The following is a 63360-nucleotide window of genomic DNA, read 5'->3' as shown; positions in this document are numbered from 1 at the left end:
GGGATAACCAAATGGATTCAACTAGATTCCGCACAAAATCCATCAATACTAGCGGAAATCCCGCTATCCCAACCTTTCAATGCGATTGTTGGGATTTTCTGCGTGTAGGGAGCTTCGATTTTCTCCAAGATCGATCTGCGATTTGGCTATCATCAGTTGAGGGTCAGAGATACAGATGTGACCAAGACTGCTTTCCGGACACGCTATGGGCATTACGAGTTCTTAGTAATGCCGTTTGGATTGACCAATGCTCCAGCGGTCTTCATGGATCTCATGAACCGCGTATTTCAGCCGTACTTAGATCAGTTTATCATAGTCTTTATTGATGATATCTTGATCTACTCGAGGAGCATTGAGGAGCATAGACAGCACTTGCAGACAGCATTGCAGACTTTGAGGGAGCATCGACTGTATGCGAAATTCAGTAAGTGCGAGTTTTGGCTAGAGCAGGTGGCATTTCTTGGCCATATAGTTTCGAAAGATGGGATAGCGGTGGATCAGACAAAAGTGCAGGCAGTGCAGGATTGGGGAATTCCGAAGAATGCTTCAGAGATTCGCAGTTTCTTGGGTTTAGCAGGCTACTACCGGAAGTTCATCAAGGGTTTTTCTTCTATTGCAGTACCCTTGACTTCCTTGACCAAGAAAAATGCGAAGTTTATATGGAGTTCAGACTGTCAGAGGAGCTTCGATCGGCTTAAGGAAGCACTCACATCTGCGCCAATGTTGGCAATGCCTGTTCCACACGAGGAGTTAGTGGTTTACACGGACGCGTCTAAGCTTGGGTTGGGCGCCGTATTGATGCAGAGTGACCGAGTCATTGCCTATGCATCGAGACAGTTCAAGATTCATGAGCAGAACTATCCGATGCATGACTTGGAGCTAGCAGCAGTGGTTTTTGCTTTGAAAATCTGGAGGCACTATCTGTATGGTGAGAAGTGCAAGATTTTCACAGACCACAAGAGTCTCAAGTACTTCTTCACACAGAAGGAGTTGAACATGAGACAGCGCCGATGGTTGGAGTTAGTTAAGGATTATGACTGTGACATTAGCTACCATCCGGGTAAGGCTAATGTAGTGGCTGATGTGTTGAGTCGAAAGACTTCAGTGGTATCTTGTGTGACAGTTCAGTTGCCACTTCAGGAGGAGATTCAGAGATTCGAGCTGGAGTTGTACTCGAGCGGGCAGGCACCGAGTTTGGCAGTGTTAGTGGTACAGCCGAATCTTCGGAATCGTATCAGAGTTGGACAGCCTGCAGATGAGGAGTTGCAACGATTGAGGCAGAGAGATGAAGCCAAGGGCGGGCTTCTCTATACAGTTGTTGATGGTATCGTTCAGTACCGTGGTCGTATGTGGGTACCGAACATTGATCAGTTGAGGATTGAGATCTTGACAGAGGCTCATACATCTCCGTATTCCATTCACCCCGGAAGTACGAAGATGTATAGAGATTTGCAGTCATTGTATTGGTGGCCCGGCATGAAGAGAGATATTGGCCGATTTGTATCAGAGTGCTTGACTTGTCAGCAGGTCAGGGCAGAGCATCAGCGACCTGCAGGGTTACTTAAGCCTCTACCCATTCCGGAGTGGAAGTGGGAGAACATCACGATGGACTTTGTAGTTGGCCTTCCGAGGAGTACTAGAGGATGTACAGCTATTTGGGTGATCGTGGATAGACTCACCAAGTCAGCTCATTTCTTGCCGGTGAGGACTACTTACTCATTGACGCAGTATGCAGAGCTTTACATCAAGGAGATTGTTAGACTGCATGGCATACCAGTGTCGATTGTATCGGACAGAGATCCGAGATTTACGTCTGCATTCTGGAAGAGTTTGCACACAGCTTTGGGGACTCGGCTATTATTCAGTACAACGTTCCATCCCCAGACAGATGGTCAGTCGGAGAGGGTGATCCAGATTCTTGAGGATCTACTGAGGGCTTGTGTTATTGATTTTCAGGGCTCTTGGGAGACTAGACTGCCATTAGTGGAGTTTACCTATAACAACAGTTTTCAGTCGTCTATAGGTATGACTCCTTATGCAGCTCTCTACGGGAGGAGATGTAGATCGCCAGTGCATTGGGATGAGGTTGGCGAGAGGATTTTACTTGGTCCCGAGATTGTACAGCAGACTGCAGATATTGTGACACAGATACGGGATCGTATGAGGAAAGCTCAGAGTCGCCAGAAGAGTTATGCTGATACTCGACGACGAGATCTTGGGTTTGTAGTAGGTGATCATGTGTTTTTGAAAGTATCACCTATGAAAGGGGTGATGAGATTTGGTCACAGAGGCAAGTTGAATCCGAGATATATTGTGCCATTTGAGATTTTGGAGAGAGTTGGCACTTTGGCGTACCGTTTAGCACTACCACCAGGGCTTGCAGCAGTGCACAATGTTTTCCATGTATCCATGCTTCGGAGATATATCTCTAATCCGACGCATGTGTTGGATTACGAGCCTTTGCAATTAGCACCAGATCTAGCATTTGAGGAGAGGCCTGTTCGTATATTAGCAAGAGATGAGCGGAGATTGAGGACGCGGGTCATACCGATGGTCAAAATCCAGTGGCAGAATCATTCCGAGGAGGAAGCCACTTGGGAGACCGAGGCAGACATGAGGACTCGCTACCCGGAGTTATTCGAGTAAGCACTTTAATTTCGAGGACGAAATTCAATTTAAGGGGGGGAGAATTGTAACACCCGAAAATTTTAATACGTAAATTTGCATGCATAATTAAGGAAAATAATTATTTAAAATTTATATTTGGGTTAAATGACATTTATGTGTTATTATGTGAATTATATGCATGATTTAATTTATTTTAACATTTAACCCGCTATTTTAGAATTTTTAGATTTTTAAGAAAATTATTGGTTTTGATCGCGTAGACGGGACCGTGGACGGACGAGATACCAAAATTCTTAGCCAAAAATATTTTATGAGTTTTATGAGCCTTAAAATAATATTTTAAGGTATTTTGTCAAGAAAATTTTAGTATTTAATTATATATTTATTTAAGGATTGATTTTTAGCCAAAATAAGTCATTTTATTGACTTTTATTAATATTTAAAAATTCCCAAAATTATTATTTCGGGATTTTGGTTTAATATCAGATTTATTATTAATTTTAATAGTTTAAAAATTTTATATTTTATGTCATATTATCTACCTAACTATATTATATTAATTAATATCCTATTTTAATTCTATTTAATTTATTTAAAACCTAAACCTACCCTACCACTATCTCCTTCAGCCGACAACTCCCTTTTCTTCCACCCTCCTTCACGCCTCCATCATCCTTCTTGGCAGAAAACCCCATAGCCGATCATTCAAGCTTCATTCCTTGAAGAATTTTGGTCCGTTCGTCGTCCCGGAGACCCGTAGACGCGATATTCTTCGTCAATAATTTAAAGGCATGTGTAATTCTTTTCTCTCAACACCATATAAGCTATTACACATTTCGTTACAGATTTTATTTGTTTGACATGGATTATACGTGAATGGATGCAATAATTTGATGATACACTGTGCATACCCCTCGTTTCTCTCCAAAATTTGATGCATATCCACGGTTTTGCCTCCATGGGATGGTCAAGTACTGTGGCTGATGGTCAGGTGGTGTGTCAGGGTCATGAGGGTCGAGCCATGGCCAGGGTTAAGGCTGGATAGGGCTAGGCCGTGATTTTGGGCATGAGGTTGACAGCAGGTGCGCAGGTTAGGGTTCATGGGAAGGGCTCGGTTTGGTTAGGGGCTGGGCTGCATGGCTTGGGTTCAGGGGCTAGGTTAGTACCGCCCAGACGTGGGCTACGTTTGGGCGGTGGCGCTCCGGCCAGGGGTGGCCGAAGCGGGCCAGCAGCAGGCCAAGAAGGCCTGCTGCTCACGGCCGAGCCGAGGGGAAAAAGGGGCTACGGGTTGGGCTATGGGTTTGGTATGGGTCGGGTCCTGGGTGGTCCGGGTTGGGTTTAGGTCATAGTGGGTCGGGTCAGTAGGGTCCGGGTCCAGGTTAGGTGGGCCGGGCTTGGTTATTTTAATTTTTAAGAATTTAATAGTTTAAGTGTGTTTTGGGCTTTAAAAAAAAAATAAATTAGTTAGAAAATTATTTGGGCCTCCAAATAATTTTATTTGGGCCTTAAATAATTTATTTAAGTTAGCCCAATGATTTTTACGGGCTTGGGAGCCCATAGGAATTTTTAGGTCAGTCAGTGATTTTATTGGGCCAGTCCAGGAATTTTTATAAATTAATTAGTTATTGGGCCCAAATATTTTTATTTAAGCCCAATAACATTTAAGTACTTTATTTTAGTGAAAATTATAATTTTTAAAATTATTTATTTTAATTATGGGCTTTAAGTCAGTTAAAGGGTTTAGTAGAGAGACCAGCAGTCTGGACCAACCCATGAAAAATAAATGAGTCTGAAATATATATTTAATTATTTTATGCATAAAGTTTATATTTTAAGTATAAGTATATTTATTATGAAAATAAATTAAATATATATTACGGACATATTTTCAATGCATGCATTCATGAAATTTTTATGTATATAATTATGTAAATGATGAGCAATAAAATATTTTGGTGGAAATTGAAGTATGTGTGACATAGGGGTGGTTTCCACCATATGATTCGGTAGTTTTACTACCATAGGGGTGGTTATCCACCATATGATTCGGTAGTTTACTACCATAGGAGGTGATTTATCACCGCCATCGTACGTTGGTTTATGAGACTAATCAGTCGACACATGAGCGTCACACTTATGGATAGGACCATCTTAAAGTTTCAAAAGCATTGCTCAATTATGTTTTATATGATAAAGAAATAATATGTTTATGATTATGGTTATGATTCATTTTATGATTCAGCAGTTTTATTATGTGATGAAAATATTTCCATGCATGCTCATGTACATGTATATGTAGTAGTATTTATGTGATGCATTATTTTTAACCTTGTTACAAAGGATTAGATATGTTGAGCCCCTAGGCTCACTACGCTTATATGGTGCAGGTGAGACAGATGACTTTTATGAAGCTCCTACCGGTGGTGAGGACGTATGAGCTCACGAAGCAGTGGACCCCGTGACCGTCGCAGATTCTAGTTGATGTTTAAGAAACATTTATTTTATTATGCTGAGTTTTTAAACAAGTTCTTCTTTTTATTATTTTAATTATGGGAATGTTGAATTATCAAACTTAGTATTTTTATTTCTTGCCTAAAGATATTTTCAGCAATTAATTAAGTTATTTTTATGTAGTAAAATTATTTTTTTTATGTTTGTACATATATGTATGGGCGTATATGTATAGTATTATTTATAGATTATTTAAAAAAAAAATTTCCGCATTTATTAGTAGTACGTGTTTCATTTGGTATCAGAGCGCGGTCCTTGGAGGGTGTCCTACTGCCACGTGAAGCTCAGAAATCCTACTAGCGGTCTGTATGTTTTAAATGTTTTCTTATGAATTATAAGGAGCATATGTAATGATTTAAGATTTTCATGTTAGAAAAGTTTTAGAACCCTTAAGTTATGCATTGCGATTTACGTAAAGAAATATGTGGTGGTGCAGAATGCCTCCGAGACAGATGAATAGGCGAGGGGGACCTCTACCTCCACCTCCACCTCCGCAGAATCCGCTTGCAGCATTGGAGCAGGCCAATGCGAATATGATAGCTGGGATTACTGCTCTGTTGGAGCAGCAGGCGGCACGTCCTAGGCTCACCCATGATGAGGATGTTGCCGAGCGGTTCCAGAAGAAGGGACCTAAGGAGTTTGTCGGCACCACTGATCCACTCATTGCTGAGGGGTGGATTCGATCACTGGAGTCCATATTTGACTACATGGGGATCACTGATGCTGACAGGGTGAAGTGTGCAGTGTATATGATGAGAGGTGATGCAGCCTCTTGGTGGGAAGGTGCGATTCGAGGTGTAAATCTACCTACATTGACTTGGATAGAGTTCAGACACATGTTCTATGCCAAGTATTTCACTGAGGATGTGCGCAGTCGCATGATCCGGGAGTTTATGAGTCTCCGCCAAGGAGACAAGTCTGTGGTGGATTACATCACCCAATTCGAGAGAGGGTGTCGTTTCGTGCCTCTTATTGCTGACAGTGCACCGGATAAGTTGAGGCAATTTGTGGATGGTTTGCGGGCTGACATCAAACATGACGTTCTCATGTTGGATGTCACTACTTATGAGGCGGCAGTTAGCAGAGCATTACGTTCTGAGGAAGGGAGGCGAGAGATGCAGCGAGAGCAGCAGAGTAAGAGTCAGTTTCAGCCAGGGTATTAGAGGGCGACTTCGCAGCCTCCTGCGAAGAAGCCGTATACTGGGCCGTCTAAGGGCCCGAATCAGCAGGAACAGCAGCAGAGGCCTCAGGGGCGTCAGCTACAGCAGCAGCAGAGGGGCGGGGACCCTAATACTGGAGGAGTTCCGATCTGCCCACAGTGTCAGAAGCCGCACACCGGGAAGTGTTTAGTGGGGTCGAATGTATGCTATGTTTGCAAGGAGCCAGTGCTTGTTTAATATAACTGCCCGAAGAGGAAGAACACCACTGGGCGGGTGTTCGTCATGCAGGCTGAGGAGGCAGACCCAGATACCTCCTTAATCACCGGTATTTCCTAAAATTCTTCTTTTAAGAAATTTTTGGGAATTTACTTCATGATTTTAAATTGCATGAATTATATGTTTGTTTGGTTAGAGTAGGATGTTCATTTTATTCGTGTTTAATTAAGAGAAATAATTTTGTAACTTGTATTGGGAGAAAAGTAAGTTTAGTATGCGATTGTTGGGATTTTCTGCGTGCAGGGAGCTTCGGTTTTCTCCAAGATCGATCTGCGATCTGGCTATCATCAGTTGAGGGTCAGAGATGCAGATGTGACCAAGACTGCTTTTCGGACACGCTATGGGCATTACGAGTTCTTAGTAATGCCGTTTGGATTGACCAATGCTCCAGCGGTCTTCATGGATCTCATGAACCGCGTATTTCAGCCGTACTTAGATCAGTTTATCATAGTCCTTATTGATGATATCTTGATCTACTTGAGTAGCATTGAGGAGCATAGACAGCACTTGCAGACAGCATTGCAGACTTTGAGGGAGCATCGAATGTATGCGAAATTCAGTAAGTGCGAGTTTTGGCTAGAGCAGGTGGCATTTCTTGGCCATATAGTTTCGAAAGATGGGATAGCGGTGGATCAGACAAAAGTGCAGGCAGTGCAGGATTGGGGAATTCCGAAGAATGCTTCAGAGATTCGCAGTTTCTTGGGTTTAGCAGGCTACTACCGGAAGTTCATCAAGGGTTTTTCTTCTATTGCAGTACCCTTGACTTCCTTGACCAAGAAAAATGCGAAGTTTATATGGAGTTCAGACTGTCAGAGGAGCTTCGATCGGCTTAAGGAAGCACTCACATCTGCGCCAATGTTGGCAATGCCTGTTCCACACGAGGAGTTAGTGGTTTACACGGACGCGTCTAAGCTTGGGTTGGGCGCCGTATTGATGCAGAGTGACCGGGTCATTGCCTATGCATCGAGACAGTTGAAGATTCATGAGCAGAACTATCCGACGCATGACTTGGAGCTAGCAGCAGTGGTTTTTGCTTTGAAAATCTGGAGGCACTATCTGTATGGTGAGAAGTGCAAGATTTTCACAGATCACAAGAGTCTCAAGTACTTCTTCACACAGAAGGAGTTGAACATGAGACAGCGCCGATGGTTGGAGTTAGTTAAGGATTATGACTGTGACATTAGCTACCATCCGGGTAAGGCTAATGTAGTGGCTGATGCGTTGAGTCGGAAGACTTCAGTGGTATCTTGTGTGACAGTTCAGTTGCCACTTCAGGAGGAGATTCAGAGATTCGAGCTGGAGTTGCACTCGAGAGGGCAGGCACCGAGTTTGGCAGTGTTAGTGGTACAGCCGAATCTTCGGAATCGTATCAGAGTTGGACAGCCTGCAGATGAGGAGTTGCAACGATTGAGGCAGAGAGATGAAGCCAAGGGCGGGCTTCTCTATACAGTTTTTGATGGTATCGTTCAGTACCGTGGTCGTATGTGGGTACCGAACGTTGATCAATTGAGGATTGAGATCTTGACAGAGGCTCATACATCTCCGTATTCCATTCACCCCGGAAGTACGAAGATGTATAGAGATTTGCAGTCATTGTATTGGTGGCCCGGCATGAAGAGAGATATTGGTCGATTTGTATCAGAGTGCTTGACTTGTCAGCAGGTCAAGGCAGAGCATCAGCGACCTGCAGGGTTACTTAAGCCTCTACCCATTCCGGAGTGGAAGTGGGAGAACATCACGATGGACTTTGTAGTTGGCCTTCCGAGGAGTACTAGAGGATGTACATCTATTTGGGTGATCGTGGATAGACTCACCAAGTCAGCTCATTTCTTGCCGGTGAGGACTACTTACTCATTGACGCAGTATGCAGAGCTTTACATCAAGGAGATTGTTAGACTGCATGGCATACCAGTGTCGATTGTATCGGACAGAGATCCGAGATTTACGTCTGCATTCTGGAAGAGTTTGCACACAGCTTTGGGGACTCGGCTATTATTCAGTACAACGTTCCATCCCCAGACAGATGGTCAGTCGGAGAGGGTGATCCAGATTCTTGAGGATCTACTGAGGGCTTGTGTCATTGATTTTCAAGGCTCTTGGGAGACTAGACTGCCATTAGTGGAGTTTACCTATAACAACAGTTTTCAGTCGTCTATAGGTATGGCTCCTTATGCAGCTCTCTACGGGAGGAGATGTAGATCGCCAGTGCATTGGGATGAGGTTGGCGAGAGGATTTTACTTGGTCCCGAGATTGTACAGCAGACTGCCGATATTGTGACACAGATACGGGATCGTATGAGGAAAGCTCAGAGTCGTCAGAAGAGTTATGCTGATACTCGACGACGAGATCTTGGATTTGTAGTAGGTGATCATGTGTTTTTGAAAGTATCACCTATGAAAGGGGTGATGAGATTTGGTCGCAGAGGCAAGTTGAATCCAAGATATATTGGGCCATTTGAGATTTTGGAGAGAGTTGGCACTTTGACATACCGTTTAGCACTACCACCAGGGCTTGCAGCAGTGCACAACGTTTTCCATGTATCCATGCTTCGGAGATACATCTCTAATCCGACGCATGTGTTGGATTACGAGCCTTTGCAGTTAGCACCAGATCTAGCATTTGAGGAGAGGCCTGTTCGTATATTAGCCAGAGATTAGCGGAGATTGAGGACGCGGGTCATACCGATGGTCAAAATCCAGTGGCAGAATCATTCCGAGGAGGAAGCCACTTGGGAGACCGAGGCAGACATGAGGACTCGCTACCCGGAGTTATTCGAGTAAGCACTTTAATTTCGAGGACGAAATTCAATTTAAGGGGGGGAGAATTGTAACACACGAAAATTTTAATACGTAAATTTTCATGAATAATTAAGGAAAATAATTATTTAAAATTTATATTTAGGTTAAATGACATTTATGTGTTATTATGTGAATTATATGCATGATTTAATTTATTTTAATATTTAACCCGCTATTTTAGAATTTTTAGATTTTTAAGGAAATTATTGGTTTTGATCGCGTAGACGGGACCGTGGACGGACGAGATACCAAAATTCTTAGCCAAAAATATTTTATGAGTTTTATGAGCCTTAAAATAATATTTTAAGGTATTTTATCAAGAAAATTTTAGTATTTAATTATATATTTATATAAGGATTGATTTTTAGCCAAAATAAGTCATTTTATTAACTTTTATTAATATTTAAAAATTTCCAAAATTATTATTTCGGGATTTTGGTTTAATATCAGATTTATTATTAATTTTAATAGTTTAAAAATTTTATATTTTATGTCATATTATCTACCTAACTATATTATATTAATTAATATCCTATTTTAATTCTATTTAATTTATTTAAAACCTAAACCTACCCTACCACTATCTCCTTCAGCCGACAACTCCCTTTTCTTCCACCCTCCTTCACGCCTCCATCATCCTTCTTGGCAGAAAACCCCATAGCCGATCATTCAAGCTTCATTCCTTGAAGAATTTTGGTCCGTTCGTCGTCCCGGAGACTCGTAGACGCGATATTCTTCGTCAATAATTTAAAGGCATGTGTAATTATTTTCTCTCAACACCATATAAGCTATTACACATTTCGTTACAGATTTTATTTGTTTGACATGGATTATACGTGAATGGATGCAATTATTTGATGATACACTGTGCATACCCCTCGTTTCTCTCCAAAATTTGATGCATATCCACGGTTTTGCCTCCATGGGATGGTCAAGTACTGTGGCTGATGGTCAGGGGGTGTGTCAGGGTCATGAGGGTCGAGCCATGGCCAGGGTTAAGGCTGGATAGGGCTAGGCCGTGATTTTGGGCATGAGGTTGACAGCAGGTGCGCAGGTTAGGGTTCATGGGAAGGGCTCGTTTGGTTAGGGGCTGGGCTGCATGGCTTGGGTTCAGGGGCTAGATTAGTACCGCCCAGATGTGGGCTACGTCTGGGCGGCGGCGCTCCGGCCAAGGGTGGCCGGAGCGGGCCGGGAGCGGGCCGGCAGCAGGCCAAGAAGGCCTGCTGCTCACGGCCGAGCCGAGGGGAAGAAAGGGGCTACGGGTTGGGCTATGGGTTTGGTATGGGTCGGGTCCTGGGTGTTCCGGGTTGGGTTTAGGTCATAGTGGGTCGGGTCAGTAGGGTCCGGGTCCGGGTTAGGTGGGCCGGGCTCGATTATTTTAATTTTTAAGAATTTAATAGTTTAAGTGTGTTTTGGGCTTTAAAAAAAAAAATAAATTAGTTAGAAAATTATTTGGACCTCCAAATACTTTTATTTGGGCCTTAAATAATTTATTTAAGTTAGCCCAATGATTTTTACGGGCTTGGGAGCCCATAGGAATTTTTAGGCCAGTCAGTGATTTTATTGGGCCAGTCCAGGAATTTTTATAAATTAATTAGTTATTGGGCCCAAATATTTTTATTTAAGCCCAATAACATTTAAGTACTTTATTTTAGTGAAAATTATAATTTTTAAAATTATTTATTTTAATTATGGGCTTTAAGTCAGTTAAGGGGTTTAGTAGAGAGACCAGCAGTCTGGACGAACCCATGAAAAATAAATGAGTCCGAAATATATATTTAATTATTTTATGCATAAAGTTTATATTTTAAGTATAAGTATATTTATTATGAAAATAAATTAAATATATATTACGGACATATTTTCAGTGCATGCATTCATGAAATTTTTTATGTATATAATTATGTAAATGATGAGCAATAAAATATTTTGGTGGAAATTGAAGTATGTGTGACATAGGGGTGGTTTCCACCATATGATTCGGTAGTTTTACTACTATAGGGGTGGTTATCCACCATATGATTCGGTAGTTTACTACCATAGGAGGTGATTTATCACCGCCATCGTACGTTGGTTTATGAGACTGATCAGTCGACACATGAGCGTCACACTTATGGATAGGACCATATTCAAGTTTCAAAAGCATTGCTCAATTATGTTTTATATGATAAAGAAATAATATGTTTATGATTATGGTTATGATTCAGTTTATGATTCAGCAGTTTTATTATGTGATGAAAATATTTTCATGCATGCTCATATACATGTATATGTAGTAGTAATTATGTGATGCATTATTTTTAACCTTGTTACAAAGGATTAGATATGTTGAGCCCCTAGGCTCACTATGCTTATATGGTGCAGGTGAGACAGATGACTTTTATGAAGCTCCTACCGGTGGTGAGGACGTATGAGCTCACGGAGCAGTGGACCCCGTGACCGTCACAGATTCTAGTTGATGTTTAAGAAACATTTATTTTATTATGCTGAGTTTTTAAACAAGTTCTTCTTTTTATTCTTTTAATTATGGGAATGTTGAATTATCAAACTTAGTATTTTTATTTCTTGCATAAGGATATTTTCAGCAATTAATTAAGTTATTTTTATGTAGTAAAATTATTTTTTTTATGTTTATACATATATGTATGGGCGTATATGTATAGTATTATTTATAGATTATTTAAAAAAAAAATTTCCGCATTTATTAGTAGTAGGTGTTTCAATCTATCACTAAAGGAAACCATCATTGTTGAAAAATACTCATCCCCGAGTCAAATGTTTCAGGGAGTTCACTAACATATCTCCTGGATAGCCCCTATCACAAGAGCATCCAACACCGACTAGATCCACTAGTCTAGCAGTATCCAATAGTCTAAAACTATCTGCTCAGAGTACGCAATCGTCAAGAAAATCCCTCCAAGACTGATCCTTATGGCAGAAATCCAAACCAATATTTCTGACGACAGTCAGACGATATCTGAGCCGCTGATACCTAACCAGGCATCAAATCCAAGGTCATACCCCGTCGTGACTGCTACCAAAACTCTAGACTAGGTAGCCTTCCTGCCGCCAATCCTGAAGCACGAAGGCTTCCCAGCATTCTTCGAAGTACGAAAGACTCCCAGAGTAACACTGGCATAGAGTCGCGCTCCATCATTTCTAGTCATGGTCATAGTCCACAACTCTCGGCATGTACTAAACTGGTTCCAGATGAAATCCCATCATCACGAATTCCCAACCTATGAAGGTCAATCAAGCTACTGTTCTACGGAAACAACCTAGAACGAAACTCAAAATTCCAAACAAGATCAATATTTCCATGCCCACAGATGAATCACCTCATCAATGGCACTAACCCAGTCGAACGACTAATTAGGTCAATCCTAGAAAACACCTAGACTAACCACATGTCAATCCGTTACCGCTGGCTTACTCAAAATCCATGAGCTATTCTAGTTGATTACCAATCAACTAATTCCAAGACAAACTTTATAAAATTACTTGCAATCAATCACGAATTGCTGAATAAGTAACACATGTATCATTACTTCAAGTTTGTACAATTTCTTTATTACAATTCCATGTAATATCATTACAGTATTCCGAAAATACAACAACATGTACATCCAATAACTTGATATGATACAACCAAATTCTGATGATATATTACAACTGAAATACTGTTTACAACTACAACAATACAGTATTTAAAATCATCGAATCCTGTCTTCGTCCCTTGAGCATGAAGCTTCCCATCGACACACGCATCGATACAAGCATACTTTTGTCCAAGTCTCTCTACATGTCCTCTCGCGAAGAACTCCGGAGAAATGGCACGTGATAGCTAACCAGCTATGCTCTGCGTCAGTGCATGTCGGTCGACTTCTTTTGCTCGCGATCTACCATCAGCGTTCTTCTTGTACCCAAATCATGTTTTTGAACATGAAGTTTCCCGTATGCCTACCAAAAGCATCGATACAAGCATACCGGCAAAACCATGTTCTGCACGAGTTTACAGACCTTACGCTCGAAACCTGTCATGCCTTAGGCACTCAAGGTATCTTCTGTGAAGGTGTATCTGACAATCTCTCCAGCTACGAGTGGAGAATCTCTTTGGACTGAAACCACATGGGTTATTATACACCATTCGTTCCAAAAAGCCCTCAGAGATATCTGACGCGATATACCCAATCTTCTCTTCCAGTCTTCTTTGGCTGGAATCCATATATTCTTCGATCAGCATTTCAATGCATCGAATGATGAACCGTCCACAACAGTCAGTCTATCTCTCGATATGCTACTACTGGTGTTCTTATCACTGTTGCATTCCTTATAGTAAAAAATTCTGCCGCAAACCTTGGCAATGAAGAACCAAATCTTATTTCGCTAAGCCTCAATAAATCCTACAAGGATAATCAAGAAGTCTTATTATCAATTTCCTAAGTCCCTTTCATGCAGCTCTGATACCATAAATGTAGCGACCCGACCCGGATCCACTACCTAATCAGAGTTAAGAGCATAATTAAGCATGCATTAAATAAAATCGCTACGGAAGACTTAAATACAAGCAGACCGACAGAATACAACTGGCTAACAAAACTCGATTTATACAACCCAATCGAATTACTTAGATAAAAACCTACAGCTAAATACTGCTGTCTTCAAGGTCGCTGGCTCCTCCAGACTCCTGGTGCTCAATCCTGCACCTACACCTGCCCCGTCAAAATAGGGTATCCAGATACAAAAAATACTGGACGTGAGCTCTAAGCTCAATACGAAAGCACGGATAAACATACAAATATGATGCATGCAAATGACCGGATATCCATATCTGTGATAACTGTATACCAACTGCTCAGACTGGGGCCTGGGATATAGGCTCGTCACATCGGGGTAGCTAACCACTGTGTGCGACCACTCATTCCTGAATCATGGACGCGGACCACGGAGTCCTTCCGGTATCAGTACCTAAGGGTACTCGATATCAAACGTCCTAACAGGGCTGAGCAACCCTAACTGGCTCATCTCAAAAGATATACAGGCACAAGATGATATGCACATGCCTCATAACAATAATAACATGCAAACACATAAATGCAACATATAAGCATGCATATCCGCTGGCAATCTCAGTCAGTACTTACGTACCTTTCTAAGGCAGTCCTAGTAGTCCCACTCTAGGTTCCAAGCCTATCATCAAGTCTACAATGCAAATACCCATGCATCATTCAATAAGCCCTAACTTCGGAGCTTCCGATCTGTCTGACCCTCCGGACCATTTCTGATCATTTTGGGTCTATTTCCAGGCTCTGTTAATCCATTTAGAAGTCTCCTTAATCATGTTTTACTAAATCTACATGATCACACGATAATTACTAATTATCATTAATTCTGGATATGGGCCACTACACTGTATTACCATATGCTTGGGATATATAAAAGGGGCGAGAAGAACTCTGATCTAATTAAAACCGCACGTCTTCATCATTACTTACATTCGTTTAATAACATCGAAGGGAACTCTTCTGGTTTTGAAGAGTGAAGATCAAAGTGCTTCTGATTTGATCTGGAACTTCCAAGATCGAGTCCCTGTTGTTTCTTGATTGTATTAGCCATATTTCTCTGGTTTATTGATCTCTAGTTAATTGTGATACACGGATTGTATTGTATTGATTTACGTTGATTATTAGTGAATTCGTTGGGTTGAAGCTCAGATCCTTGGATGTAGGATTGATCTCAATCCGAACCAAGTAGACAAGTTGTTCTTGAGTTCTTCTTACTTTTCTACACTTGTTCTTACATTTCGATTGATGCGTGTTCATCTTAAAGTTGGGTCATTTGGAATATGCGTGTGTTATATGTTCTTTCTTGTGCTCTGAGATTCAACAATATATATTGAGTGGGCCGTGTTAGGATAAAAAACGATGTGTAGAGGGGGCTGAATACACATTTTTAAAACAATTTGAGCTACAATAGCTCGGTTCTTGAAATATTGAGCACCGATGAATTAAATCAAGTTTGATTTTCAAACCAAGCGGAATACACTCGAAATAATACTTCGTAAAAACTAACTTAACATTTTGTAAATCATTTTAAAAGGATACAATTTGAAATAATGAAAACGGTTTAGTTGAAGCATTTTATGAAACACTTTGAATGCAACATTTAGGTATTTTATCAAACAAATAAAATTCTTCAACAATGCATTCTAAAACAGTAGCAATAAACAAATGCAAAAAATATCTTAGGATTTGTTTATGGATGTTTAGAGATTTCAACAGCTCCTACGTCACCTCTTATTCCTCCTCGGAAGGATATCACTAGAAGAATTTGATTTATATAACTCATTTGTACAAACTCACTCCAAGACTAGGACTTACCCACTGTCTATCTTAAAACTCCTAGCCACCACTTGATTGTAGGCCGCAACCTCACAATCCACATATAGTTTTACGTCTTTATGTCAAGACTACAAACACAATATTTAACATCTTTGTGTAAAGACTCTCATTCAACTAATCTATGAAATTCATCTCTCTTTTATATGTGAGTTGGGTGCGAAGAACTTGACTTTTCATGCTCAAGAATTCTGATGTGTTTTTCACACCTTGGGCTTTGCTTTCAACTAGCTGATTTCTTCAAGTAGGCTTCCCATGCTTTGAATCTTCTTTCAAAACTTGTGTTTGAACTCCAAGATGTTGTATTTATAGGCTCCAAGAGTGATAAATCTGTTAGACACAGAAATAGAGCCGTTAAAATACTTTTGTACTATTTTTGTACTTTTTATGAAGCTAAACTGAATTCCACTAAACTGATCTTGAGCGAAACTGATCTTGCTAAACTGAACTTTGGTGCGAAACTTAACTTAGAGTAGTTGGTGCTGTAGAAGTTGAGCAAACTCATTTTCGCAATAGTTGAGCAAGCTTTTGTTTCGTAGCAGTAAACTGAATTGCTAAACTGGATGTCGTTTTGCATGATCCGTTGATATTTGGGCAAAGTGATGAATACAAAAGTTATATCCCTTGATCTTAGCTTTCCAACTCCATGAGAATCAGTACATTCGGAGTTCCTATGCAAAATTTATTCTTGAAAAACCAGAGCTGATCAAAATCAATTTAGCACAAAATCAGTTGAGTGCATACGATCATTTTAGTACTATATCTCTTGATTCGTTGATTTCTGGGTAAAATGATAAACCTGAAAATTGTAATCCTTTCTATTACATTTCCATGGAATTAATAATCACTCGATTTAGATTTCATATGAGAGAGTTATGCTTGATATACCAAAAGCTTCTTAGGTTCTGCTTCAGTCTTCAACTTGTGAATATGATTTGTAGATCATTATATTTTCTTTCCAACTCATGGTGAATTGTTTCATTCGAATAATCGAGCTGCGAGATATGGACAAAATACCGGAACTGCTCGATGTAAACTGATTTTGTTTTTCTGCTAAACTGATGCAATTCAATTTGGTGTTGCGACGTCATTTTGACCAAAATAGCATCCGTTTTTGCTCAACTGACGTGAAATACAATAAGTTTCAAATTGAGTTTTCTTTGCATTAGTTTTAAAGGACAATCATTTGCATCTCTGATCTATGCGATATCATCAAAATAGTAGAGCTTTTTAGAGATTCAGTTTTGCTAACTTTGAGTTTTGGCTTCCATCTTTAGTTTAGCAACATCACACTAGAGTAAATATGTTAGAAACATAATAACAAGTTTTGTTATCATCAAAATCAAGATTGGTTGTGTTCCAAAACCCAACAGGCCGGGTAAAAGTTTGTTAGAATCTGGTCACAAACCCAAAACTTTATTCTAATCAACTTAGAATTGATATAAGATGAGCGGCAAGTAATCGACTTATGAAGCTGCATTTAAAATACAACAAACTTGCATTTAGGGTGTGCCCATAAATACCCAATAATTGAACGGACGATATTCCATTAATTAGTGTACTATCGGTGTGTGGTTATAAACTCATAATTAACTTTTTTAGGTACAGTATAATAATAATAATAATAATAATAATAATAATAATAATAATAATAATAATAATAATAATAATAATAATAATAATTTTGTTTGATAATTTTACTGATTGCGTTGAATTAAGAAGAACTGAAAATACCTTTTTATAGATTTTCTCATAGTTACCGAAAAATAAATATTTAATTAGGATACATATTTATTTTTTTTAAAAAAACATTTTTTATGGTGTTCTTTAATTATTTTTTTCAACATTTTAAATGAGAGATGATATGATTATTTTGGGCACACATTATGACATCAAATTAATAAATTATATGCTTCGAATATTATAATTACTAGTATTCATGCAAACGTTATGTGCGTAAAATTGAATATATAAATTTATATATTTTAATTTATTGTTGCAAAATCGAACACTTATGGTTTTATTGAAGATCATAGTTGATTATAATTTTGCAACTTAAATTAATACTTTAATTGCTCTACCACACAAATACAATTATTGGACTACAACAATCTTCCTCTCAACAATGACATTTCTTGAAATTAATGATAACCAAATTCGTGACATTGACTCTGATCTCAATTGTAAGAAAGAAAGCATTCTGTTTTGCCAAAAACTATAATTGATTTTAATGACGCAACTCAAACTTTTAAATTGTATAACAACTCAAGAATCACGTTTTGATCGCTCTATACAACACGTACAAAATTATACTTCAATAATTTATTATTTTTATTTTATTCTATCTTTAAAAATTATATATATTAGCAAGAAACAGAATTAATAAAAATTACAAATGAAGTATTGTTTTAACTAATTTTTAATTTTTAACCCTTAAAAAAAAGCTTCATAATCCATCAAAATTATTTACTTTAAAAACTCTCCTTTAATTAATAGTAATATATAATATAATAATATTATATATATATATATAAGTGAGCAGAATATAAGATTAATCATTTAAACTCAATTGAAATTAAAATGATTCGACCCAACGCGAACTACAAATGTTATTTACTAAAAAATAAGATAAAAATAAACTCGATTAGAAATATATAAAGAATAATTAAATGAAACCAACACAACAACCCCAAAAAAAAGAAGAAAAATAAAAAAAGGGGAAAGTCGAAGATTGTGTAATTGGTACTTGGTAGTAAATGCAACAAGGATCAATCAATCAAATTATCACCCATTACTTGACATGCTATTATGTTGCTTTAAAGTTCGGTACGTTTTACTCCATTTTTTTTTTTAAAAAAAACATCGAAATGTAATTTAATACACTTTTATAAATCTGGAAGAATAACAACTTTACCAATAAATTCTTATTTGAGTAAGTTTTTTTTAGACGGTTTCACGAATCTTTATTCGTGAGACGGGTCAATCTTACTCATAAAATATTTGTGAGACGAATCAATTTTACTCATATTTGATATTTTTATTAATAATTTTGACATAAAAAATAATATTTTTTTATGAATAACACAAATAAGAGTTTTTCTCACAAAATTAACACATAAGGACCGTCTCACACTAATTTTGGTATTCTTGAAAACATCTCAATTATATGTTGAGAAATAACAATTTCCTTCATTTAGAACCACATGATCAAACTATGAAACTTAAAATAATATAATATACGATTTATATTGTTGCCCACCGTGCATTCATCACTGATCATTAGTTAATGAGTTACTCCAATAGTTAAAGTAATTGATTGTTTTGATTTATAAGCCTTGAATTTGTATCACATGTCTATAATACTTGCGTGCATCAATAAAAAGGTTTTGGGTTAATTCACTCCTTTGAATTGTTCTCTTTGTTTTTTTAGAACATAAGTACAATCTTGCTCTATATTACAAAGATATAAAGTGACTATCCATACTACAGATAGAATTTGAGCATGAACTCGAAATATTCTTCTCTTAATCAGAAGAATTACAAATACAATTATAAAATCTACCAAAATAAATTAGAAAAACTATCTGCAAGTAACATGAATTGAAACTGAGACCAGTTGGTCTCTTTATTCTTTTAACTTTGATAATTATGCTATATGACTTATTTCTTCCTTCACTCCAATCATGTATAAAATATTTGCCATTAGACGTACTTGTTTGTATTAAGTGATTGATTGTTATGTAGTGTTTGAGATGTTATACAGTTTAAAAATATTTGAATTATTATGTTACACAACTTATACTTTTAACTAACAATGGTTTAATCTTGTATCATTGGTATAAAATCCAGTGTGATGTGTCCGATTCTTATATATTGCAAAAAAATACATATTGAACCAAAGATTTTTGGGAAGCAATAATTGGTCTTATCATGTATCGGTTCAAATGCAACACTTGGATTACTTTTCACTTCAAAGATTCAAGTTGCATTTTTACTATAATTATATTTTGATAAAATGTCAAATGTCATATCCTAGTACGATTGATATAGGAATCAACATGTACTTGACTCCCATACATTGCGATGAGTGCAAATTTTGTTGGACTTATTTTTGAGAAACAATAGTATTATAGTAGTCTCTACGTGGAGAGAAATAGAAAAATATGACTTTTGAAATGTTGTATAATTTAAAATAATTTGATTGAATCATTACTTGAAATTTAACTTTTGGAATATAATATATATATTTGAAGCCATAACTTTTGGTATAATTGCAATCGTTGGTTTCTACAATTAGTATTAGAGACAAAAGTCACATGTTCAATTTTTACGGATTGCAATGAGTGCACTTTTTGAGATGGATATTGTTGGAATACAATAATTCTTGCATGTTAGATGAACAATCGACATGACACTTATACCATTGTGCCATTTAAAAATATTTGAGTTTTACTGTTGTCATCCAATTAATCATATCTTAGTAACATAATTCAAATTGATTAATTTTTATTTTTTAAATATATTATTTGATTAATTAAGTTACGTTTCAAAAAATAACTAATTTTTTTTAAATATATTAATGTATAAATTGACGCATTCAATAAATTTCTTTTATAAACATTCATTGCTATTCACATGATATCACCTCATCAGCCTCTCGAACTCCAATTGAAGGCCATGTTACTTTCTTGTAGTTTATTAATTACTCTAAGATAAAGTTATGTATAGCCTTCAAAGCTGTAGATATACGTAATTTTCCCTAATAATTAATTTTTTGAGTAATTATTATATTTTATTCATTGATTTCATAATATAATTAATGTTTAGTATTTACCAAGTATTAAAGTCCCTTGTGCGAGGAAGGTATTCACTTTCATTTTCATATTAAAAGTCACCACTTTGCTTTTTATTCCTCCTAAATAAACACCACATTTATTTAGTAATATATTTTTAAAAACATACTCCCTCCATTCAATTTATATACGTCATATTTTTTTGTTTGTCCCAAAAAATGGCACCCATATTAACTAAAATTGAAAAATATGCATCATTTTTTAATACATTAAATAAAGATAAAACAAAAAAATTTTATTCCAATGATTTTTCTTAATCTGTGTGAAAAAATGTAATACTATATAATCTTGACAAAATGGAGTAATTATCTTTCTGCTTTGCTCGTTAGGGATCTACGTCGCATGAAATCTTGGGCCCTCCCGAATCGAAACTGAAATAGGGCGAGGCGAAATTTGAAATTTTTTATCCATGTTTTGGGGATAATCAATTTGCTTTCGGTTCACTAAATAAACCGTGTATTAAAACAAACACCAAAATAATTGTACATTATGATATCTGCGTGGATGTACATCACAATCGAAATATTCAATTGACATCAAACAATTAATTGATTTATATAGAACAAATATACACAAAACTATTGTGAGACACACCTTCTACCTTACTTTGAATCATAAAAAAAATGTCAAAAATATTAATTTTCGCTGTATATATGAATTTGAGACCGTGTCATAGAATACGTACCCATTCTACTTCAAATATTTTTATTGTCCATGATGTGTAGCTCATTTGACACCAAAGTCTCAAGTATGGGACGAGATCTCGAATTCGAGATTCAATTATAACAAAAATTCTCTCCCCCAACTCAAAAAAAAAGAAGACGTACCCATATATATATAATATCCCAAAAAAAGAGCAATATAATAAATCCATGTAGCAGGAGAACCAGGGAATAGACTGGAAATTTTTAAACTAGAGATGCATGTTTCCAAATTTTAGGTTATCTCCAACCCATTACTCTATCTTAGTGTAACACTAACTTCAAAATAGTGTAATTTCTACACTTATATCCAATATATTAACCCTAAACTCTACACTAAAAAGAATATTCTCGGAATGTTCTTTATTATTTTATTTACAACAGCTAATTTATTTCACAAAATATTTTTAAACACAATAATTAAAATATCAGTAATATCTAAAATAATAATCTTTATATAAAAATATTAATGAATTAAAAATTTTAATTACATATATTTTAAGAATTGTTTTAAAAATTTTAAAATATTTAATTTTATTTATTAAAATATTTAAAAATATTATTTATTTTACGAATTTTATTTTTATTTATTTAAATACTTAAAAAATTAATTAAAAAGAAAAAAAAGAAAAAAAAATAAAAAGGATAGCGTTGAGCAACAGTGTTGCACCAAAGCGACACTATTACATTGCTCCAACCTGACGCTGAAAATAGCGTTGGGTTGGAGCATTTGGTGTTGCATTGAAGATGGACTTAGGATTTGATTTTATGAGATACAAGATATTTATAGTTTGTCCTTGTGGGCTAATATGTAACGCAAGAGAATCGTGGCCCATCAGAAAACTTCTATTTTCACTTTCCAAATCACAAAATAAATTTCATGAATAACCAGACGAGCATATAATTAAAATTAGTAATCGGTGGTGCACAAAATGTGTACTCACAAAATATAAAAATAAATCGCATAGAGTTTTATAAAATTATAAAACAATAACATTGATTGTGATTTTTGGTTATTTTTTTTAGATGATTTTGTATGACTAGGAAAAAATGCACACATTTTGCGTGTGTAAAATAAATATTTTTTATATGTATTTTTTTTAAAAAACAAAGAATAAAATGAATGGAATTGTGGGTAGTTAATAGAAAAGGAAAATCATGGAATTATGAGATTTTGGTGTCCTCAAGGTGATTATTCTAATAGTCTCATCTTTTATATAATAGTATAGATATATAATACAAAAATAGTCATATCACGAAATGTTAGTTTCAGTGCTTTAGAAAATGAAAACACCAACATGATTTCATTTTAACTTAAAATTGGTTCATAATCACCATTACAAAGCGGACATTTAATCACATCAAGTTCCATGGATTTAAGTTCAACCCTTTGGCTCATCTGGTTTGATAGATGCATGATATGTTATTGATTGTATTTGAATTGCTGAAGCGTAGCTAACTTCTCGATTATTTATATTGTGATTGATATCGAAAAAAGATTTTACAATAAAAATGAGTAACATAATACATGAATCTATAACTTGCATAGAAATATGAGGTTGAGTACATATTGATGGTCAAAGTTTAATAGATAGAAAGTTAGAGGATTGCACAGTTTGTTGCGATTGCAATTGTTAAATAAAACAAATACACTTGATTACTGCATTTTGTAATTCATTTGATATAACTCGACATATTATATTGATATGTTATAGAATCTCGTCAAAAGCACAAATGAATGTTGTTTATTTGTTCAAATCAGTTATGGGGTAGGTGAAACGAAATACCAATTTTTTTTTTTAATCATTTGAATTATTTAAATTTACCTTGCTATTGTTTTGAAATTTTGGTTGCCATTTTTTGTTTTGAGACTCTTCAGACAAAAATTCATGGATTCCTGGATATTGGCTGGAGAAAATATTGATAAGAAAATTTGTGTGCATGATACAATTTCTTAAGACGATACTAATTATACATAGTATACTATATTATTTTTTGGCTCGCATACTTACGATTTATTTGATCTTAATCGACGTATATTTAAGAATGAATTCTTGAGGATAAGAATTGCTTGATCAGTATATCACAACAATTCACAATAAAGATTAATTATGTCTGCATCAATTGATTGAAATGTAAGATACACTCCGGAAGGGTTTTTTTTTTTTTTTTTCAAAAAAAAAAAAAAACAAACTAAATATATACATCATTATGACTTCTAATGTATAATGGGTTTCCCTTGTGTTTGAAATTCCCTCTTATCGTATGAAAAGCTTGTTGCTCTTTCATGGTGATCATGAGTGTCTTTTTTAGGTTAAAGCTAACATGTGCCAAACATATAGCTTAGTACTCGCTGTAAAGGTCACGGATATCCTTTTAGTCCTCCAACTAATTGCTCTAAAAACCCTACAAATTAAGGTTTTGTGCCAACGAGGAAATTTTTAGTGAAATGACTTTTACGCCCTTATCGAATTTGTAGATATATTATTTCATTTTTTTTAATAACTGTGAATTTATTTAGGATTTCCAATTTTCAAAATTTTAAATACAACAAAGTATATTTTGAGTACAGGAAAATCTAAAGCTTGGGGAAACTATCATCCTTGTCGGAAGCAATAACTGTACTTATTTGCCGAAAGAGCAATGTAAATATGGTGTTTTAGGGTATAAAAATACTAAGTTGAACCATGAAAATAAATTGCACGTTTACGTGTGATTTGAATGGTACCAATTGCAAAAGTTGTACAAGTGGCAATGAATCCTACAACCTTATATCTTAAACTTTCTTGGCACCTACACAATTAATTCGTAGGAACAACTATTGACTAGATTAAATACATCCGCTGGTGCATGTGTTGTCTAGATTCGTCAGTTTTACTTGTTTGAATGATATCTTAAATTTAAATCTAGATCGCTGGAATCCGGATTAATTTATTGGTAAGAGTTAATTTAGAACGCTGGTGTCTAATTAACTAAAATTAAGGTGAAACAGGAATTTGATTTTCAATGATGAATATTTGATAGGATTAATTATTTTTAGGGAATCAATGATTGAATGAATAAATATCAAGGGTGTAGTCGACGGATACCAAGGTTTGTCTCTTATTGATCTCTCCAGTTAAATTTTTATTCTTGCATGCTAGTGATTATATTTATCTTTAATTGCTTAATTTTTAGTAGTTAATTCCAAAACTCAAAACCCTCTTTAGTTTATTTAGAACACATTAAATTTACCTTTTTTCGTGGGAACGATCCCTACTCATACTAATATATATTCTTGGTTATCTGATTGGTTGGGTAATTTGGGCGTATTAGCGCTACCATGTGTGTATTTTGCACAAGAGAATTTGTTTTATTTGTTTATGGTACGAGTCTTCAAGGAAAAAGAGTTCTTGATGGAAAGGTGATTAAGTGTCAACAAGGTAAGGAGTATGTGATGGTTACTACACTCACAAAGGTACGTTTTTTATCTACCATGCAGTATTGACTAAAATAGGAAGATATTATATTGATAGAGATAACAGTACAGAAATTTTAGAAGAAATGTGTGATGGTTATTCAATTGCTGGGCATTGGAAACACCAGAAGGTATATCTTATCTGGTTTTACATGAGCTGATGGAAGACAGGATTTATCAAGATATATATCATATTCGACATGAACTACAAATAATAAAAAATGGAAGCTACAAGCTGGAACATTCCTTTCATCAAGTGGTTTAAATTTTGAGTTTTGGGTTACATTATATGGGTTTGAGGGCGGCGATTCTCATAACCAGTGGGTTGTAGGCTTGAGGCGCGACGGACAATATGTGAGGCCCAGTTTAAACTATCCAACTTTTTAAATATAGTTTTCGGCCACATAAAAAACTTGCGGTATGCCCCTAAAATAAATAAATAAATAATAATAATAATAATAATAATAATAATAATAATAATAATAATAATAATAATAGATCAAGAAGGTATATCTTCTCAAAAAAAAAATCAAGAATGTATATATGCCTCTCTGAGTTGGGTTTTAAAAATTAATGTTGCGCTAAACGAGGCTATCTATTGTATTTATCCAACCGAAAAATTCATATGAGAGCGTCTCAAAGAACAATTTTAAGAAATTAATTTTCAACTTGATTCATAAAAAATATTTCTTTTCGATGACGATATGACTCATGATCGATCCATTTTTCACATATTAAATTGTCTCACAAGGAGACCTATTATTTATCCATGTTGTTACATCGAGAATAATGCATGTTCATATTGAGCGCTCGTAATCTATCTACTTCCGCAACCTCAAACATAAACCTATAAGATATTTAGTTTCAGTTCCTTTGCCATGAAGCTTGAGTAAATTTTGGGATAAGTAGCCATATTTTGGGTTTTGATTCTTTAATTATTGAAATTTGAGTTTTATCTTGTAGCTTAGGTTTTTTCACTTTTGGTGCTATGTCTTTGGAAATTGGAATATTGATGGATGATGTTACGTTGGATAGTACTCATGTGACATCGGAAATTATATTACTGATACGTCTAGCACAATGTTCAGCGTAATAAGACTAAAGGCAGAAAAGTACTAACTTACAATATCAAAACCAAAAATATAGGTCGAAATAGAGGATATATCATTCTGAAATTTTTTGTTAATTTTTAAACAAAATTTATTGTTGTATTCTATGTTGTCAAATTTCAGTTTCAATTTTTTATATTTGTGTTTTTTGTAGTTATAGTCTTTTTTTTTGGACATAATGTTGATGTGACAACGATACTAACATTTGTGATGACAATCAATACTTTCAATGAGAAAGAACAAAAATTGCAAAAAAAAAATGAAAGGCGTAGGTTAAGGCCGAAATTTGATAACTTAGATGATGGCCAAAATCTTAAGAAAAAACAATATACATGACCAAAATGCTAACATGCATGCATAATGAAAAATCTATATTTTCGAGGAAAAGAGGTTCTAACATACGAGTCAATCATATTTATATTTAAAATAAAAAGTATATTTTTGACACTAAAAATAATAATTATTCATGGGTGATAAAAGATTTATATTACAAAATTGACTCGTGAAACCGTCTCACAAGAATTTTTGTGTTACCAAAAAAAAAAATAGAACATGCAATATTAAGTGTGAAATCTGATACAATATAATCAAAATCCGGAAAAAAAAATTCAGATGATCAAAGTTACAATTTTCCAGCTCCCGACTATATTGCACATGTTTGGTACGATTATTTGACAAATGCACATGTCTGGTACACTTATTTGACAAATTAATAACAATAGAATATCTTTTGTATAAAAGAAATTCTAATTAGCCTCAAATTGTTTTATTTCTTTTGTTTTTCTCTGATATAAATCCTAACAGAATTTCGGTTTGTACAGAATCAATTTATGATTCAAAAAATTTCACAAGATCAGTATTTATTTGCCAATGGCACATGGGAATGTGAAGGAGACACCCTGACTCCACAGGGAAACTCAGAAGGCCATGTGAATATGCTTATTTTTAGGCCAAAATCAAATCCAGGTGGAGAGATTATGGCTACACACACACACACCTTTTATGTTTGTGTATGAGTGTGTGTCCCTATTTATATATACAAAGGTGAATCTGTATATGCATGTATTGGTGGTCAGATACTTACTCTTTGTGTATGTAATATATATGTGATATGATTTTACAAATATGTCTTCTGTAAGACAGTAACACAGTTTTATATTTGTGACACGGTTTTATATCTGTGAGACATGTAAACCTGTCCACCAGTATTTATAATGAAAAATAATATTTTTGCCTTAAGAAATAATATTTTTTTATGGGTCAGATCGAATAGAAGATTCGTCCCATTAAATTGACCTGTGAGACCATTTCATATGAGTTTTTATATAATTTAACATATTGACAACACGTGTAGTTTATAAACTGATATTTTTTTAAAGAAAAAGAAAAGAAAATGGGGGTTGGATAATGTTCCAAAATCTTGAGAATGTTTACAATTTAGTTGTCATAATAGAGGTTATTTTTTAGCAAATTTTTATGTCGAATCGAATTTTATCTTTGAATTTTATCATGTCAAATTTTAAATAGTTAATCGATACAGACTTGAGATTATTTTCTCGCGACTCCAACAAATTAAACAACTTATCGAATAGATTTAAAGTGGGCAAATAGCATTTTACACATTTGTAGAAAATTGAAAATTCCCCTGCATGAAGCTAATAGGCTTTTACTGTTTTACACCCGTATGTTTTGAAAAATCACGCACATTAACCCACTATATTTTTAACAACCAAACATATTTATCACATTGTCAAGGAGTTTTATGAGGACATTGTTTTAAATGCAATCGATTTTTTTCAATATTTTTTTTTAAATTTCACAAGAGACGTTGATGCAAATTGCTCGATACCAAGAATATATATGGTCTTTTAGTTAGGAACTCTCTTGATGTTTTAATTGTTCCATTTGCTTTTCAAGAGTGTTAGTCTTTAGCATGTTTTGATGTTTCCCTTCTGCGGGTTGATATGTTATGTTTTGACAAAGACTGGGACGCTAACATCTGATGACAATACTGGTTACGCAACTCAAGGTCTAATGCATCCACTTGTGTTTAATTCTATACTTATAAATATTTGATGCTCTTTTTTTAACATATTAATGTCATAGGTGATTTTAGTTGTGGAGTAACTAATGATTAGACTTTGTTATTGCTAACTTTGAAATGAAACCTGAAAGATTTGCAGTCATAAAGGTACGGTGAATCAATATAATGTGCTTTTTTTAACATATAGAAATTTTGGATTATGTTTGAATTTGTTTTACGTGACTAATATCATGAAATATATTTGACAAATGTGATGTATCATGTATGATGTTTTCAAATGTGCATGATAATTTATTTGGTGTAAAAAATATTGATATTTTAAATAAATTATACCGTGGCTAATTTAGCCACAGTTTTTTTTATCATGGAATATATTTGACAAATGTGATGTATCATGTATGTTGTTTTCAAATGTGCATGATAACTTATTTAGTGTAAAAAATATTGGTATTTTAAATAAATTATACCTTGGCTAATTTAGCCACGGTTTAATTTTAACGACGGTTTTGTTAAAAACCGTGGCTATTTTAACCACGGTTTTAAAAAAAACTTTAAAACCGTGACTATTTTTAACCACGGTTTTTTTATAACCGTGGTAATCTTAACCACGGTTTATTAAAAAACCGTGGCTATACTAACCACGATTTTAAAAAAACCATGGTTAAATTAGCCATGATTTTTAAAAAAAACCGTGGCTGAGGTTAACCACGGTGGATTTAGCCACGCTTTCAAAAACCGTGGTTAAAATTTTTAACCACGGTTTTAGCCACGGTTTTGGCCGTGGCTAAATCCAAAAATTTTTTGTAGTGTATATCATGATGCTAGCGTCCTCTTGTATATTGGAATAATCAGCCCAAAGTCCAAACCCTAGTTTGCAAGAATCAAAATGAGCGATATATTGGTGGTCAATATTATGCCACTCTAATTCAATTCCAAGTTTAGCTCCGTTAGGTCTCACCAAACTTTCATAGGTTTGCTTTCTCAGAGAATTCCATTGAAACCATTCACACCCTTATTATAGAACCTCATATATTAACACAACAATTTCCATTTTTATATCTTTGCTCCAAATACCAATGTAATATTCTATCAGTCTCAATTTGATATTGTTGAAAATTTTATTTGTGCTTAATGAATTGAAATTAAGCAATGAAAATCTTGAAAAAAAAAATGAAATGAAAAAGGAAAAACCAAAAAAAAAATAAAAATAGAGGCGCAGGAGCTCAAGAATTGCTCCCTTGCGCTGACCCGGCTGCCTAGGCATTTGCCCAGGCGAGCAGGGGGCACCTAGGCACCAGGGGTGGTGCAGGGGCACCATAATATTGCGCCCCTGCACTGGCGCCCCTGCTTCGGCAAAATCCCAGCATAGGTGAGGCGCACGAAAAGTAGCGCCTAGACGCATGTAACACTTTTTGTGAAAAAGTGCTTTTTTTGAGTTTTTTTTTTATGTTAATTCATTCCTTGGGTGATTATGATTATTTTTTTGGATCAAAAGTTGTACCACATTGTGAAACATGTCCCTGCATGAAAACAACTTTAAATATCATATTAAAGTTTATTAATATATTATTCATTCAATTTGTCTGAAAAACATCTGCTTTCACATTCTTCTGTTTTTTCGAAAGGAGAGTTCATAACATTTCTGATTGTTGAACTTGTAATTTATTGTTATATTATCACAATTTTGTTGTTGTTGTACTTAAGAGAAGTTTGTCAATTTTCGTCAACACCAAGAATGGGGCAAAAACTTTTTAAGGACATCATGTTAAACATGAGTCTCACCAATTCCAATTAATTTTTGTGTTTTGCCATCTTTAAAATAGTCCCAACACTACACATTTATATCTACAGATATATTAAAATTATAGTTTAATTTTCATATTTTCGGTATATAATATATACCTTAAGCAAATTAAAAATACTTCTGACTAAATTAAAGGAACACAATGGCAAATCTAATAACTAAGGTTTCTTTGAAAAAACAGAAGCTAGTAAAACCCGTTAACTCGTTTCATATCCGGGTATGACAATAATAACGGTCTGATTTCTCATTGTAGAATAACGATTATTCTATTTAAAATTGTCTCGTGAGTCGATTTTATATTAAAAGTATTATTTTTCTTCGTAATATAGATCGGATCGACTCACCTCACAAATGTAGATATCTGATATTGTCCAGAAAGAAATCTACTCTATTATGTTAGATAGTGTTTGAACGATACTCAACACACACACACACAGAGATAATACATATATGGCATAAAGTGGGAACAAATTTGTAAATTAAAGATCTTGTGCATTAATTTTCTTGAAGCAATTATGAAAATTGAGAAGGTTGATGCGTAGTTATTCTGGATGCAAGTATTTGTATTTATTTTCATTTAAAATCAATTTTGCGGTTTTCTATTTTTTTGAAAATAATATGATCAGTTTCAAGATAGAGCTTTGTTAGCACCACAAAATCTATGACTGAATATCTCACAACACAATAATGAGCGAGCTTGCAAGCCACTTAAACGAGCCAAGTTCGAGCTCGAGAGCCTATTAAGGAACATGTTCATGAGCTCACAAACCGAATATCATTAAAATCTAGTTTGGACTCGACTCGATAAGCCTAAAGAACAAACTCGAACGAGTTTTTTTATCGAGTCGAACTTCGAATAGCTCACACTACTGTTCGGTTCGCTTACATCTTAAATGATTGATGCCCAATTTGTTCCAAAGGAAATGGACAAAAATAGAGATCTTTCATTATCAAGCAATTTCATATCATCGATCGCTCCAGTTTCTTCTTTGGCAGTAGTGTGGCCATGTGTTTTCGTTCTCCAAATAATAATTGGAACATTTTTTATTCATTTTACTGCTTAAGTGGTTAATTTTCAAAGTTTAGCTTGTTATTAATTATTTTAAATATATATATAGAGCAAGGGAATGTTCATAAATGTCATAGTGTTAGGAATGGTCAACCAAAGTCCCACATTGAAAAATTAAAGAAAAAGATCATAGATTAATATATGGAATGATATCTTCATAGGTATGAGGTCTTTTGGGTGGGTTCCCAAAAACAAAACCATGAGGCCTTGTACCCAAAGTGGACAATATCATACCATTGTGGAGATATCCGGATTCTATTGACCTAACAAATGGTGTCGTCTGTGGGAACAGAGACATGGTCTGATGGAACCAATGTGGGTGAAATCCTCAAAAACTCAAGGAGAAGAAGTTTGAGGGTCCCGATTAAAATCCGTGAAAAAGCTCTCGTGGGACGCTCCCGGTAATTCATGTAAGGCGTGTGCTGCAACGCATTGAAGGTGAGTAGACTCGGGTAATTCATGTAAGGCGTGTGCTGCAATGCATTGAAGGTGAGTAGACTCGATTGGAGGGACGGATTGAGGGGATGCCTGGTGAGACTTCGTTTGAGAAGAGGATTGTTAGGAATGGTCAACCAAAGTCCCATATTGAAAAATTAAAGGAAAAAATCATGAATTAATATATGGAATGATATCTCCATTATTATGAGGTCTTTTGGGTGGGTTCTCAAAAATAAAACCATGAGGGCTTGTGCCCAAAGTGGACAATATCATATCATTGTGTCGATATATATCCGAATTCTATTGACCTAACACGTAGACTCATACGTATATATCTATATAGCTTAGATATATTTTTATAAAAAAATATTTAATTTCTACGAAAATGCCACGAGTTTTGGAACCCTAAGCCTGTAATTGGGTATTTTCTTTATTATTTTTGGAGACTAATATGTGGCTCCAACCCTATCTATTATGGGAGAACTAAAGACATTTAATAATTAAGTTTTGGATTTGGCTTTTAAAATATGAAAAAGTAAATTTTTTTTTTCTCTTCACTCGCTTATCTCATCATTTCAATTTTTAGTTCACTAACTCATTAAATTTTGGTACTAATGTCTAATGTACTCGATTTTATTTTCTGGTGATTTGGTTCAATTGTTAGACAATTTGGAAAATTGAAGTGTTATGCAAGCATTTTTTTATGTCACTTAAGTGTTTTTCAACACTGTGACGATATTTTTTGATATTTTTTATACAATTGCACGAAAACCAAATAATTCGCGAAAACAAAACAAAATAAAAAAATGTACAAGCAAAACTAAAAAAATAAATTTTGTTGGAACTAAAAATATAGAAAAAATTAAAATATATATAAATTTTTCTAAAAAATCATACTCGCAATTTTGGCCACGATGATTATATTGTTTAAACTCTTGTGAGACCGTTTCACGGACTAATTTTACGATACAGAGCTCTTTCTCGACTCGAATCATGAAAAAAAATATCATTTTCATGCCAAAAAATTAAACATTAATTTTCAATCTTTATATCCTATTCATATTCCAATGAGCGTACGTGTGAAGTCAACTTGTGATCGAAACAAACACAGGATATTACCATCGATTTGGTACACTTATCTGACATATTTATACCCAAAAAAATCCGATGGAAAGATCTCGTCAAAAGAATGAAATTGATAATTAGCATTAATTTTATTGTTTAAAATTAATTTTATTATTTCTTTTGGCTTGAATGTAAAACCGAATCTGATAATTTAGAACGCATAAAGTCAACTTGAGATGGAAGCAAACTCCAAAAAAAAAAAAAGAAAAAAAAAAAAGAAGACTAGATTACTATTTATATATTTGCAAAGGGCACATGGGAATGTGGAGGAGAAGAGAAGACACCCTAAGAAGGCCATGTGAATATGCTTATTTTTAGGCCAAATCCAGGTGGAGAGGTTATGGCTATATACACACAAATACATGCAAAAACATATTCTATATATGTATTTTTTTTTTTTACAATTTGCTCAATTAATTTCAATTTTTGATAATTTTAATCATTTTTTCATTATAAGTCCTAATGGTGCACTGCATATACGAGGCATGTTGGAAAAAAAACACCAAAATTACAAAATATAGAAATTTTGTAAAATCAAATTCCGATAACAGAGAATTAAAAGCACAAAAGCAAAAAACATATAAGATTATATTAATATTGTAATTTAATTACCCTCGAACTAATCTTTTCGATAAAGAAAAGCATGAAGTCAACAATAGTCGTGACTCCAAGAAAACAACATAACGAAAAAATTCCAAGCATCAAGACACATATTTCCTCCACTGTATGGGAATAATCACATCAAAGTCCAAACCCTAGTTTGCAAGAATTAACAAAATAATTTAGGGTATATGAGATAGACATTTGGTGGTTAATATTGAGCCACTCTAATTCAATTCCGAGTTTAGTTATTTTAGGTCTCACCAAACTTTTATAGGTTTGCTTTCTTAGGGATCATTACATTGAACCAATCAATTCACAATCCTATAGCTAGCTACCTCAATTTTATACATTATCACTCCAATTAATTATCATATTTTTAAATATATATCCTATCATTCTAAAATTCATGATATTATATAGTGTTTTTATTCATATAGAGGATCGAGTTGTCGTAATGGCGAGGAGTTTATTTATAATTAGTGATAATATATATTTCGGGTGAGGTAAATGACATTAAGAACTTAGTTAAATCCTCAATTTTTTTAGGCAGTTAGTGCCGAGACTTTTGTGAGCAAACAATATAGGAAATTATAAGTTGAAGGCAAATTAGGAATTTAATAATTAAAAAAAAACATTAGTTAGGAGAGAAGTTCCTTAAACATCGTTCCAAATTCGATACATTCTTGATGTCATATGAACTATCGATCATTGATAGTTAGGTCCAAGTATTTTCACGAACCTTTATCAACACCCATGGGTGCGTCGGTGTATGAGTAAAGATAAAATGGAAAATTTTCGTCTAGTGATTGGACTCATTGGATTTTAGTCATCTAATTAGTCAAAAATAGGTACTATAGTGCAATAATTTTGCCGGATATTCTCTACTTGCAGTTATTTTTCGACGTAACACTTACATATCATCAAGCTATAGCACTAATTTGGAACCAATATTGACTAAGTAGATAACGAATCCAATTGAAACTTGAAAGATTGGATTAAATTTTTTTTTTTTTTACTATATTTATAAATTTTAGGGGAAATTGCAAATTTGGTCATGTATGTTTGTCACTTTGCGATTTTGGTCATCTATGTTTTCATATTTCAGTTTTAGTCCTGCATGTTTCGATTTTTGGTAATTTTGGTCATTTTTATTCGAAAATGCTTACGTGGCACTGTACACGTCAGCTTCACATCAGCACTGAATTGGTGTCACGACAGTGCCACGTAGGAAAAAAGGGCTAAAATTGCCAAAAAAATAAAGATAGCGGACTAAAACTGAAATTTGAAAATATAAACGACTGAAATCGCAAAATGACAAACATACCGGACAAAAAAAGCAATGTTTCCTAAAATTTTAACTACATGTAAATTAACAAGCATAAACAGTACTAAATTTGTGTGTGCATGAAGAAGCTAGCGTACCATATGGTCCCAAATCCCTCACCTTTTTTTACCCTTATATAATGCATTGTGTGTACACATGAGGGAGAACTAATGTTTTAACCTCGTCTAATTAGCACTCCAAAACTCCCATAAAAGAAAGACCATACTGTCCATACATGCGCAGATCAGCCAAGAAATGCATGGTATATACTTTGAAGAACAGCGCCTAGGGGTTAATGCATCTGCTGATTTAAATACGAATTCATTTCGGCCCGATTCTTCATCCCTCACTGATCCAAATTCAGCCTAAAATCATCGCACTGTGTCATACACAAGTGCTATATCGAAATCGCTTAGCTGCTGCCAAGAAAAATCTTGGATTTTCCAAGATTGGGGAATAGCTAAGAGTAGTACTTATTCTCCATTTTAATTCCAAGCAAAGGATATCGACGGTAGATCCTGATTCAATGCTTCTTTTTTTTATATGATAACCCGAATGATTTCGAGCTGGTTCGATGTAGGAACGAAAAGGAAAAAAAAATCAGTAGATCGGTGGGCTGGAAATTGATCAAGAGCTAGACATTGCTTGAGGTAAGTTTTTGGTTGTTTGGGACTTTAATTAATTCTTTTTTTTTTTTTTCAGATGATGATTTTATGTTTGTCGGTTTCTACCTCTAAAAATAAGATAAGTGATCATTGATTTTTCCTTCAACTGCGCTTAAAATATATATTAACACTCAAATGAGAAAAATCGACTTCCTAACTCTTAATTAATATTTGTCGTGTTCAGTATTTTAGGATAGATTGAATTTTTCACAAATAAGATGTCAAATTATATTTGGTGTGAGGGATAGAACTCGACATCGTTGTTTTATCCAACGTTTGAAGGTATGATGGAATTGGTTTGGCTCACTGTAGACAAATGCCAAATTCATGTCTCATGACTAGTTAATTAGCTAGGCATTTTTATCTTGTATTTTAATTTGTTTCCTCACGTACGATTTACTTGCTCAATTTAATTTATATGATCTATTTTGTTTAGATCAGTGTCCCTAATTAGGTATTAAATTTATATATATATATAATTTAATCACACCACATGTGTTCAAAATTTTGTAAAGTAGAAGTTGAAAAAATACTTGAGCAATAAAAAGGAATAATAATAATAATAATAATAATAATAATAATAATAATAATAAAGAATTGATATCTTTGGAGGGAATGAAAACAGATAGGCACACACTGTAGAAGAAATTGGAGAGGATCGATGATGTCGAAAGGTTCTTTGATAGTGAAAGAAGTCTACATGTATTTTCTGTCCATTTCCCAATTAAACAAAATGGGCATCAATCATGTATTGTCAATCACATTATAAAATACACACACACATATATAAACACGTACACGCATAACATAAATTCATATCACCTTCAATATAATAACGTGGTAAAAAGAAATTACGATAAATGAAAAGAACAATTCAAACACTATAATTTTGCCTTACATTTGGATTTTAACACAAATATAAACATGTCAACAGTTTTCCGATATCACGTCAACGTTTTACGAGATCACACCAATAGTGTTCCAACGTGCCGATAATGAAAAAAATAAAATAAAATGCCAACTGTATAGAAATTTGACGAATTTTCCTTTTCCCTATTAAATATCACTTCAATCAAGCGTATGTAAATATCATCAATCGCTTGTTTTTCCACCTTGGCATATATATCCCATATTCAATCTCCACAATTTCTTCTCAAATTAAAATCCCCTTCTCTGAACCCTACTCGTAATTCAAGAAAAGTTTGCACTGATTAAACATATTATTTTTCAAATAATATCCTATATATATATGTTCCAGCTGCATTAATCACAAGGAAACCCATGTTCAGAAATCCCCAAGATGCAGGTTTTTTGGCCTCAGCTTCGTCCTGTGCTCCAGTACAAGAACCCTTCCATGGTACTTACTAATTAGTATTAATGATCATCACACACACACATATATATATGTATTGAAATTGTGCAGTAGTACTTTCAGGTGTGCCCCAGTTCTTGATGAGGAGATCCATGTCGTTGATCTCCGGGCTTGATCGGGGCGGGGATGAGGATTCGCAGCCCGACGACGACATGTCGGACGACGGGTCACAGACGATGATGCTTGGAGAGAAGAAGAGGAGGCTGAACCTGGAACAGGTCAAGGCCTTGGAGAAGAGCTTTGAGTTGGGGAACAAACTCGAGCCCGAAAGGAAAATGCAGTTGGCTCGGGCTTTGGGCCTTCAGCCCAGGCAGGTCGCCATATGGTTCCAGAACAGGCGGGCCCGTTGGAAGACTAAGCAATTGGAGAAGGACTATGATGTGTTGAAGAGACAATTCGAAGCCCTCAAATCGGATAACAATGCACTCAAGTCTCAAAACAACAAACTTCAATCACAGGTACGTACTCTATACGTATTTCTTTTCCATTCTTTTTCTTTCAAAAATATATAGTCAATTTTTTTTTTGATAACAACACAGGAAAACCACACGTCCACTTTAAAAGTCATGGTTAACCTTTGAAGGGATGCTAAGGTTTATATATCACGTACATATGATGTTAGCGACGTGGGACACTAGTCAATTTATATAGTTAATTAATTAGTTACTGTTTTATTGCAGTTATTAGCCTTGAGAAGCAAAGAACCCCATCATGATCATGTCTCCACTGCCATTAATTTGAACAAAGAAAATGAAGCCTGCTGGAGCAATGGAAGTGACAACAGTACTTACGAATTCAACCTCAACGCAACATCAACCGACACCAAATTGCATCCTCGTAACAACAACAACAACAACAAAAACATCGTCATTCTCCCAACGGAGATTAATGTGGCGCCGAATCTACAAGATTACTTCCAAAATCAGAAGATAAACGATGATCATCATCATCATCATCAACCCCCTTCATCGAACCACCAAATCTTCCACATGTTGGGAAATATCGACGAAAGCCAAGACTATTGGCCGTGGCACGAACAACAGAATTATCAATAATTTTTCTTCATCCGCACAACATGTTGCCGCGGCCATGTGAAAGGTTCACAGGTCAAAATTGCAAAAGTTTTATAATTTCACAATGTTTTTTTCTTTTTTTACCTTTTTTTTTTTTTTGGGTTCTTGTTACGATATACATATATATTTTGGTGGCTGTCATTCAAATATATATAAATATATAATCCGTTCACTGTATCGTATATATCATGATCGCCTAATCATGCATCAATGTATATAATAATAAGATCCATGTTACATGCAAAATATAAAATAAAAATGTGTCATACATCAGTGGGGTGGGTCTCTTACTGATCTGTCATGGGCCATAATCTGCATAGAAAAACAAGATCCTTCATGCTAGCTGTTAGCAAAAGGGTCACATTTAAATAATAATAATATTATTAATAAGAAGAAGTTATTTTACTTATTAATTATCTTGGAATTTTTGGATAATTTATAATATAAAGAGAGAAAATGGCCAAGGGAATTGAAACACAAATTCCAGTGGGAACAAGCCAAAAGGAGATGGGAAGGCGAAGAAACAGAATCAGAGTACTGTTGCTTCGGGAATGGTTTGGTTTTGGGAAAACGAGATTTTTTTTTTTATCTATTGTCTTGCATTATATATATTTTTAAAAATTTTAATTCTTTTCCCATCAAATTGCTGAAATGACATGATCATCAGATATATAATAATATAAACAATGTTGGATATCACACAATCATTTTTCTTATATGTTGTATCAGTTTTTTTCTGTATTTTCTGTATTACAACTAATTTTTTTAAAAAATTTAAGTTAATAGATTGACAAAGTTACAAGAATAAAAAAAAAGTAGGGACTAAAAATGTTGTTATCCAATTTATATTTATTATTATTATTATTATTTTCTAATTTTGCTCCTAGCTATTTTATTTATTATAATTATCATGTTATCAATTTAGTTTTATCTTTTTAATAAATTAGCAGAGTGCAGTCATGTGTAATAATAATCATAATCATAATCATAATCATAATCATAATCATATATAATCGTAGTAGTTTACGTAAGTTGATGGAAAATATAAATTTTTTTTATCTAGTAAATATGTCTAAATTGGATTTTGATATACCAACTAATTAATACATAAAAAGTTCTTAGACCAATAAATATGTTTTATTAAAAAAAACTTTTAAGCATTTTTTCGCCAAAAAAACACGAGTCAGTGTCATATACTCGTAGTAGTACTAATGTGACAAAAAAATAAAAGAGAAACTAAAAATGTAAAATACGACAAGTTATTGCACGAAGACATCGTGAGTTCGACGAATAAGAGGCTCAAATTACAATTTAAAGCATTTTATATAACAGAATTTCTATTTTCCTATATACTTCATTAGATTTATATTCAATTTTTTTTTTTTTTTGTGATCTTTCTTCAAAAAAATTTTACAAAATGACCTTCAAACATTAAAAGGAAATACAACTCAAGAAAGTGTAAGAATTGAGAAGTTATATTTCAAAATCATAGTCAAACATAGGTTATTTAGTTAAATAATTCTTATATTATATTATATTTTATATATATATATATATTAGGAGACATTATATATAATTTTAAAACAAATCATACCACCGTCCTGGTGTAATAAGTCAAATTTCTATTGAAAAAAGCTTGCTGTATTGGTTCATAATTGGGCCAAATTTGTGGGAAGAAGTCCAAATTAAGCCCCAAACCATAGAGGATACACGTTCCAATTGTTTAGAATTCAAAGTGGACCCAAACCATATATAACGTGGGAAATTTCGAACCTATCCATAGGTTTTATCCCATGGAGTAAGTGTAAATATGTGATTGGTCCAAATGATGTGGACCCCACATGATTGATATGGGGCCCACATCATTTGGACCAATCAGGAAGTTCCATCTACCCCATGAGGTTTTACCCATGGAGTAGGGTCGAACTAACCATATAACGTGTATATGTTTCGAAATAATTATTGATCTTTATTTAATTTGATTGAAGAGTATTTATGTTTTTGATTTTCTAATTCATTTTAGTATTTTTATTTTATGGTTCTAATATTTATTTTTCTATCTTTTTTAAGTTTCTCGAGCTTTTTGTAGTTGATGATGATTATTATTGTTTGTACGAAAAATAATTTGGTAAAACCTCTTAAAAAGATGATTGGCTATCCGTTGAATGCGTTGTGTGCATTAATGAGTATTTATGTATATAAATTTCTACATTAATAATATGTGTGCGAAAACTATATAGATCATATAAAATTCAAAATTTCTGAAATTTGAGGGTTATAGAATGATTTTATATTTTTAAAATTGATGGTGTTAGATAACTTTTGGATCATGAGTTATATGATCATTTTAATTTGGAAAAAACTGAAATAATTTTCTTAAATTTGGATAAATTAAAATTTATATAGTTTTTGTTACTACTTTTGTATCTTTAGTCAATTTGCCGTGATCGATTTTTTTTTCTAAGATCAAATTATGAAGATGGATAATTTTGGTCTCTTAAAAAAGAGTAGGTCTCCTCTGAGAATATTTTACGGATTTTTGTCCATGATACGGATCAATCCGACCCATATTTACCATAAAAAATAATATTTTTACAGGTATCGGATCGAATAAAAGATCCACGTCACAAAATCGATCAATAAAACTATCTCACAAAAATCTTTGTCTAAAAGATATTATGTAATGTCCATGTCCATGATACCAAATTTTTTAACTTCAATACCACGTTTTCTATTATACAACATATTTTAGTCATGATCATACAAGTTTCACCATACTAAACAACACAAGATCATATTTTAGTTGATACATTTTTTGTGAGACGGATATATAGAATAAAATTAATATTTTTTTAATAAGTCGAGTAGGATATTTGCTAAATTAACTGATGACACAGTCACATAAAAGTTTTGTATAAGAGTTCTATATTTATTTTTTTGTAAAAAAAAAAAAAAAAAACCCAAGTGAAAATCGATTCTTTAAATTCAACACGCGAGTATTAGTCTTATATATATTAGGGAGATGCTATGACACCCGGTGCATCATCTACCCTTGATTGGGTACCCGAGCCCATTTTATTGTGGGCCCGGGTGCCCAATCAAGGGCAGATGTTGCACCGGGTGAAGATCACCCGATGTAGAATAGCCCGAGCCTATATATTATTATGAACTAAATCGAGATACCTCTGTTCTCGATTAAATTTTTTTATTATTATTAGAACCAAGATAATTATTAAAATATATATAATATATATATATATATATATATATATATATATATATATATATATTATATATATATATATATGTTCCCACCAGTGTTTTCGAAATCGGATCGAACCGGCCGGTTCGACCGGGAACCGGTCGCCGAACCGGTCCGGTCCGACCCCAAAAACCGGAAAACCGGTCCAACCGGTCAAAACCGGTCAAGAACCGGTTGGACCGGCCAAGAATCGGAAAACCGGTTCAACCGGTTGAACCGGTTTTTCGAATATTTTTTATTTTTTTTATTTTGAAAATTTAAATTTTTTTATTTTTAAACCTTAGATTTAATATTTTTATATATAAATACATTATTATTTGAAATTTATACTTCATTTAAATTTTTTTAAAATAATTATTGGTTTTTTAAAAAATAAATAATTTATTATTTAAATAATTTATAACTATAATTGATATTTTAAATGTATTTACATATTTATTTAGCTTTTAAACTATGTTAAATATATATTTTATATCTATTTATATAATTTTTGAGTTTTTAAAATTTCAAAATATATTATTTATTATATTAAATTATATAAACGGTTTTCCGATTCGACCGTCCGGTTAAAACGGTCCTACCGGTTGGACCATTTTTTTAAGTAAACCGGTTCGATCACCGGTCCGGTTATGAAAACACTGGTTCCCATTGGAAGAGTATATAAATTCGCTACGCGACAAAAAATAAAAAAAGGAAATACTAATCCAATAGCAGTAAATCCTAGAAAAAGTAATGGAGGCAGTGCAATGGTTACCATCACTGTATGTGAACTCAGCCACCAGCCAATCAAATACGAGGATTCGCAAACGCGGGGCCCACTTCAAGAGCCAATGATATCTTACTTTGGCCTTTCTTCTGGCACAGCCTGTGAGCTTAGAACTTTGCTTTCTCTGTTTTCTATTATTTCATGCCTTTTCACGCAGAACGCACGTTTCTCTCTCCTCCCACACACACTGTGCATCACGCTAACTTAACTTTGTTCTGCCTCGAGAACAGCTCGTGTCCCCATTGTCTCTTTTTGACAAACCAGTTCTTTAACAATGGGCTCACACTATAATATGTCATATTGTTGTTTCTTGTGTAGGGATTTGAATTTTGGAGTGCATTGTGGGTGAGAGTGCGTGCGAGGAGCTGTTTTCTGAATCTGAATGTGCATTCTTGGACAATGTCTTGATGTGGGAAATGTGGTTTAGGAAGTCATGTGTTTGCGGTTTGGTGTTTGTTTGCAGTTTGCATGCTCTTTGAGTGATCGGGAGATTGTAGTTTTGTTGTAAATTTGGTGTTTTGCTCCATTTTTGTCATCCGGGCTGGAGTAGTTTTCTTTTGTTGGGTTGATTTCTGAAGTAAAGTCTTGATCTTGTTCGTTTGAGGAGATTTTGTCTTGCCAGTTTTGTGGGTGTTACTTGATTTCTTTCATTCTTTTTTGTTTTTTAAATGGTTTGTCTTATTTGATTAGTTTGGTATCTTTGTATTGGAGGGTAACCTCACTTGCCCCTTAAAAAAATGTGAAAAGAAGAATCTTTGGATAAGGGCACAGCTAAAAAGGAGGACTTTTTTCGAAATTGAGTGCTCGTTTCTTGATTTATGGGATTTTGGCTCTAGGGCTTGGAGGATAATGGGGCTAGGTCCTGGAACTATCAATGGGAATTCTGTGAATGAGGGCACATCTAAATCAAAGGCAAGGAAACAAATACTTGATGATGATGAAGATGGTGATGGTGGGGAGAGTAGATGTTGGATTAAGTTCAGATTATTTGGTAGCTGCTTGTCTACAAGGTCCAAGGTTGATAGTTCTGTTAGTGGGTCCAGCTCACTATATGGTATGAACTCTGGAGTAAATTGCGTATTTCTGTAGTGTTGTTTCGAATGACTCACTTTTATGTGCACTTCTTTGAATGTCCTGTTGATTATTTATTTATGCACGCCAATGCCGATGGATGGTGCTGTCTTTCACTCTAAATTTGGTGTCAATTAATATCTTGGAGAGGATTAGTTACCATATTACACCTTTGTGGTATTTTTCCATATATTTTTGTCAACTGTTCAGATACAGGTCTAATGTTCCAAGGTGTGAGTGTGTTTGTATACTAATGAGATTGTTGTTTGGTTTTGTTGATCTATTTATCCATTCTTAATGGATACCAGAGAGCTCTCCTTCATTTTGATGTTTGACAAAATGAGTCTATAACTGATAATGCTTTTACCAAGTTCACTATTTTTGGAATTTTTGTATGCACCATCTATTTGATAGCGGTCTGGTCTGTCTTTGATAAATTTTATGTTGTATATCCATGCTTTTTTATAGTAAGCATTCATTGTTCAACTTTTATGAGGAGTAGGGATATCGAAATCCCTTGCTATTTGTTATTTGCATGCATATTTCAGTTCCGTTTGGACAAATACTTATAAAACGTTTTTATTAAAATGTTCTTTTAAAAATATTTATAAAATGTTTTAAAAGTTGTTTTAAGAATAAATATGTAATTGGACAACTATTCTATAAATACGTTTTTACAATTAAAAAGTAGTATTTTTTGTTTTCCACCATTGCTTTCAATTCTAAAAACATCATGAAACTCATCTCAATTGTTATTAAAACTATATTCGAATAGCATTTTTCAAAAAACATTTTACAAAAATCTTGTCCAAACATGTACTTTAAATTTTTTTAACTTATAAAACATCAAAAACATTTTAAAGTACTTATTCAAACGAACCCTTCATTTTTTATAATTATAATATTACGGGTTTTTGGATAAAGAAAAAATTGCATACCTATAGTGCACATCTACACCAGACTCGAACTTCATTTTCAGGATCTATTTCTAAAAACTACCATTTGTTGCTCTGTTCACAATTGAAATTTTTTATTTTTTTTTTGAAGGCAACCATTGAATTTTATAATCATTTGAGCAACAACTTTTTATTTTTGTGTAACAGCTGAAAGTGAATCTACTAATGATACTAGCAGATGCCAACCAGTTGCTCGAGCTGTATCATCTTCGACAAACAGCAACATTGAAAGCATCCCATCAACTCCTAAAATAGATGAGGAGCTGAAAATAGCTTCTCAGCTTCGTAAGTTCAGTTATAGTGAATTGAAACTGGCCACGAGGAACTTTAGGCCTGATAATCTCCTTGGTGAGGGTGGTTTCGGCTGTGTTTTCAAGGGTTGGGTCAATGAAAGTGGCAGCACACCAGTGAAAGCTGGTACAGGCCTTGCTGTTGCTGTGAAAACTCTCAACCACAATGGACTTCAAGGCCACAAAGAGTGGCTTGTATGAAATTACTTTACTTTTAGCTTGCTTTTATTCATTTTATGTCTCAAATTTTCCATATCTTTTGATTGTAATTCATTCTTATGTGGTAGGCTGAAGTAAATTATCTCGGAGATCTCATCCATCCGCATTTGGTTAAATTGATAGGCTACTGCATAGAAGATAATCAGAGAGTCTTGGTCTATGAATTCATGCCCCGGGGGAGCTTGGAGAATCACTTGTTCAAGAGTATGAATTTGGTCTCTTCTCCAAAATTTGTATACCTTTTATGTTGCTATTTTGGGAATGGATTAAACAGAAATAGTTGTATCTAAAACATATAGAGCGTCATCGTTGATTAAATATTTGTTTGAACTTTGAAGTGGCTAATACAAAAAGGTTTTTCGGTATCGACACTATGTATAGATGATACTGTCAGGTAATTTGGGTGTATATTAAGAGTAAAAATATAAATGGCATGCTGTGGAAAATGTATCAACAATTTCATTTGCGTTTGACACTATCTACTTTGTTAGAACAGACTCGGGGGGTTTATGACGAATGGTCTATGACTATGTAAGTACAGCAATATTGGTAGGGTTCCCATGGAAATTCCGATATTACAATATTCTGCGTTAAATTCTTCAAATGCAACATTGACCAGAGCAAAAGTGTTTGTTTGCATGTGAGCATTTGGTGACCTTTCCCCATTTTCTAACAATTCTAATATTGGCAAATTCACTACTTTCTGACTTTTTTCCCATTGTTTCCTATGTCCTTAATCTTGCAGTTCACTTTTCAATTGGTATATATTTGAAAAACATTTTTATTTGATAGCTCATCTTCAGTTACCTGGCATATCTTTACCAACAGTATATTGTGCACTCCCTGTAATGCAGGGTCTCTGCCTCTTCCTTGGTCTATTAGAATGAAAGTTGCACTAAGTGCAGCGAAGGGCCTTGCTTTTCTTCACGAAGAAGCTGAAAAACCAGTGATATATAGAGATTTTAAAACTTCTAATATCCTGCTAGATGCGGTATGTGGCAAGATATCCTCAATCTACTGAAGGTGTATTCCTTTTGGTTATTCTGACAGTTTTCCTTTATTTCTGTTAATATAGGAGTACCATGCAAAGCTTTCAGATTTTGGACTTGCAAAAGATGCTCCCGAGGGAGACAAGACACATGTATCTACACGTGTGATGGGAACATATGGCTATGCTGCCCCTGAGTATGTCATGACGGGTGAGCATGTTACTCCTCCCTTGTGAGGTCCTGATAATTTCTGCTTCCCTTACTTTTTCAACAGGACAGCTCTCAATCTGTGCATGGAGCATAAATCTTCTGTTACAAGCCGTGTTAATATGTCCCGTTACATGGTTTAGATATGTGCATGTATATCGTACAAAGATGATGAGAACCTGTAATTTGAGATTTCCCTATATGCATGTCACAAATCTAAACCGTGTAACATGAGATGCTACACAGTTTGTAGCAGAAGACAATTTTCCCTGTGCTGGCTCTTTTCTAATAATCAGAAGGTGTTGTCTAATTTGCTGTTTTGGGATCCATTTTTCTTGATTTTTTACCTGAGAATTAATTGAACTCGGTGGGAAAGCACTTTGAAGCCTTTCATTGTTTGAATCATGGGGATAACAGGATGAAATAAAGATACAACTCCTAACAATTTTTTATTTCTAGTTCAATATGAGATGCATGAAAGCATTGAAAGGTTGTGGATTTTATGATTGGACCATGAAAAGGGAAAAAAAACATTGCACGTCTTTATTTTTTAGTTATTTGTTTTGTCATTTATTATGCTTGAAAATTCATAGCTTACTTGATAACCTATGCTACTTCAGGACATTTGACAGCAAAGAGTGACGTTTACAGTTTCGGGGTGGTTTTACTCGAATTGTTGTCTGGACGGAGATCCATGGACAAAACCAGGCCTAATGGAGAACATAACTTAGTCGAATGGGCAAGACCATATCTAGGGGAGAGGCGAAGATTCTACAGACTAATTGATCCACGTCTTGAAGGTCGATTCTCAGTAAAAGGTTCACAACGAGCTGTGCAGTTGGCTGCTCGTTGCCTTAGCCGTGAGGCGAAACTTAGACCTCAGATGAGCGAAATTGTTGAAGCCCTTGAACCACTGCCTAATTTGAAGGACATGGCATGCTCCTCTTCTTATTTCCAGGCCATTTATGCTTCTCGTGCCAACGTGAACATAAATGCAAGAAACGGAGTTAGGTTGCAACCTGGTTCGCTAAAGAATGCACAGCCAACTCGAAGCCCTTCCATTCAAAATCGCTCTCATGCCTCTCCATATAACCAGTTCCAATCTTTCCAATCACCAAATCCTAAAAAATCGTAAGAGGAGCATTCGGACTCCCTCCTGATAATTTTTTTGTAATAGCACCTATTTTCTCTCAAGGAAAAATGTTGTATTTGCAGAGTTGAATATTGTTTAATGCAATTTTGGTGCAGTCATTGACAGAACTTTGCAGATTTCTGGTCTATTTTTTCGCTTTGCAAATGAAAATTTCGACTCAAAGTGATGAGTTCTGCAGACAGTGTCAAATTTGTTAAGACTTAAGAGTAATGTATAGCCTGTTTTGCTCTGAATTCAAGATCATATTTCATAGTATTAATTCTCGAATTTTGATCTATCATTCGAGTGTTAGACTTTATATGAATCACATTTGCATAATTACGGCTACATACTATATGGATTTGGATGAACTTGGATGTAAAATTAAAAATTGACGGGAGAAAAAACTATACGATGAACTTGGATGTGGCCTTAAATTATTTGGATTAGTAGAACTCAGCTCACATATTCCTGCGGGACCCACATTGATCTAAAGATTGTCCGCCGCCGAAACTTTTACCTGCCAAACATTATCAGATGGTAACATTTTCCAGCTCACTATTAATTACTGCTTTTTACAACTTTTTTTGTACATTATGCAAGAACGAGATGAATAGACTTCGGGTTTCCAACTAATTACACGGCACCACACAACAGTTTCTTCAAGCAATTTAAGTAAAAGAAACATTGATCAACTGAAACTACTTAAAAATCACACAATTGAGAGTATAAATTTAATCAAAGAAACTATAACGCACACATTTGAAGAGTATGGAGTTAATCAAACGAAGAGACACTCTCAATCCATGACTATACATTCCCTAAAAAACCAACCAGAAAACAAAGGTTCAAATAGTTCTTGATCATTTGTTGAACTTCGCTTTCATCTTTAAAGTAGAGATTTTGCATGAATCAAAGAAAATGAGCAACAGCACTGTCGGTCTCACACGAGACTTCCATGACCATCCCAGATTAGAACGCCACACTTTCATCTCCTCCACCCAGGCTGAAGCACCTTGTCTGAAAAGTGAGGCACTCAAATGATTAATTATTTAATTGCACTAAAATACATTAAACTGGAATGAATCAGAGTCATAGTGCATATTGATGGTTGATTGTGCAAAGCCGGAGAGCAGCAGACTCTAAGTACAGGGGATCATCAAGTTATAAATGAAAATGATGTGTGTGATTATATGTATCAAAATCAGGTCACTGGGAAATAGGATAGTTGCATCAGAAATTAGACTGCAGGAATTGGCATGTTTACAATCCTTACCGTCTCTAGAGGTGGTCAGTGATCGGTTAGTTTTGGTGCCTCCCTTTCCATTAGCTTGCACTGGCTTTTGCATCCGGGGTGACATTGAGCTCAATTTGCCATTGGTGGAGGCTGGCAGAGAATGACGGCGAACAAATCCATAATCAGCTCCATCTTCATCAAATTTAGTCGATCCTTGAGCTCTAAGCTTTGCTTTCGCCGATTCAGTGGCAGCCATATAACTTGGTAGACATGGGGTGTTCTGTGATATGTTTTCAGGATACTCCGGCTTTACTGGAAGGGATCTCCTTTTCTTGATTTTCTGATTTGACTTGCCACACTGTTCTTCCTTAACGGTGGATTCCTCGTTCAAAGTTGAGGGACTCTCTATCTTCCCACCATTTTCCAATGAGTGAAGCTCAACAACAGGATGATCATCATGTGGCACAGGTGCTGGTTCATCAACTACTATTGTCTTTGATGGAGCTTCAACTAAAGACAGTTCATCAGCTACAACATCTGGATTGGTTGGGTTTTCAGAAGGTATCACTTTTTTCTGCTCAGGGACATCAAGAGTAGCGGAAGACAACAATGTTTTCATACTCTGCAGGGTCTGTGGCTTCTTGATTTCCGTTTCTGACTTTTCAGATGCTGCAGCTACAGATGCAGAAACCTTTCTCAAATTGAGCTTGACTCTCTCAAGTTCACTTTGGGGCTGTTCTTGCACAGGATCTGTCTGATGACTTATGACTTTGCTAGAGTTGCGTTTGGACTTGTCAATTTCACCAGAAGCTAGAGCACCAGCATCCCCATTAATAGTTGCCGAAACCTTTCTGATACTTCTTTTTGATTTTCCAGCTATGGTCTCAAAAATTTGTGAAACTCCCTGATTTTTCTGAGGCTTAACGTTCAATGAATTTTTCGCCCGTGCAGGTGATTCCCAAAAGTGACATGATGACCAACGTTCAAGCCAGTTCCAGGCTGAATTTGGTTCAGCTTGACTGTAATGCATTCGCAAAGGCATAGCGGCCGGCAACATGACAAGAAGCTAGAAGTAAAGAAAGTCTATAAATCAGATCCTCACTTCAAGAGAGTCAACCTTCGTTGGTAAATAAAAGGCTATATGATATTATGTCTCTTCCAACATTAAAGAAAGATCATAAAATGTGCAATTTTCATGAAAAGTATCGGTTTGACATGGAGCAAATAGATAATCAGAGATGGGACCTCCAAAATATTGCATTTCATCGAAGGCAACCCAGCTGAGGGGAACGGTAGAAATTTATCAGTGTTTGATGATTCATTACGTAATGAGTAAGTAAAAGTAAAACCCTTTGAAAATCATACAGTCTAAGACCTTAATGAATTAAAGTGTTTGAACGTAATAGTTCACCCTTTATGTAAAAGATAAGGCACTGACAAGTTCCTGGCAAACTAGATGAGTAGATCCAATCCAAAGGGCATAGGGTATTAGGGGATAATTGATTTATTAGTATTGGATTCACGACGGCCATGAAAAGAAAGTCCAACAAAATGATAAGTCGAACCAGCCGAATCCTTAGAAAAGACAGACCATTTTCTTTTCCATGTACAACTACAAGTCCAATATATGATAGAAGGTTGGGTCTTTACAAGTGAGTGATACAAAGAAGGATAACATCCATTTCGTAACTTGATCTTATTAGTTCAGCCGACAATATTTGACGAAGCATGAAAACAAAGAATAAGGTAAATGTTCTTTGGTTTACCCAAATAGCACCATCAAATGAACAATATTTTAACTCAAGGTGTTGATCAATATAATACCTTACGAATATATGTATTTGTTGTTTCTCCAATGTCCACCTGTTTAGAATCCTGATGCAGTACACAGGGAAGAATATAAATACAAAGCACCAGGAACCTTGAAAAATGTAACACTAGAACGCTAGTATATGATACAAAAAAGTGAATTGGCATATCATTCTATTTGACCAAAAGAAGGGCGTTAGAAGAGATAGTGGAAATCAGGCATTCGATGTGCTAACTTCAGGTGCAATCTAAAACGGTCCAGCAATATCCCCCAGCAAACACTCAAAGCTTGGTGGAGATGAGATGGAGGAAAAACCAGAGGCAAACACAAAAGTGCAGACAAAACGAAGCCATTTCCATGTTCTAAGGATTGAAAGTTGAGAAAAGGAAAGGCGTATTTTCATATAGAAGCCCCGGTTCCCGGAGCCGCATGAGGCCAGCATAATTCGGACCCAAGTTGAATCAAGCCATTATAGGTTCTCTCATCACCAATTTCTTCATTCACAAAACTTCAAAAGAAGAGACGTTAATAAATTACATTATACGGGTCGAAGTTACCTGATGCTTCGCAAAACTATACTTTTTAAACTTTTCAGCCCTGGTGTCGGAAAGTCTAACTCTTTGTCCACGAGCCAGAGCCTGGATCTTAACAATTGCCCGCACACAATGAAATGTAGCGACTGCCTGTCTCCTGACCAAATGTCCTCTAACAAGAGCCTGCAGCCTTATGATACCCTTGAGAGCCCAAAATGCACGTCGAGCCTATGGTTGAAATACATCGCAAGAAGCCAAGAAGTTGAAGTAATCGATTGAAGACAAGAAAACAAAGAATCATATGCATAGCTCAGGCTGGTCAGCTAAGTAGCAATATCCACATGCAATTTCAGAGTACGTTACCAAGAATCCCCTAAAGGCTGCTTGTGCTATTGTGGCAGCATGTTCTTGCCTCCTCATCTCAGCGTCATCAACTGGAACCAATAAATTAATTTGTGAATCCACACCTTGATTCCCAGAATATTGGGTGGCATCACAAGGAGCACCAGATGTACCCTTTGCAATTTCCATATCTTCAGCATTTCCATCAGTCAACTGGGGCGGAGGATCAGTAATGACTGCAGATTTACCAGACTGATTTTCAACCTGGGTCTTTGCAGCAGCCTTTCATGAGGAGCGACGTTGTGACACCCACAGCAATATAAATCAGCATCATAAATTCTTATACCGAGCGGAACCATTATTGAAAGATATAAAGTCATATCCTAAAAAACAAAACTATCCACGGATCTAATTCCAAAATTTCATAATTTCCAAGTTCAAGAAGCATAATGAAGAATCAGAGTAGGCTTGAATAATTAAAGACATTTGTTTTAAAATATAATTTTCACCGTGTAATTGGATTTTGCAGGATGAAATTAGGCATCTGGGCTAGAAAAGGTAATCCTGATTATGAATGGCTTCTAGATAGAGATGACAAGTATGCAAAGGATGCATCAAAACATAATGAAGACATAATTACTGAGAAACATTACAATATGTAAAAGGTGTATAAAACATCAACATATATTTCATCATAAGTTGATCCAACATTAGACAACACTTCAGAAAGATAAAAAATTGGACTGACAAACTAACTTTAAAAAATAATAAAATAAAATCAACAGCCCATTGATGCATCCTGAGAAGGTATAAGTAGTAATTCTTTGATGGAACAGAACATTGGGAAACCACACAAAGGAACGTCATTAGTGGAAAATGGAATTAAGAGCAGGCAAAAGATTTGCCAAAACACCAGCGAGGAAACTTCAAAACACATTAAGAATGCAATAATAGCTTATCTTACCTTGGATAAATTAGACTTCGAATTCTTCTTCCCGAAGAGCACAGTCTTGATCCATTTCGCAGGAGACTTACCCATTGAAGAATATTGCTTTGAAACAACAGTTGCTCAATTTAAATCCTGCAACATTTCATTAAGTGAAAGCATCAGTAAACAATGTAGCTCAAAAAAAAAATTTAGAAAAAAAAAAGTGCAATAAAATCCGGAAATAAATAAATTTACCCACTGAACATAGCCAGATAAAATAAAATTCCTATAACCTATCAAAAAAGTTTTGTTTTCTAAGTTACAAGGTCAAAAACATTGGACTCGAAGAACAAATTATTCAAGAGGAACATAAGTTTTCCAAACACAATCGTAGAGGAAGATTTAAATCAAACACCAACGCTCACAAGGAATCACAAACCACCACAACTACAAACATGAAACATGAACCAGAAAGCATAAAAATACAGGAAAATAAAAGTGGGTTTCACTGCAATGCAGCTCAGATCTGCGTTTTTTTTTTACACCTTAAAAAAGAAGGGTTTATCTCACATCAGAATCCCACAGCTACAAAACCCGACGAAGAGGGAAGAACCCAGCAAACAAAAGATAGGCATAGATGGAGGAAACCCACCCAAAAAAAAAAACACAGTTAAAGGAGTTTAAACTTCAGGTGAAAGACTGATTGATATGAAAGTTGGAAAAAAAAAAAGCCAAAAACAAAAACAAAAACAAAAACAGAAAGTTAAAAGATTAAAGAAAAGCATAAAAAACCCGTATACCTGCAGAATTATTTCACACACTCATGGCAAGAAAATGGACCCCTCAACACCGCGTCACCCCACCAGCTTCTTCACCATTTCTGGAGCATATACTCATTTTTCTCCCGGTAAAGCCTGTGCCCGAAGGCAAATTATGCATACAGTGGAGTAGAATTCGTGTATGTGTACATCTCCACCTTCTGTATATTAATGGAGAACGGCGAGTAGGTGTAGTTATACAGTCGCTTTTAGTAGAAATGGGTGAGTGGATCCGAGGCGCAGATTGGAGAAGAGAATTTGAAATTTTTTTTTGGGGATCGGATACGACGTCGTTTCGCCATTTTGATCCAATTTTAATTTTTGTAATATTTTTTTGGATGCTTGTGCTTCAATGTCCTAGGCTGTCTAGTTCTAGACAAAATAAGAGATATTTAATTATTTATTGATTATTGGAATCTTTATTATTATAATAATCCAAAGGAATTAGATTACAAGTGGGTATGGGTGGATGAGCGGAGTTAATCATTCCCTTATCTCTTATCAAATGAAAATATGTTAAAAACTTTGTAAACTATTGTCTAGTTCGTGATCCATGGAATCAAATTTCAGTTTTAGATAGTTGTTTTCATATTTTTTATAACTTTAATCATTTTTTGATATCGCGTAGATGTGACACTGACATGTCATATAGTAGTGTGGATGTGTATAGTACTGAGTCGGACACTTGTGGGAAAAAAAACATAATAAAATTGTTTAAAATTGAACATACAATTTTAAAACTAAAATTTAATAATATGTTATCAAAATCGTAGAGAGATGTACAAAACCGATATTATCATTTTATTGTTATCGTGTAGATGTGACACTGAAATGCCATATAATAGTGTGAATGTGTATAGCACTCGGTCGACGTAGATGTGACACTGACATGTCATATAGTAGTGTGGATATGTATAGTACTCGGTCAACGTTTGTGAAAAAAAAAATATTTAAAATTGAATGTACAATTTTAAAACTAAAATTTAATAATATATTATAAAAATCATGGAGAGACGTACAAAATCGAAATTATATTTCTATTGTTATCAATGAAACAATACATCAATCCAAACCATAACATTTAGTAATAAATAAATTAACAACAAAGGGACTAAAATATTCAATTAAAGGTAAGCATTAGGAAATTAATTGTTTTTTTTAACAAGGAAATTAATTGTTTAATACTAGCTATTTATACACACGTAACTGGAAGTAATCATATAATGAACTGACAATATTTTTGTTGGGTTATTAAATAAATTTCATTTGCTTAAAAAAGAAAAGTTCTGTTGCAAGGGTAACTTTGAAAGCAAGAACGTTTTCTTACAAATTTCAAAATTAGAGTAATTTATTTTTTAAATAAATGTAAATCGTATAAATGGAGAGGAAAAACAAAATCGGAAGAGAAAACATGGAATTTGTCAACATATCACTTGGACCAAGGTAATTTAAGAACATGAATTATGAAAATGACTTCACCAAAAACAATTATTCAAAAGGGACTCTCACTTTATAATATATAAACTAATAATTACGAATATATATATATATATATATATATATATATATATAATTTGACAGGTCTACTAAAAATTTCAACCCGCTTCCAGACCAATTGATCGGGTCTAAAATTGCCTCGAATGAGACGAGTTTAATATGAGAACTTGGTTCATTGTCATTTCTATTCAAAACACACCAATCCCTTCCCCCATTGTGATTGTACATATATATTTAAAAAAATATTTTCCAAAATATTTTACCATATACAATACAAGAACATCAGCGATCATGCACTAGCAACGTGAAGCATTGAAGTCGTAGTGTAATTTTGGATTTGCTTAAGACATCCTGCATCTAATCAAATTAGCTACCTGGTTATATTATATTATGATAGCAATTTTTCTTAATATTTTCTCTCCTACGCTTTCAATTTCAAAAATAGTAACTTTTATTTTAAAATTAAAAAATACTTCGTTTTTTTTACGGAACATACACATCACTCGTGATACGGTCCGTTATTAATAATAAATGACAACCATGATTAAAACTGTTTAATTTGATATATATAGTGAACATGTAAATTGGCTTGAATTTAAATACCATAACAAACCATGATTTTGAAATTCATCATTTCTAATTTATCGATCAAAAGTCAAAACACAATTTTAAGGAATTAAGGCAATAAAAAAAAATGTTCGATTATAGAATTCATTTCTTGAATTTTGGATGACTATATTGAATCCGAGGGGTGCACTTATTAGTTATTAGACACACCATCACCAAAAAGGCTTCCCTCGATGAAAATACACTTTTCCCTTCAAAATTTGAACTATATATTAGCTAAGGATGAATAGAAACCGAATCAAATCGATGGTCTGTATTGATTTCTAGCCAATCACAATTTGGATTGGATTTAAAAATAAAGTCAAATTTTCAAATCAATCATCATAATCAAACCAAACCAGAACCGAAAAATTAGGTTTGATTTTTAATTTTTAATGATCTGGTTTGCTGTTTAGTAGAACCCATAAAATCCATACCGTGGATTCCCTAATCGTTTAGGCACTGTTTGATACGAAGGATAACACATTGGTTGATTAATAATCATTGTTTTAACCAATATTTGGCTCAAATTCTTCCAAAAATTAGTATCACGCATCATTGTCTAATCCAAATATATTGATTTAAAATCCTTATATTATTAATCCATCGTTATCTAATTCATGAACAAAATAATTGTCAAATTATATACATTACACACACAAAAGAGTATAAAAACAAAAGGCAACATCTCACACGAAAGGTATATTTTAAGACACCCAAGTCCCAACGAAGCCTAGCTATCATCTCCATTTATCTGCCCAGGGTCCCCCTAGATCCATTTATTTTCCCATGAATAATGATTAAAGTTCTTCTTTTTTTTTTTTTGATAAAAAAATAATGATTATTATAATCTATTATATCGAGGCATGCATGTTGATGTTATTTACAACTCAAGAATAATAAATAGCAATTCCTCAAATTCACAATAGAAGTGAAACATTGTGATCTTGTAGAGCACATGATTCCAACAAAACCCCATGTGACTTTAGGTGGTTGGTTTTGTGTGTATTCCCCCAAACCACCGACACCTCGAGGGTACAATGGAAACAACTGTACTTGGATAATAATAATAACACAAACTTTTTTAAACGATATGAGACACATCTTCTGAGACACATTTCCTACTTGACTAGATAAATAAATAAAATTATTTTTATACTAAAAATATTACGTTATGAATGAAGTCGATCGATCTTACGAATATAAATGATCTTAAAAGAAACCGTCTCTAATAATAAAAATATGACGTTTTTATTTAATTTTGAGATTGCATATGAGTAGGAACAACAATCAAAGCAAAGGTCATTGACCAATTTTTCTACAATAAGCACATCTGATCAAATGATTCTGAAGCAAGAAGATAATAGCAAACTCCCATCAGTCGCGAATAAAATGCACGCCCACACGCACATTCGTGGCACGAAACGATGCTTCAACTACAAGAATTCGGAAAAATCAATGTGGACATTTGAGTCGGGTTGATTAGATTCCATATCTGAATAACCATAACATCCAAAACACCCAACTCGTGCCCACCCCTAAATGCATTGGCTGAGTTGATGGGGTCGGCACCAGTTCAAAATAGGGTCCCCATTCTATGTTTTTTTTTTTTACGGTCTATGTTTTGTGGGGGGAAAAACAATTAATTGCACAGAGTGATCCACACCTAGCGGAATATAGAATGATCTCAAGAATGCGCAATATATACTGCAGAATTTTACTTGAAAGCAACTCCAGCGAGTAAAATCAATATACATATAATAACGAAGGATGAAACGTTAATAGAGTAAATAATGAGAATCTCTCTCACATGAAATCGACAACCTAGCAGTAATGAGGATAACGTAGTTCCAGATATGGTTTCTTTTTTATAGATAAAAATAAGAAAAGGAGGGGTCCATCATGCTCTTGGTAATGATCCCTTCAAATGACGAGGGCTAAACTAACTTCGAATCAGTAAAACTTTATTTCAGACACATTTCAGTCACCAACAATGGAATTTCAAGAAAAGAGGAATTAGTCGAGCCTGACCAGTTCGGGAAAAGGATAAGATATGATTTCAACAATGGAAGTTGACGATAGGAATGAACTTTCTAACTCGGGGAACGAATTTCACGGATGTTCAAGTTGAAGACAAGACACTTCATATAAATTTCTAAAAAAAACTGATTCGAAAGGCATAAAAACTAGGGAGAATGGGTAATGCAGAGTTTAATTCCAGACATAATTAAAGGGGGAAAGGTAACAATGTTTAATACATTTTCATACAATCTGGTACAAGATATCAATATGTACAGATACTATGGCACGTTTGAACACCAGAAACATATCAAGAGAAAGACCCTTCAAAGTCCCGTCCCTGAAGATTAGTACGTAATACAATAACAATGTTTTCTCAAACTATAGGAGTCACTTGCATGGAATTATAATAAAACAAACGATCACATAAACAGAGAAGATTCTACCGGGAGAAGGACATTGGAACATGAAGCTCCCTCATCAGTAGCAATCTCCTGTTGTGCAGTCTTTAGGAGTAAAACTAATCTGCCGTCCAGCTCTGCTCAACAATTTCACGCACCTTCCTGTTATATTCACGCTTGTTTTCACTAAACAACCGCGCAGCTTCAGAATTTGCAGGTGAGTTTGGATTTGGATCGCACAGCAGCGACTGCAGATGAGAATAAAATAAGTAAATTATGATTGACTTGTCATGGCACTATCGGAAGGAAACACGATTCCAGCATGCTATGTTACAACCAGAAACAGACATGCTATGTTACAACCAGAAACAGAACCTATCAATCAAAACAATAATCCCGACAATCCTGGCACAATTTCTGAAGAGACTGGCATACATAGTATTATTGGCAGCCCGCAAACATTGTTAAATTTTGAGAGGGCCGTAAGGGCAAAGAATAACTTTCGTTACATTTTGAAGTGAAACTAAACAAACTATCCAGCACTTTCTGATTCTCACAATTCTTTATCATGCATTAGGATTAGATAGATAAAAAATTTCAATGCACAAAAGTCCGGGATTTTTTGTCTCTACAATTAACAGTACAAAATTTCATTGTGCAAAGTAAAACAAACATTATTCCGTTACGTGGATGTGTTACATGCATCTGTAACACAAGAATAAATTGAAATGGTTAATTTTTTAATATACCTTGTCATACCTTAACTCCTGCTTGTACTCACCTCTAGCTATTTTAGTTAAAAATGTTGGTTTATTCTTCTTGAGAACCTTAACTATCATAATTGTTGTTCCATTCTATACATGTAGCAAAACGACTTGGCACACCATTTCATGGCCATAACCTACCTGGATAGATGTAAGAATAGCAGCTACATCATATATCGGACTCCACTGATTTTGCAGGATATCCAAGCATATACTTCCATCAGCATAAACTGATAAACAACAGATATATGATGAGAACAAAATCATTGTAATCAAATGTTTTTCCATTTAGTTGGAATATCTTTTCAGTAATGGAAATTCATATTATTAACGACATTCACTAATTTTCTCCAGGAAATACGTCTGATACCACATCACGACCAATAGTAGCTTTAGAAAACAATATAAAAATGGTGGTCAAAGTATAATAATAGACAATGAGCCACACAAGTGTACTTAAAATCATACATATGTGTGTTTCCTGGAGCATTTGGTTAGCCAGAAACCAATTTGTTCACATGGGTAAGAAGCTAAAGCTTAAGGAGGTTGTTTCTCGAGCGAGTCTTTTATGGGCACAATTTCTGTCATGTCAGTTTGTGTATTCACCAAAACATCCGAATTCTAATCTACCTTTTTCATGGCACGCACCACCAGCAGGAACAACAAAGATTAATGTTGATGCGGCTGTTGTGCAAGGTTCTCCGAGGGTGGGTATAAGTGTGGTTGCCATAGATGATCATGAAGTTGTGTTATCAGCTCAGACCAAGGTTTTGGATGGGTTTTTTTCTCGGCCCATTTAGCGTAGCTCTTCGCAGCTAGAGAAGGAATGGTGTTAGCATCTCAACTACATCAATGGAACAAGGTCATCATCGAGACTGACACGAGTAATGTGGCTAAATCCATAGCTGGGTCTCTTCATCTTGCTGAAGACAAAGCTATCGTATCTTTTATCCATCATCTCGGCTCAAGACATTCAAGCTTCCAAGTTCAACAGTGACGTCACACGTCTAATGGGGTAGCTCATATCTTGGCTTCGGATGGATTAGTTAAGGGTGTGAACATTTTGTATAAGGATTTATGTCCTCTGCATATTAGCAAATCTGTACATCTGAACTTTAATGCTAATGTGGTTGATTTTCAAAAATAAAAAATAAAAAAAATCATACATACGTGCATATCCTACTGATATATGCATGATTCACTGTATTTATTTACTATATCTATAGCCACAAATAGAAAATGGATCAAACTACGTGGCCTCATTATGTCAACTGAAATGCACAAAAATTTGTTACTCAAATATGAATATTGAGAAACTTCACATCAATATGGTTGAGGTGCTTTTACAAAAGTATACTCTTTCTATATTTGGCTATGCATTCAAGTTTCACGCTTGCGGGATGAAGTGGATTTAAGCAGAACTACAAGTCAATGATGGGGAAAGAAGATATAAACAGCAGATGAATACATAAATGACATTTGTTGTTCTTGATGCTTTTATAATAACATAAACGCTTCAAGAACAACAAATGAACTGAACCCATGATAATTTATTATAAAAGCATCAAGAACAACAGATGAATACACTGCAATAGTAACTTCTTGCCGTTCTTATAAACAGCAGATGATAATTTCATCTTGTGCAAGAACTGTGATTCGTGAAGGTATAATTCGTTCTCAATCATACAAGTCTTATTCCCAATCCAATTGGGATATAAACACCAGTGTATGATTATATTTTTACTTTTTTCCCATGACTTTACTGCAGTGCTTTCGTAGTCGGAGTTGGCTTTGTCAAACTTTTAAAAGAAAGATATTCAAGCAAATAGTAATAAAAAAAAATGCCATGATTATGATACCAATAAATAGGTAAAGTAACTTACTGTTTGGATGGAACATCCTAGACACAAATCGCACTGTTGGGGGCTTATTTGGGTAGTCCTCTGTAAACTGGAGTGTCAGCTTAAACGTACCTAGCAGCAAAAAATATACTATAATATTAAAGAGACTGAATGATCCAGAGAACCGGATTCAAAGTCAACAAATATTTAAAGTGAACATTTTCAGCACAACACCCTCATGCTTTGGACCTAACATAAGTTAACACAATAGTCCATCAAAATAATGCAATATAAAGAGGTTCATACATCAAATATTGTATTGTTCATATTTTGTCACGTAATAACACACTTGATATGAATCATACGTGGAAAAAAATAATTTCTGCGACTGCAATTTTTTAGAATAAACAGGAATTCACAAATTCAGTACATCTAAAACACGCAATTTCAAATTTAGGTTGACGTAAGCCACTTGGAATGCACATAGCAATCAATGAAACTAGGTAGTTTTAGCAAAGCAAATATAATATAGATTCAAAACACCAAAAGCTATAAGACCAGAAGCCTATATCAATTTCTCATTCAGCTAATTCGGCAATAGATAAAAAAAATTACCACATCTAAGTTATAACTATAAACTGCAACAAAAAACATTCATAATAATTCATCCATCATTAGCAAAACCAAACTAAAACTTGATTCCAAGGAAGAACATTCCCACCTCCGTCCCAAGGAGTGTCATCCGGCCTGCAATTTAAAAAGAAAACCCCGATTAATTCGTAAATCTCCAAATAAATAACCAGCAAAATGGACCAGACAGGCCAACAAAAAATACCCGAATATAACAGCGTTCCAGAGCATAATATTGTTATCATAAGGTGCGCCACTGATGCCGGCAGGAGGGTCCTGCTGTAGCCGCTTGAAATCCCTCATCAGCCGCTTCCTTGATGGCGTAGACATCCTCACCGCCTACAATCACCACCACGTAAATCCCAATACACCAAAATTACACTAATAACGAGTTCCAATCAACAAAATTGAGCACGAGATAACATATTGGATCCAAATCATTAAAATTCAATCGTAAATCTTCAATTTCCCAGCACCAAAGCGACCTTACCCAACCACAAAATCAATAAACAACAAAGCCAAAACCCTAGATCCGCATGCATAACCAGAAATCACGCCACAAACAAACAAGTCCAAATCGACCAACTAGAGCTGGCAAAAACGCGCAGAATCGCTTCAAATATATATCAGAAAGAGAAGTGATTACCTGAAAATGAGGGCGGCTAGAGATTTTTTCAGCGTGTTCCTCTTTCTATTTCTGAATATATATATATATATAATTCTTACAACAACAACAAAAAAAGAATAAAAAGTAATGCAAAATTACGGACGCGTCGGTGTGAGTCCCACCAAACAATACGAAAAGACAGCATATGAAGTTGAAATTTATGAGCCTATGACTTTCGCGTCATACACAAGCTGCAGGTGCACGTTACAAATGAGCAGCATATCGTTTGGTATTATGGATGGAATGTACGATAGATGAATAAAAATAATATGATGAGATATGGATAAGCAAGACATAGTTATGAATAATATGTTGTTTTGTATGTTTTTTATTTTGTTTGTGTTTATTTTCTTAATTGTCATTGTCAATTTCACACAATGTCACTTATATGACACTCATCCTCCACTAATATCATGGGTGGAGAGGTATTTGTTATCAAACCTACATCTAATCTCATACCGGGCCATGAGATATCATTGGGTTAACAAAAAAGTGAGAGAAACATGAGATGATTAAAAATTTGTGTCTAATCTCACTTTCATCTCATGTACCAAACGGTACCTAGGTGTATTATCTTATCTGACACGGATTTTTTTCAATTATTTTTATTTTTATGATAATAATTGATAATTTTGACATTAAAATTGATATTTTTTCATAGATAAAATAAGATATTTGTATCACAAAATTGAATCATAAAACCATCTCACAGTTTTTGTCTTTTTATTGTAGCAGTGAGAAAAAAAAATTGATTGAAAATGGTGTCATTTTAATTTGATTAGGTCGAGTTAATCTTATTTGATTATATGTTTGGATGGGATAAATTTAGGATCATTAGATCTGGTATTATAAGTGGCGTATCCAGGATTTTCAATCAAGAGGGACGAATTTAAAAAAATTTAAAAATTAATATATACAACACGACGTATAATAAATATCATATATTTTTACTAACACATATCGATATTTCATAATTTGAAAATGTTGAATAATAGCTCGTTATCAACTGTCTTAAATACACTTAGATCAATATGTGGTATCAAACAATCATTTTACAATATATCATCTCCCAACCTATTACGAATTGATTTTTTAAGATTTTTATTGCTGAAAATACTCTCTCTAAATTTATAACGAATATTAATAATGCTAAATTTAAAATTATATCTATACATCAAATGATATGATTGATGTTTATTTGATTAAATCATTATTTTACAAGTAAACTCTCTAATTACTGTAACTTTAAACGACTAATTGCTATTTTGCATGCCAAAAATAAAGCTATCAAATTAGTTTTAAGATGTATTAACTCCATCAGAGATAAATCAGGTAGATAAAACCGAGCAAACTGAAGCAATTTTTGTTGAACACATTCAAGCCAAAAGAATTTTCGTTTTTTTTTAAAAAAAAAAAATAAAATATAAGACAATACAAAACATAATGTCAAATCTATTATAACCTAAAATAAATTATAAATTTATTCTTATCTTATTCATCAAATATCATCTTAATCAATGAATAAATAAATTAATATTTTATAGATATATTATATACATAATACTAAGTTATTTTTTTTAAAAAAAATCAAGGAATGGTTTCTCAATTAAATTTGTATTTAAAAGAGAGATCATGTATATAGTACTAAATATTTTTAAAATTTTAAAGGGGGCAATCGCACCTTTTCGGGACCATGTAGATACGCCACTAGCAACAACTAACTATGAAACAAGTTTTTTTATTTCAACCCGACCTATAATTTTTTAAGATTTCTTTTTCACGGGCTCTGAAAAATTAATCCGGCCTGCTAACTCGATACGAGTTGCCCAAAAAAATATTAGGTTGGGATCGAGGGTTTTTGGATATGGATCGGGTTGGACCGAAATCTAGCCAAAAAAATAATATGATCGGATTCAGATCAACCCGAGATGACCTGAAATTACTATTATTATTTTTATATAAAGTTAAAAAAATATTGTCCACATTTTTATATATTGTATATTTGAAAAAAAAAATTTATTGATACTGATATAAAAAATTTCATTATGTGATATTTATTTTGTAAAATTTTGGAATGTTTTTAACAATTGTTTGTTTATTTTATTATTAAGTAATTGTTTGTTTTATGTAGTGTGTATACTTTATGATATTTACTAAAATTTGATGGTCTGAATCCAATTCAAGTTCAAAGCTCAGGTCCGAAGATGAACCTGAAATCAAGCAACGAATGTTAGAGGGGGCTGGGAGGGTGTCCCGACGTAGCCTCTCCGACGCGCAAGTAAAAAACATGAACGAATAAGAGAAATAGGAGCTTGGCTGGGCGTCCCTCAAAATGAAAGTGAATGAATCACAAATGAAGTGAGATAACCTGTATTTATAGAATGCGAGGTAGGAGACCACGAACACTTTGTAGGTGACCACGAGTGTATAATTTGACGTCTCTCCTTCAGGGCTTGCCCTCCCAAGACACAAAACCAAACTTACATACCCTAGGGCACCGCCCACCCTGGGCGAAACCCTACTCCACTTATTTTCTCTACACTCCCCACACCCAATCTCACCTCCCCATGCTACATTGTCATAAGCCATTTTCTCTACACTCCCCACACCCAATCTCACCTCCCCATGCTACATTGTCATAAGCCATCGACTTATCATATAGACTCTCATGGATAGGGTCTAACTTGATGGGTCTCTCCCTCACCCATTAGGAGCCAAATACATCTTATTCAACACTTCTCTCATAGGTCGACCCTATCTCTTGGAATGAAACTCGAACATTAGTCCTTGGTTATGGGTCCTCATTGGGCTCAAGCATACGATGAGCCCACTCATGGTGTATCACTTTAAATTTTCTACAATTAAACTTTCATGTTTAAGTCATATATATAAGTGACATTTTGTTGTTACAAGTATTACGTGTATTGAATTTTTATTTAATTATTTTGTTAAAAAACGATACATAA

At 34.5% G+C, this 63360-nt stretch overlaps 4 protein-coding genes across 12 annotated transcripts; 2 read left to right on the top strand and 2 right to left on the bottom strand.

Moving 5' to 3' along the window:
* Window positions 1-34488: 34488 nt before the first annotated feature.
* Window positions 34489-37586, top strand: LOC140883200 (homeobox-leucine zipper protein ATHB-23-like). 6 transcript variants are annotated; one of them, XM_073289573.1, is made up of 5 exons: window positions 34489-34810; window positions 34880-34949; window positions 36223-36321; window positions 36400-36794; window positions 37017-37586. In XM_073289573.1, exons 3-5 carry the CDS (start codon window positions 36246-36248, stop codon window positions 37389-37391), a joined length of 846 nt encoding a protein of 281 aa, XP_073145674.1. In that variant the 5' UTR covers window positions 34489-34810; window positions 34880-34949; window positions 36223-36245; the 3' UTR covers window positions 37392-37586. The 6 variants fall into 6 exon arrangements, with proteins under 6 accessions (XP_073145674.1, XP_073145673.1, XP_073145670.1 ...); XM_073289572.1 differs by having other exon boundaries at window positions 36391-36794; XM_073289569.1 differs by having other exon boundaries at window positions 36388-36794.
* Window positions 37587-41607: 4021 nt separating this feature from the next.
* LOC140885370 (serine/threonine-protein kinase PBL34-like) lies at window positions 41608-46535 on the top strand. The gene is made up of 6 exons (XM_073292334.1): window positions 41608-42491; window positions 43612-43949; window positions 44042-44177; window positions 44828-44964; window positions 45049-45172; window positions 45790-46535. The coding sequence occupies exons 1-6, from the start codon at window positions 42287-42289 to the stop codon at window positions 46302-46304; spliced, it is 1455 nt and encodes a 484-aa protein (XP_073148435.1). The 5' UTR covers window positions 41608-42286; the 3' UTR covers window positions 46305-46535.
* A 449-nt stretch (window positions 46536-46984) lies between these two features.
* On the bottom strand, window positions 46985-52260 carry LOC140885368 (protein IQ-DOMAIN 31-like). 3 transcript variants are annotated; one of them, XM_073292333.1, is made up of 7 exons: window positions 51697-51817; window positions 51188-51304; window positions 50245-50505; window positions 49906-50109; window positions 49363-49413; window positions 47578-48604; window positions 46985-47321 (listed from the first exon to the last, which is right to left on the bottom strand). In XM_073292333.1, the coding sequence occupies exons 2-7, from the start codon at window positions 51260-51262 to the stop codon at window positions 47290-47292; spliced, it is 1650 nt and encodes a 549-aa protein (XP_073148434.1). In that variant the 5' UTR covers window positions 51263-51304; window positions 51697-51817; the 3' UTR covers window positions 46985-47289. The 3 variants fall into 3 exon arrangements, with proteins under 3 accessions (XP_073148434.1, XP_073148433.1, XP_073148432.1); XM_073292332.1 differs by having other exon boundaries at window positions 51722-51817; XM_073292331.1 differs by lacking the exon at window positions 51697-51817 and adding an exon at window positions 51952-52260 and having other exon boundaries at window positions 46986-47321.
* Window positions 52261-56296: 4036 nt separating this feature from the next.
* On the bottom strand, window positions 56297-60527 carry LOC140881680 (ubiquitin-conjugating enzyme E2 2). 2 transcript variants are annotated; one of them, XM_073287177.1, is made up of 6 exons: window positions 60374-60527; window positions 59933-60066; window positions 59819-59844; window positions 59140-59229; window positions 57398-57486; window positions 56297-56740 (listed from the first exon to the last, which is right to left on the bottom strand). In XM_073287177.1, the coding sequence occupies exons 2-6, from the start codon at window positions 60055-60057 to the stop codon at window positions 56612-56614; spliced, it is 459 nt and encodes a 152-aa protein (XP_073143278.1). In that variant the 5' UTR covers window positions 60058-60066; window positions 60374-60527; the 3' UTR covers window positions 56297-56611. The 2 variants fall into 2 exon arrangements, with proteins under 2 accessions (XP_073143278.1, XP_073143279.1); XM_073287178.1 differs by lacking the exon at window positions 60374-60527 and adding an exon at window positions 60218-60351.
* Between the last annotated feature and the right edge of the window lie 2833 nt (window positions 60528-63360).

The sequence above is a fragment of the Henckelia pumila genome, chromosome 2, assembly GCF_033568475.1.
Source record: "Henckelia pumila isolate YLH828 chromosome 2, ASM3356847v2, whole genome shotgun sequence".
NCBI lineage: Eukaryota > Viridiplantae > Streptophyta > Magnoliopsida > Lamiales > Gesneriaceae > Henckelia > Henckelia pumila.
The sequence above is the reverse complement of the archived record's forward strand: the minus strand, read 5'-3'. Positions and strand labels throughout refer to the sequence as shown.

Excerpts from the sequence above, each read along its gene's own strand:
- LOC140885370 (XM_073292334.1), top strand. The coding sequence starts at position 42,287 with ATGGGGCTAGGTCCTGGAACTATCAATGGGAATTCTGTGAATGAGGGC. Across the intron at positions 44,178-44,827 it reads GGAGAATCACTTGTTCAAGA|GGTCTCTGCCTCTTCCTTGG; the intron begins GTATGAATTTGG and ends CCTGTAATGCAG. Across the intron at positions 44,965-45,048 it reads CTAATATCCTGCTAGATGCG|GAGTACCATGCAAAGCTTTC; the intron begins GTATGTGGCAAG and ends CTGTTAATATAG.
- LOC140881680 (XM_073287177.1), bottom strand. The coding sequence starts at position 60,057 with ATGTCTACGCCATCAAGGAAGCGGCTGATGAGGGATTTCAAGCGGCTA. Across the intron at positions 59,845-59,932 it reads TGGAACGCTGTTATATTCGG|GCCGGATGACACTCCTTGGG; the intron begins GTATTTTTTGTT and ends TTTAAATTGCAG. Across the intron at positions 59,230-59,818 it reads TGACACTCCTTGGGACGGAG|GTACGTTTAAGCTGACACTC; the intron begins GTGGGAATGTTC and ends TTTTGCTGCTAG.
- LOC140883200 (XM_073289569.1), top strand. The coding sequence starts at position 36,246 with ATGTTCAGAAATCCCCAAGATGCAGGTTTTTTGGCCTCAGCTTCGTCC. Across the intron at positions 36,322-36,387 it reads AGTACAAGAACCCTTCCATG|TAGTACTTTCAGGTGTGCCC; the intron begins GTACTTACTAAT and ends GAAATTGTGCAG. Across the intron at positions 36,795-37,016 it reads ACAACAAACTTCAATCACAG|TTATTAGCCTTGAGAAGCAA; the intron begins GTACGTACTCTA and ends GTTTTATTGCAG.
- LOC140885368 (XM_073292331.1), bottom strand. The coding sequence starts at position 51,262 with ATGGGTAAGTCTCCTGCGAAATGGATCAAGACTGTGCTCTTCGGGAAG. Across the intron at positions 50,110-50,244 it reads CAGCCTTTAGGGGATTCTTG|GCTCGACGTGCATTTTGGGC; the intron begins GTAACGTACTCT and ends TTTCAACCATAG. Across the intron at positions 48,605-49,362 it reads CAAATACATATATTCGTAAG|CTTCTTGTCATGTTGCCGGC; the intron begins GTATTATATTGA and ends CTTTACTTCTAG.